Source organism: Macaca fascicularis, chromosome 15, assembly GCF_037993035.2.
Source record: "Macaca fascicularis isolate 582-1 chromosome 15, T2T-MFA8v1.1".
In the NCBI taxonomy this organism is placed as follows: domain Eukaryota; kingdom Metazoa; phylum Chordata; class Mammalia; order Primates; family Cercopithecidae; genus Macaca; species Macaca fascicularis.
Window position 1 is genome coordinate 8,127,444 of NC_088389.1, and position 70,799 is coordinate 8,198,242.

The 70,799-nt window shown below is 53.3% G+C and overlaps 1 protein-coding gene across 1 annotated transcript; it reads left to right on the forward strand.

Moving 5' to 3' along the window:
* The first annotated feature begins 1,209 nt into the window (after positions 1-1,209).
* Positions 1,210-31,427, forward strand: LOC135964396 (SH3 domain and tetratricopeptide repeat-containing protein 1-like). The gene is made up of 8 exons (XM_074018078.1): positions 1,210-1,267; positions 16,393-16,434; positions 17,974-19,435; positions 22,584-22,764; positions 23,948-24,107; positions 25,792-25,914; positions 27,742-27,938; positions 31,024-31,427. The coding sequence occupies exons 1-3, from the start codon at positions 1,210-1,212 to the stop codon at positions 18,756-18,758; spliced, it is 885 nt and encodes a 294-aa protein (XP_073874179.1). The 3' UTR covers positions 18,759-19,435; positions 22,584-22,764; positions 23,948-24,107; positions 25,792-25,914; positions 27,742-27,938; positions 31,024-31,427.
* Positions 31,428-70,799: the final 39,372 nt, after the last annotated feature.

Here is a 70,799-nt window from a genome sequence, read left to right on the forward strand (position 1 = left end):
AAATCCTCTACGGAGGACCTCCCCCTTTGTCAACCTTGCTTAACTCCTTCTCCCCCTCCGATCCTAAAACTGACCTACAGGCTCGGCTAAAAGGACTCCAAGCAGTACAGGCCCAAATCTGGGCCCCCTTGGCAGAACTGTACCAACCAGGACATCCACAGACCAGTCACCCCTTCCAGGTGGGAGACTCTGTCTACGTTAGACGGCACCGCACTCAAGGACTAGATCCTCGGTGGAAAGGACCCTACATTGTTCTCCTGACCACGCCCACAGCCATAAAGGTTGACGGAATCTCCACTTGGATCCACGCATCCCACGCCAAGGCTGCTCCAGAGACGTCCGGACCAACACCACTTGAGACATGGAAACTCCGACGCTCCGCGGACCCGCTCAAGATAAGACTCTCTCGTATCTAACTCCTTGCTTATTGTTTGCCCTTCTTCCCTGCGCCGTCTCTAGTGTAGTTTTTGACGCTAACCCCCACCGGCCATTTAGCCTGACCTGACAGATAATTAATTTTAATAATCAAGAGGTCTTAAATAAGACCTCCGAGAATACTCCTATAAAGACCTATAAATAGGTTTCCAGACCTCTATTTCAACCTAAAAAAAAAAAAAAAAAGCAGGAAAGATAAAAAACACAGGCCCCCGGTTTACTGGTCCCACAGGAGTCCTATTAAGGACTCCTCAGGATGGACAAGAATGGAAAGGACAGGCTAGAAAGGTGTCTATCAGCCGGAACAGGTTTTATGCCTGTCCCGGATTCAGGACAGGACAAATAAGAAAAACTTGTGAAAATCTGACTCACTTGTATTGCAAAAGCTGGTCCTGTGTGACTACTAACAATGGAAAGTAAAAATAGGCCACAAAACCTTGGTATATAACCATGTCCTTTGTCCAGCCCTGTACCACAACCCGATATTCGGAAAATTGCAACCTGGTTCGCATCAAGTTTGAAGATGCGGCAAAATCTGATAGCAGATAGATAACAACAAGGTTAATATAGGGTCTCTATTTATACCAGCACAACCCGCCTAAAATTCCCCTCCAAATCAGACTATTAGTCAATCCAGACACTGCCCCTGTTGCAGTAAGGCCAAACCAGGTTTTATTAGAAGCTAGAAAGCCCCCGGTTTCCATATCGGAGAAGCCCCAACTAAAAGCTCCTCAAAGCACCTCCCCGCCCTTAATCTCCCTCACCCTCGCCGACATGTTAGGAATTAAGGTAGCGGCTAGAGTTGAGACCGGGACAGCAGCCCTAGTGCATGGTAACCATCATCTGCAACAACTTAAAGTAGCCATAGATGAAGACCTTAGAGCCATAGAACAATCTATCACAAAACTTGAAGAGTCCTTGACTTCTCTGTCTGAAGTTGTATTACAAAACCGACAAGGACTAGAAATTGTCTTTCTGAAAGAGGGCGGACTCTGTGCAGCCCTGAAAGAGCAATGTTGTTTTTATGCAGATCATTCAGGAATAGTTAAAGATTCTATGGCAAAACTAAGAAAAAGATTAGACAAGAGAAAAAAAGAGAGAAAATCTCAACAAAATTAGTTTAAAAATTGGTACAACCAATCCCCTTGGCTTAGCACCCTAATCTTCACCATCTTAGGACCCCTCATCCTGCTCAGGCTCATCCTGACTTTCGGGTCATGCATACTCAACCGCTTACTCACCCTTATTAAAAATAGATTAAACATAGTACATGCTGTGGTTCTGACCCAACAATACCAGAACCTCAGGACTGAAGAAGAGGCTCAAGATTGAGCCTCTGACACAAAAAGAGGAGGGAATGAAACTAGGCCGCATAAAACTTAGAAACTAGGCCTCATAAAAAAGAACTTAAAAAAATTAACACCAGGTGGCTCTGGATAGGGTCCCACCCTGCCTCGATAGGGTCCCACTCTGATAGGGTCCCACCCTGCCAATTCCGGGAAACAACCTCATGGGGTCCCACCCTGCCAATTCCGGGGGTCCCACCCTGCCTCGAAGTTCCCGGAATCAACAACTCCAGGAAAAAAACCTCATAAGGTCCTGCTCTAACCAATTAGAACAAGACACCTTGCTCAGGCCATAGACAGACCCAATTACCACGCGCCTAAAGCTTTGTTTGAATTTCGCGCCCTAAGCTGTGTTTGAACTTGTGTTTGCCTATATAAACAGCCTGTAACAAGTAGTCGGGGTCCCAGGGCCAACTTAGAGCTTGGGACCCTAGCGCGCTAGTAATAAATAACTCTCTGCTGTGAATCTCGTGTTGGTGATCCTTTGCGGTGACCCCTGCCCAGGAGGGAATCGACAGTTCGGTTCCAACAAAAAGTGTTATGAAAACAAGTGTGAAAATAGCCTAAATGCCACATCCTGTTACTACCTGTCATGAAGTACATTGACCAGTTATTCACTCTGTTCTGATCTCTACCCATTCCACCTTTTCTTCATGGAACAATAATTTGACAGTTGGTTATGCAGAACCAGAGTAAGTCCAGTTTGATTGGCAGGAAACGATTTTGGGTATGAAGAACACTTTAGGCATTTATTGAACTCTTCTTTGTACCACCGCTGTGCTGGACAGTTTATAAATATTACTTCTTTAAACAAGGCCTATGGAGTCAGGCTGCCTGGGTTTTGCTAACTAGCTGTGTCATTTGGGACAAGTTTTTAAGCATATATAAACCTGACTTTCATCTATGAAATGGGATGACAAGGGGTCATTATCATCTCACAGGATTGTGCAAATGTGTGTGTAAAGTGCCTAGTTTGGTGCCTAACACATAGTAACTACTCAGTAAAGTTATTATTACACCATCATCATCATATTTAAATGTAAATATTAAGAGCTAATAAATTTGTAAAAGGTACTATACCTTTACCCCTTGAATCAAAGACTACTTTAGTTTTAAGCGGTTGGGTGAATTTATCACTTAAATATTGGCCTCTTGAATACCTTGAATTTCAATTGAACGTAGCCAGAGGATTTCATAATTGGACCGTTGCCTCTGGAACTTGGAGCTTTTTTGTTTGTTTGGTTTCACTTCCTACACTAAACATGTGGCTGTGCACACCTTTATGGTGACTTCTGGTACTGGGGAATCAAAGCTTCGTTTGCTTCTTTGGAGGAGATGATCTTATGCTATATGAAGCACTCAGACTTTGTTAACTGTGTACCATCCAGACAAGACCAGGTGCTTCCCATGGCAGCCTGTCCTTTTCTTAGCTCTCTCATCAATCTAGCCTGTTCCTTCTATTCCTCTTTATACTAGAACTTCTCTTTGAACAAGGAATGTTGTTTTGTCACTACTAGGTCCCCAGCAATTAGTAATGCCTAGCACATACTAGGTGCTTCCTGAATGTTAATAGGTGATAATCTAGCAGAACACAAGATAAATCCGCAGGTTGAGATTTAAGCTGAGTGGTATGAACGCTGCATTGGCAAACTTATTCAATCAATTTTGTTAATGCAAGTTTAACATATCTTAGTAACTGACTTAGTTCAGGAATCATTTACTGAGTGTCTTCTAGGCCAGACATTGGGGACAGAAAGGTAATAATATATGATCCCTGCCTCATGCGCAGGAAGTCTAGTGAGATGGACAGACACGTGTCAATGGCTGCCATGGAATATGGTGAGCATTAAGATAAAGGGGCACCCTGTGTGCCCTTGGAGCATAGAGCAGGGCTTGTGTTCTGGGAACATGGGCTCCATGTGAAAACACAATTTAAATTTTCTTTTTTTTTTTTTTTTTTGAGATAGAGTCTTGCTTTGTGGTCCAGGCTGGAGCACAGTGGTGTGATCTCGGCTAACTGCAACGTGCTTCCCTGAAGTTCAAGCGATTCTCGTGCCTCAGCCTCCCGAGTAGCTGGGATAACAGGTGTGCGCCACCATGCCCGGCTAATTTTTGCATTTATAGTAGAGATGGAGTTTCACCATGCTGGTCGGGTTGGTCTTGGACTCCTGACATCAGGTGATCCTCCCGCCTCGGCCTTCCAAAGTTCTGGGATTATAGGCATGTAAGTATTCATCCTTTTAAATATCTGCGGGTAGCACTTAACTTTAAATGGGTACTAATTAAACTATTGAATGACTTTAGTATGGATTGAATGACTTTGCTTGGGCCTCGTTTTTAATTTCCTTCATTAGAGAGAAAAAAAAAATGCAGGTTGAATATCCCTCATTCAAACTGCTTGGAACCAGAAGTGTCTCAGATTTTTTTACACTTTTGGATTTTTGAATATTTGTATTATACTTGCTGGTTGAGCCTCCTGAATTCAAAAATCCAGAGTCTGAGCTGTTCCAATGAACATTTCGTTGAGCGTCACGTCGGCACTCAAAATTTGTGGATTTTGGAGTTTCTGGTTAGGGAGACTCATCCTGTATGGGTGCTGGATTGTCGCAGGAGTTCCGGACCAGAGGTTGGGTGACTAGGGTTTGGTTTTCACTTTGTTACTAAACAGGTTGTTTTCTTCCATACGCTCAGCTTTAGATCCCCCGGTTGTCAAAGAAAGGAATGGGCCATCTGATGTTTAAGGCCTCTGTTAGTTCTGATTTGGAGACACCTGGCTTCAGTTCATCTTCCTTAGGAGTGGACAAAGAATATGGGAATTTTGAAATTGTTAGTCAACATCTACAGGGTCGTTGCAGCCTGGTTTTGGGTAAAGGTCATCTTTAGTGAGCCCAGGGAGAAACAGTGGTTTAGCTGTCAGCTGAGAGGGGTAAGTGGTCCTATTAATTTTCCTCTGTGGTAGTGGAAGCATTGTTAAGGGTCACAGCGTCAGTGGAGCTGGCTGGAAAGAGGAGGGGAACTCACTGTTACAGGTTATATTGAATGTGTTTTCAGTCACTAAATGCTTTTTATGATATGTTTTTCAGGATTTCAGTGTTGTATGATTTCTCTGTGTTAAGCACAGGAAATTTAACATCAGCAAAAAAGAATGCTCTTTTTTTCTTTTTTTCCTTTTTTTTGAGATGGGGTTTCCCTCTTGTCATCCAGTCTGGAGGGCAGTGGCGTGACCTCAGCTCACTGCTACCTCGGCCTCCTGAGTTCAAGCGATTTTCCTGCCTCAGCCTCCTGAGTAGCTGGAATTACAGGTGCCCACCAGCATGCCCGGCTAATTTTTGTAGTTTTAGTACAGATGAGGCTTTGCCATATTGGCCAGGGTGTTCTTGAACTTCTGACCTCAGGTGATCTTCCTGCCTCGCCTTCCCAAATTGCTGGGATTACAGGCATGTGCCGCCAAGCCTGGCCTTGAATGTTCTTTCTGTGGGAATCTACAAAAGCCAGCTTTTGAGTCTAGTAGCAGAAAACCTCTTCTTCATTGTTGAGCTGTGCTGTGAGCTTGGAGGACTTCAAGCCCAGCTGAAAAAGCTGTAGTATTTTATGTCAGTTGGCTGTCTTGGAGAACTTAATGAGCACTGGGCTGGAGTGATACTGTCAGAGTTCATGAGCGGTTTGTGGCTCTCAAAGCCTCGATACTGGGGTTGCCCAAATACATCGGCTGGACTCACTATTTCTCTTGGGAGTCGGGGGGTGGAAAATGCTGTGGTCTTAACTCTGCTCTTAATTTGATGGTGCTGTTATTAATGGTAGGAATGATTTCATATGTTTGCATTTTGCTTTGTAATTCACAGAGAATTTTAAAATCCGTTATCTGATTTTATTCCCGCAGCAGTTCTGTGAAAAAGGTAGAGCACTTTCATATCTTCTGTTTTCCCGTGATTCTCTTGTGGCTCACAGAGGCTAAGAGCCTTCACCAAGGTCATCGGGTGAATGAGTTGCAGAGCTGGGAGTAGAGGCTCAGGCTTCTAGTGACCCTGTTTCTTCCTTGATAGCTCGCTCTGGTGGCGCTATGTTCAGGTAACTGCGCATGCTCGGTTTGGTCTTTTGTAAATCCCTGCCCCATTTCGGGGGAGGTTCTTGGGAGGCTTCTCTTCATTTTGGAGCATTTAAGTATCTTGTCCTCTCTCCCTCTTCCCAGATGCACGGGCATTTCTGCAGGCTCCCAGGCTGGCCCTTGTGCGTGGGGGCGTCTCCTGCCTCCACGTTGCTTGCATGCCCCCTTCTGAAGGGGCTCTTCCCCGCATGGAACCCCCTCGTGCCTGCCTCCACACTGCAGGCTGTTCGGTAAATGTTACTGACTGAGCATCGTTGTTTTCTAGAAATGGGACGGGGTACGGATGCCAAGTTCTTTTCTGTGTGAAGTCTGCGATTGTATCATCTTGACTTCCCCGTGTGTGCTCCTTGAGGTTGTCGCTGTGCTGCGGTCATCTGTGTTCCCTAGGGTGCCTCCCTTGGAGTCCCGGCCGTAGCAGACATGCAGTCAGTGTTCATGGCCTAAATGAGAGGAAGGCCAACAGAGCCATTAAATCTGGAAAATGACAAGTGAGGGAAAGGAATTTTTATTTAAGGCGTGTGAAAAAGAAATCTCTTTAGAAAAGTTGACCTATTTCTCAACTGGAGTTGAATTTCAGCTCAGAAAAGCAGCTGTGTGCCGAGGGCTTTGGGATTTCAGTTTGTGACAGATGAATTGAATTTGTTGTTGTATGAATGTGTTATCCTTTTGTGGTTTTATTAGGCCTTTCTCCCAAATGGAATCGATTTTTCTATAAAACTCACACTTCCTTTTTGAGAAGTGTAACACTAATTGTATGGGATGGTCTCCCAAAAGATAACCAGCCAGGAACCAAACACACTGCCTGAGACTCGCGGACCCTGGTTTCTGCCTGTGCAGCTGCAGAGCAGAGAGGCACGCTCGAGCCGAAATCAAGACGCATGTCTGCATCTTCTCTTTCTTGACTGCTGTGTCGTCTCTGAGCTGGCCTGCCTTCAACGTCTAGGAGCTTGGTGGATGTAGACACATTACGGTATGGAGGAGGGATATGGCGTTGCCACAGCCAGGAGACTCGCTGAAGTCTCTGTTCTCTTCCTGCTCACTGCTCTGACTTTGTATAAGTCACATTTGTAGGGCTGTGCACAGTGGCTTACACCTGTAATCCCAGCACTTTGGGAGGCCGACCTGGGAGGATCTCTTGAGCCCAGAGTTTGGAACCAGTCTGGGCCACATGGTGAAAGCCCATCCCTACAAAAAATAAAAATTAAAAAATTAGCCAGGTGTGGTGGCTCATGCCTGTAATCCCAGCTACTGGAGAGGCTGAGGTGCGAGAATCACTTGAGCCTGGGAAGTCGAGGCTGCAGTGAACCATCATCATGCCACTGCACTCCAGCCTGGTCAGAGCAAGACCTTGTCTCAAAACAAACAAAAGCAAACAAAAACCCATGTGTAATAGTGGCAGTAGTTAACTTTTGAAAGTTTGAAGAAAACTTCCTAAATCACCTGTGACCATGGACAACTTACTTAGCCTTTCTATGCCTCAGTTTCCTCATCTATGAAAAATGAGAGAATATGTTACTGATCTTGCAGGATTTCAATGAGAACTAAACGAGATCAAACTCAGAGCCTGGCACCTCGTGAGCCCACAATCAGTGTTATTATTTCAACATTTTAGAGGAAAAAGAATGCTAATGGGTCATTATGGTTAAACATAGTCTATCACTGGTGTTACTCATGGTATTGGAAGGAACTTGAATTCCATATAGATAGTGTGATGGAGAAAGTATTTTGGGCATTGGCAGTATTGATTCAAAGAACCAAGGACGTGTCTGTCCTGTGTGGAGAGCCGTTTCCGCTTGTTTCTTTAAATGCTATGGGAAAAGCAGTCGACCCTGTGCTCTCTGCCGGACAGCTTCAGTCTCCACGTATTGATTTGGCCAATTGTCGCTTGCTGTCATCATGGCAGTAGCAGTCGAAGGGACAGTTTGTCTTGATTTGCATTTTTGTGTGTTTGTGTTATTTATAGACAATTAAGACATGGAAGCCTGTTTATGGCAAGCTGGCAAATTCAGCAAAACTTGGAGAAACCTGTTAGCACAGTTTGCACGTGTGCGGGCACAGAGCAGCCAAATAAACACATTTTCCTGTATTTTAAAACTCTCTGGAAAAAAAAAAAAAAGACATTAAACCATTGCCCAGATGGCTTCTAGAGCTAGAGCTTTTTCCTTGAAGTACATGAGTATGGCTGTCAGACATCTGAAACCCGAAGCCATCTTAAAACATCATTTTGATGCTACCCCCATCCGCCTTTTTTTTCTGTTTGTAAGGGACAAGGATCCAGGAAGGAAAGTAACAGCTTACAAAGGCTTTTGTTACAATTAATCGTTCATGTTCTTTCTTTTGGTATCTTATTCTCTGTTTACATTTTTTTTTATTTTTACATTTTTTGAGACAGATCCTTGCTCTGTCACCCAGGCTGGAGGGCAGTGGCATGATCTCGGCTCACTCCAACCTCTGCCTCCCAGGTTCAAGTGATTCTTGCGCCTCAGCTTCCTGAGTAACTGAGATTACAGGCATGTGCCACCACGTCCAGCTAATTTTTATGTTTTTAGTAGAGACAGGGTTTCACCGTTTTGGTCAAGCTGATCTTGAACTCCTGAACTCAGGTGATCTGCCTGCCTCAGTCTCCCAAAGAGCTGAGAGTACAGGTGTGAGCCACCGCGTCCGGCCGCTGTTTCCATTTTGTAACACTAGCGTCACCCCAGTGTAGGGTGGCTAGGGGTATTCTTCTTTCCTGTTTCCTGGTGTATTTTCCTCTACAGTCTTGATCACTCTTTAACATACTTTTTGGTTGTCTGTCTCTACCTACAAAAATGTATGTTCCCTGTTATATCACCAGTGCTTGGCACGTAGATAGTTAGTCAATATTTGTTGAATGAATGAATGAATGGGCTGAAAGAACGTTATTCTTCTTTCTTCTGTCACTTCCCACCAAATGCTTTTGGAAAATGCTATGTGAACAGGGATCGTAAGCAGGAGAGGTTACACACATGGCTGTGGGATAGCCCATCATCCTCAGATACTTGTCTGGAAGGAGGTGGAGTACTTGAGTAGAAATGATACAAGATAACTTCTTCAGAAAATCAGCCAAGTGTCACAGCTTTTCACACAGGCGTGTGATGTTAGTGTATGTGTGTATGAAGAGCTGTCGTGGCCTAGAATCACTAGCCTTTAGATCCCTTGTACAGATGGAAAAGTAAAGTCAGAGGCCCAGGAATGCTGTAGGCCACCGAGGTAGAGTCCCTGTCTGCCCTTCTCAGTGCCCAATCACTTCTCACTGCACTCCCCTCTTTACTGCTAAAGTCACCTTCCCTGACTCTGAATGTGTAACCACGAGGGAGAAAATGTACTCCAGGCTCAAAATTTGTGGAGAAAAAGCCCAGCAGCTGAAAATAATGTTCACAAAGTTTGTACTTAGAAAAAGTGGCCATTTCTATCATGTCTTTGAATTTCCTTGTTTCTCATACATTTTATAAACAAGACAGTAGAAGGAGATTCGGGAACAGCAACTTTAGAACAAGGGGGAAAAAATCGAACCTAGAGCGGTCCAGTTTCTGTTTTCTTCTCAGTTTAGGGCTGAGGCACTTTAGCTTCCTGTCTAAGGGACTACTCAAATCTGATTAGAAGCCATTGTGGGCTGGTAATTATCCGTAATTTTAGGAAGACAGATGCAGCACCAACTCTGTTCTCTAATAGCAGGCTTATTAATTTTAAATTTGCATGGCAGGAGAAGCAGATGGCGAGGTGGGATAAGCGTTCTGATGCTTGGTCATTGATAGCTTTTTACTTCCACGTATCACATGGGGATTTGGGACCCGGGAAGCCCGTGGAGAACTGATGATTGTCTGTCCCCTAACCAGCTGGGTTCTTTTTCATCCTGAGCTCAGAAAGATTGCTCCTACTGCAGCCAGGGAAGGCAGGTTGTTAACTGGTTAGAAATCATGGCAGGTTATTTTCTCCACCCGCAGTTCGCAGTTGGAAAGCAGAGCTATCAAAAAGTTGTCTTCTCTGTTGTATTTCAAATCTGGGTGTTGGGAGGCGGAGCTTGCAGTGAGCTGAAATCCGGCCACTGCACTCCAGCCTGGGTGACAGAGCGAGACTCCGTCTCAAAAAAAAAAAAAAAAAAAAAAAATTATGTAAGCAAATTAAGCATTTCTTTAACGGTAGTTGTGTGTGTTCTTTGAAGGGGTGGCCTGCCCCTCCACACCTGTGGGTGTTTCTCGTTAGGTGGAACGAGAGACTTGAGAAAAGAAATAAGACACAGAGACAAAGTATAGAGAAAGAAAAGCGGGGGCCCAGGGGACCGGCGCTCAGCTTACAGAGGACCCACGCGGGCACCGGTCTCTGAGTTCCCTTAGTATTTATTGATAATTATCTTTACCATCTTAAAGATAAGGGAGTGGCAGGACAATAGAATCATTGTAGGGAGGAAATTGGCAGTAAGACGTAGGAACAAAAATCTCTGTGACATGAATAAGTTTAAAGGAAAATGCGGTGCCCTGAGATGCATATGCAAACATCTCCATAAACCTTTTAGCATTATTGTTTCAGTCTATCACATGGGGAGAAACCTTGGACAATACCTAGCTTTCCTAGGCAGAGGTCCTTGCAACGTTTGGCCGTGTAGGTGTCCCTGGGTAGTTGAAATTAAGAGAATGGTGATGACTTTTAACCAGCAAGCTGCCTTCAGGCACTTGTTTAACAAAGACACATCCTGCACAGCCCAAAATCCATTAAACCTTGAGTCACCGCCGCACATGTCTCTTGCAAGGACAAGGTTGGGGATAGGGTCACAGATTAACAGTGTCTCAAATACAGAACAAAATGGAGTCTCTTATGTCTACTTCTTTCTATATAGACACAGTAACAGGCTGATCTCTCTTTATTTTCCCCACAGTTCTTGATGCGAATGAGAGGTGCATTCCCTTGTAAAATCCCTGAGAATTAATAGGAGGATTTGAGCCTTAGAAGAGAAGTTGCTTTTCTAGATGATCACGTAGGTATGATGCTGAGAACTAGACAAAGATGTTGATTGAAGCGATTTAAAAAAATTTTGTCTGAGTTCAGATTTTACACCAATATTTAGAAAATCAGCAAAAGAACTTGGAGGAATGTTCTCAGGGATCCAGTTCAGCCCCCTGCGCACATTGTCATAAAATCCGAGTGTGTGTACAGGGAGACGCATTCCTTTCTGTTCTCATCACAGGTCCTTCCCTGGCTCTGCACCTGCCTGTCATGCGCGTCCGTGTGAAGAGACCACCAAACAGGCTTTGTGTGAGCAATAAAGCTTTTTAATCACCTGGGTGCAGGCGGGCTGAGTCCGAAAAAGAGAGTCAGCGAAGGGAGATAAGGGTGGGGCCGTTTTATAGGCTTTGGGTAGGTAAAGGAAAATTACAGTCAAAGGGGGGTTGTTCTCTGGTGGGCAGGAGTGGGGGTCACAAGGTGCTCAGTGTGGGAACTTTTTGAGCCAGGATGAGCCAGGAAAAGGAATTTCACAAGATAATATAATCGCTTAAGGAAAGGACCGGTCATTTTCACTTGTTTTGTGGTGGAATGTCATCAGTTAAGGTGGGACAGGACATTTGCACTTCTTTTGTGATTCTTCAGTTACTTCAGGCCATCTAGGCGTATAAGTGCAAGTCACAGGGGATGCGATGGCTTGGCTTGGGCTCAGATGCATGACATTGTCCTCTTCCCGACCTTCCCTACCTTTTCCCTCCTGTGCGGTTCTCTCACAAAGTGAATGGCCTCAGCCACAGCTTCTCTGCAGCTGCATCAGACTGTGGCGACAGTGGTGGCTCCTGCAGGGCCTGCTGTCCCCACTGAGCCCAGTCTTGCTTGCCGCTGCAACCTGGTCACCATTTTGCACCGAAAGTATGTAATTCTACGGAATGAGAGCCAACATGCTGGGAATGGAGGTGTCTTTATCATGGTGCTCTGCATATTTTAATCTTGGGTGGAAAGTATGGAAAAGTATGTGATACCTGTGGTTTGATGTCAGAAGGACGTTGTCAACTTGATATGGACTGAGGATGTTCAGGTGCAACAGGCACCCCAGCTTCATTAAATGAGACTTCTCCATCTCCCTGCCAGGCATGCACAAGTGTATGGCCACATCTTATGTGTTATCCTTATCTAGAGTGCGCCTTGTCGTCATGCTTAAAGTTACATGATGATATTCTTCCTCATAGAGTAGGTCCCAAGCCGCATTCAATACAGAAATGTACTCTTGCTGTTCTACATCGAAAGTGCTTTCATATACCAAGTGGGAGAGCAGTCCTAAAATCTGGGCTGGAATCACAGAAGGAAGGCATTGGAAAGCAACAGATTCCCTAGTCCAAAGCTGGGTCTTGATGAACCCAGAAACAGGACCAAGAGAAGTGAATTTGCCTAAGGCCCTGACAGTGTCTCACGGTAGCATTTGAACGTAGAAGTTTCTTGACCTATTTCTTTAAATGATTAGTCATGCTTCCTCTGATTCCTATATAAACATATTCCTCATTCATTCTTTTGTTTCAGTGAATTATTGCAGTGCTACCACGTAACACTATTTGAGTCAAAATGTGGCAGTGTTTGTCCCTTTCCAAGGTTTTTAGTTGCACAGTTTGTCAAAGTTGTGCTAACAGTTTCTTGTTGGTTGCAAGGTGTCCTTTCAGAAGCCAATTGTGTGGTGTATTTACATTGCTTGTTGGAGGTAGTTTGGTTAGAACCTACTTCGAGTGGCTGGCGTGGGCCTGGGGGACAATGACAGCTGCCTGCTTCATGGGCAGAGATGAAGTAATTGCTTCCTGGGAACTACCATCCTCCTGGCCACACTCTCCAGCCCATTTCATTTGTGTTGGTTTCCTTGGCATCTGCATGGTTCTGGCTTCATGTGAGTGTCATTTATTTTAGCATATGACTTCAGGCTGTGGGGAAGAATGGCCATTTTAGCACAGAGATGCACACAAAGGAACAACTGGCTAAATGTGAGTGAAGACATTCTTAGGGGAGGTTTCAATTCTTTTATTCTGTAACAGGCAGTCTGGGAAGCATTCTGGACACTTGGCCTGCACTGTCACAGCTCCTCCCTGCAGGATCGCAGATGTTTGGAGATTGTAGTGATAACTGTTATCATTGAGAATGTCATTCTCACAGGCTCTAATAAGTCAGGATTTATTCAGTGTTAATTTGTTAAAGACAACTGTATTTCTAGCCAAATCCATGGGAGACGTTTCTCCTGGCAGTGTTGCTGGGGGTATTCCCGTGGCTTAGTCTTAGGGAAGCACACGCCTTTGAATACTGCTGAAGCTGTGAGTACCCAAAGCGCACCGGAGTACTTTTGCCATACGGGGTGTTAGTCACTGATACACGTCTCAGTCAGACCTGATGGATTCTTGACCCCTTCCTTTCTTAATTTTTTAATTTTTATTTTTTATTTTTGTTTTTTAAGAGCATAACCTCTCAGGTGGCCACCATGAATCTCTGGTGTTTTCAGTTGGCTGCAGCCTATTTGCCGTCTCTGATTCAAACATATTCGAAGCCTGATGATGCTTGCCTTGGTTGTTCTTCTGCTGTGTGACCTCCGTGCCCGCAGGGTTCAAGACTATCAGAGCTGGGAGCCACCTTCACAACTACCAGGGTTTCCGGAACCTCCTTTATCTAGCCCTGGGGATGGAAGAGATGTCATCAGAGGTGAAGGCTTATTAGGTTTACATGCCATTGATAACGAATGAGGAGGTTTTCTTTTATATAAGGGGAGCTTCTTATAATGTGCTTTACTAGGGTAAAGAAGCTTTTGAGGTTTGCTTTCTCTGGAAAGATAATTTGTGATCCTGCTGTTGCTTTCAACAAAAGTATAATTTGCATACCAGTGCATGTTGTATTACTGAGCACTGGCTGACAAATGGTTCTTAACTCATCATTCACTCCGCCCCTGTTTCTTGAATGGCATATGTGTGCCAGCTGTAGTAGGAACTTGCTAGAATCTAGGACTAACCCTTATGAAACGGGGGTCCTGGGGGAAGCAAATGCATAAAACTATAAAGGTTTGAGGGGATATCAGAGGGGGCGACTATAGGTGCAAAACTTCATTCATTCATTGTCCCATCTAGGAGGTTTTGTGTCTTAGCAGCGTGTTCCATAGCCACACATCCCTCTATCAAAATATTCATCATATTATTTTGAAATTCTCTGCTTAGGTATGTGTTTTTCTGACTAAGTTTAGAACTGGTTAAGGACAGGCTATGGGGTGTGTATTATATATATCTACACACACACATATTTATATATATACACATTACCATTGTAAACGTACTATATATTGATATATATACTCATATATATATTTCTCCCTCTCTATATATACATAAACACCACACACATATATATACACACACACATATATATGAAATACACACACACACTCACACACACTCTTCTACTGCCAAGCACAGAAAGTGAAAACTAGACAAGAGTTCTTTTAGTGTTCATGAAAAAATAGATGTGTTAGTTGAGAGCGTCCTTAAGTTGCCAGGGGAAAGACAGGATGGATTCACAAAGGGAGATAGTGTGTTTTTTATTTTTTTCTTTGTTTAACTCTTGAATTCGAAATAATCCAGACTTATGGAAAAGTTGCAAAAATAGTACAGAGAATTCCCATATACTCTTCCCTCAGATTCCCCAAACATTTCACCTCATTTGTACTTTCTCTGTGGATATAATTTTTTTTTTTTCGGAAATGTTTGAGAGTGGAAGGTAGAATGCAGGGCAGGGTGAAAGGCGGAAGGAGACAGGCGGGTTGGGAGCCTTTTTTTTTTTTTTTTTTTTTTTTGACCTTCTGAGATGGAGTTTCGCTCTTGTCACCCAGGCTGGAGTGCAATGGCACGATCTCGGCTCACTGTAACCTCTGTCTTCTGAGTTCAAGTGATTCTCCTGCTTCAGCCTCCCGAATAGCTGGGATTACAGGCGCCCACCACCATGCTTGGCTAATTTTTTGTATTTTTAGTAGAGGGGTTTCACCATGTTGGTCAGGCTGGTCTTGAGCTCCTGATCTCTGATGATCCACCTGCCTTGGCCTACCAAAGTGCTGGGATTACAGGTGTGAGCCACTGTGCCTGGCGATTGGGAGGCTTTTGCAGTAACCCAGAGCACTGTGATGAGGGCTGGACCTGGTTGGAAATGATGAGAAAGGTGAGAAGTGGTTAGGTCTGGCATATATTTTGAAAGGAGAGTTTAAATGGGTTGGATGACAAGAGAGAGAAAAAGAAGTTTTAAGGATGATGTCAAGGATTTTGGCCTGAGTAACTGGAAGACTAGAGATGCTGTTATTGGGATCGGGAAGACTCCGGGAGGAGTGGGTTATAACAGGGGGAATCAAAAGTATGTTTTCGGTATGCTAAATTTGAGGTCCAAAAAGGGATGTCAAGAAGTGTTGGCTGGGGGCGGTGTCTCACGCCTGTAATTCCAGCACTTTGGGAGACTGAGGCAGGCAGATCACCTGAAGTCAAGAGTTTGAGACCAGCCTGATAATTATTAAAATCGATGATTGATGTTTACTAATTAATCATATTATTGCTTCTAATACTGCAGGGGGTGTATACCTACCTGTGATGTTGTTCCTAATATCCAGGGACAGAGAGCATGATTTTAGTTTAAATATCACAGTAGGTGTACACGCACCCTGTTAAACTGATCCTAATATCCACGGGGGTAGAATATGACATGACTCCCAACATAGCAATGAATGGACATCCACCCGGTGATATTGCTCCTAATATTCACAGAAGAAGCGTATGATATTACTCCCAATATCACAGGGAGGGTACAGCTCTTCTGTGATATGGTTCCTAGTATCTGGAGGGGGAGAGGATGACAATAATTCCAGTATCGCAGGCTGTGTTCACCCACCCTGTGATATTGTTATTAATATTCTGGAAGGGAGAGGATGATATGATTCCCCATAGAGCAGGAGGCGTACACCCAGCCTGGGATATTGTTCATAATATCCATGGAGAGGAGAGGCTGATGTTACTTCCAATATGGCAGGGGGTGTACATCCACCCTGTGATATTCTTCTTAATATTCCAAGGCTGAGAGGTTGATATTACTCCCAATATTGCAGACACCGTATACCGCCGTGTGATACTCTTCCTGATATCTGGAAGGGGAGAAGATGGTATTAATCCCCATATCGCAGGAGGTGAACACGTACTCTGTGATATCTTTCCTAGTATGCAGGGGGAGAGAGGATAATATTATTCCCAATATTGCAGAAGATGTACACGGCCCCCCATGATATTGTCCTTAATATTCCAAGGCACAGAAGACGATGTTACTCCCAATATCGCAGAAAGTGTCCACCCCCCAGTGATGTTGTTCCCTTGATCCAGGAGGGAAGAGGATGATATGACTTTCAACCCCTGCACCCTGCAATGCTCTCACCCTGCAACACCGACACCAGCTCAACCTGACATGGGACCAGAGGTGCTGGCTGGGGGTGTTCATTGCTTCTCTTTTCTCCCTTGGCAGACTCAGTAGAGGAAGCTGAGACCGAGCAGCCGCAGGAACAAGGTGGGTTTTGCCCGTGCCTCAGGCTTCCTCTGGTTATGAGCTGGGCCTTGGAGTAACACCGGGGGAGGGGACAGAGCTGAGTACAGTGGGCATTGGATGCGGCTGTCACACCTCTGTGGTGTGGGTCGGGGACTTGAGGGACATCGCCTGAGGTGGGCCTGAACCTCCCGTCTACTCTGGCACTGGAGGCTGTGTGGTCCCACACTTCTTCCAATGAACATGCTGGCCCCCGCCTGGTCCCCAACCGAGGTGGGGCATCCTTTCCACTGCTGGGGCCCACATGTAGCTGTGAGTTCCTTCTTCATGACCTGGAGAAGCTGCAGTTCACCCTGTGCTCTGCCTCAGAGATGGGAGGCCACACAGCCCTCAGCGGGTAGCAGAATTCAGAGCCTTAGGTTGCAGGGGCCTCAACTGAGGTCCCTGAAGGGTCTGCTCCTTCCTGAGGCGAGCCAGTGGGGAAGGGAAGGCTGTTGTAGGTTTGCCTCGGGGAGGGGGTGGTTCCACCCTCTGCCAAAGTCTCTGGAGCAAAGGCACGTGGCTCTCCAGCTGCCCCGGAGGCCAGGGTAGTGGCTGGGAGGGGCTGTGGGCCTCTGCCGGGTGGGGGAGATTTCTTAGCTCATCTAGTGTAGTCAAGTCACATTAGCCTCTAAATCATATTTATTTATTTTTTTAATTCCAAGCCTTTACAGATGAATTAGGAGGCAGTTTGTATAGAAAATACTTTTTACATGTGAGCTTGAAACAGAGTCTGTTTCAATCTAGGTTTTTCCCTTCCCAGTAATGCCTCCTTTCATCCCAGGTTTTCCAACAGGAAATGCGCTTGTTTGCTCACCTCTGGGAGGGGGCTTTGGCTAGGAATCCACCAAAGCCAGCAGGCACCAGTGGGCTGCTGGAGCAGTCTGGCCTTTGTTAACCCTTTAGGAACTGAGGGCTTCAGGTTTTCAGACCATCCAAGGTGAAGGTGGCCACAGGGGCCTGGAAGCTTTCCCATCCTTCCTGCAGGGATGGTCCGTTTCCCTGCACGGAGCTGGGTACATGGGTACAACACCCCTGTCCTGTGCCGTCGGTGGCTTTACCAATTTTGCATAGCAGCTTTTGAGCTGATCCATAGCTCTGATTGGCTGTTGAGGATTTCATGGATTCCTATACCCCACCGGGGGGCCCAATATGCTGACAAAAGTTACATTTGTAGTTGTAGTGCTGCATATACGTGGGTCCAGTTAGAAGGCTTTGATTCTTTCTAAAGGGAAAGGCATCTCTGAGGGATCACTGAGCTGACATAGTCTCCTAAAACCTTGCTGTCAGGTGGGTGACAAAGCAGGACAGGAGGGTGATTTTGTAGGAGAGTCGGGCCACGGGCCTGCGTGTTCTCTCTGTCCCCATAGTGCCGGAGTTCCTACGTGCTCCAGGCCCCAAGTTTGCATTGCACATAATTCTCAAGGGCTCGTGGCAAGCTGCGCCAGGGTCGGGGATGTGTGGGGACTCTGCCCCCAGTGGACCAAGGACTCACATCTGTCTAGGTGTTTTTGTGACTTGCAGAAATACCTCCACCTTGCCTGGGCCTGGAGCCACAGGAGACCCTGCCGAAGGTGAAGAATGTTCTGGAAGAATGCAAGACCTGCCCAGGCTGCCCCCTGGAGCCAGCGTCCTGGGGTCTCTGTGCGGCATCCAGCAACGTGAGCTTGCAGGACCCCGAGGAGCCCTCCTTCTTCTTGGAAGCTGAGGACGACTGGGAGGACCCAGAGGCTCTGAGCTCACTGCTGCTGTTCCTGAACGCCCCCGGGTCCAAGGCCAGCTTCCGTGGCCTGTATGACGTGGCGCTACCATGGCTGAGTGGCATGTTCTGCAGCTTTAGCGACGAGGAGGAGCTGACTGGGCGCCGGGCACAGGCCCGAGGGGCGGCCAAGAAAGCTGGCCTCCTCATGGCCGGAGTCCGTGCCATCGTGGACCGCCTGGTGGCCCTGGCCTGGCTTCACGTGCTTCATGGACAGAGCCTGGTGACCCTGAACATCCTGCAGTCTGTCCAGGATGCAGTGGTGGCCAGCGAGGACCAGCAGGGTGTGATTGCCAACATGCTGGCCGTGGCTCTGAAGAGGACAGGCCAGATGAGGCAGGCAGCCGAGGGCTACTGCTGCGCCTTACGGGCGCCTTGGGACCTGGGCCTGCGGAGGAACCAGGCAGTGGTGCTGGCCAACTTTGGGACCCTGTGCCTGCACGCGAGTGCCAGCAGGCTGGCCCAGCACTACCTCCTGGAGGCCGTGCGGCTGTTCTCAAGGCTGCCTTGCGGGGAGTGTGGCCGGGACTTCACCCACGTGCTCCTGTAGCTGGGCCACCTCTGCACCCGCCAGGGCCCGGCCCAGCAGGGCAAGGGCTACTATGAGTGGGCCCTTCTGGTGGCCGTGGAGATGGGCCACGTGGAAAGTGAGTGCCCCAGTTCCTCCTGTGCGCCTTCTGGGGCCACTCGGGTCAGGGCACACCTGCGGTTTGTGATTCGGAAACAAGTGGTGGGTTTTCCACCATCAAAAGTGCTGAGTCATGGCCAGCAGCAGATGTTGGCAAGCGCCCTGGAGACAGGCAGTTCCCATGCAGGGCCAGGCCCTCTGTGGCCTATTGAGGCAGCCAGCTCTTCCGGGTTTGCCCAGGGACCATCCTGCCTTGAGCACTGAAAGTCCTGCATGCTGGGAATTCCTAGACATAACCCTGGGATCAAGGCAGGCTCCGCTGAGCTGGGACTTCGGGCCCCTCCATGAGCCAAGCCCTGAACGCCAGTTCTTGTGCCCGTGTTATCTGCTTGGTATGTTGGCAGCCTGCGTACCTGTCATCCCACTTCACAGAGGACACGGGGGCGGGTGATTGCCCAAAGCTGCAGAGCAGTGCATGCAAAAGCAGCTCGTTGTGCAGAGTGTGCCAGGCCCCACCCACAAATGGGGCTTGTGGGGTCCTCGGGTAGCAGGGACTGAGCGTGGGAATGTGAGCTTCAGGCCACAGAAGCCACAAAAGGGTGAGTGGCGTGATGGCGGGGCAGCGCTTGGCCCTGGGTTAGGGAAGCCTCTTTAGTCTAGAACCAGAGGGTTGAGAGGATTTAGTCAAGTAATAGTTGGTGGATGAGGGGTTGGTGGTGGAGGAGAGGCTGGTGGTGTAGCCTGTGTGAAGGCCTAGGGGTGAGAGAGTGGGGGTGAGAGAGTGGGGGTGAGTGAGCGGGGATGAGTGGGGTGTGAGTAGTGGTGAGTGAGCGGGGATGAGTGGGGTGTGAGTGGTGGTGAGTGAGCGGAGGTGTGATGGGGTGAGCGGGAGTGAGCGGGGATGAGTGGGGGTGAGTGAGTGGGGGGGTGTGGGGATGAGTGGGGTGTGATGGGGGTGAGTGAGCGGGAGTGTGAGTGAGGATGAGTGGGGTGTGAGTGGTGGTGAGTGAGCGGGAGTGTGAGTGGGGATGAGTGTGGTGTGAGTGGGGGTGAGTGAACGGGAGTGGGAGAGGGGATGGGTGGGGTGTGAGTGGGGGTGAGTGAGCAGGGCTTATGCAGGGAGGTGCAGAGTTGGGAGGGGGTGGGTTGGGTGCTGGATGGTGAGAAGCTCTTCTGGAGAGCTAAGCAGAGCCTGGGGCCTCAGGCTGTGGCTTGGCCTTTTCCCCAAGAGCACTGGGGAGCCATGGAGTGCTATGGAACAGTCACTGCAGACTGAGCAGTGAACGGACAGTAGGTGGGCAGGGCTGTCCGAAATCTAGGCCACAGAGGATAGATGAGGAAGTTGAGTGCAGGGAAATGGCTGAGACAAGGGATACTGTTGTGGGTCCCCTCTGCCTTGCAGCGCTTTGTCATGGCATAGTGAGACCGCTCAGAGGTGCCTCCTATGACCTGGACCAGAGCTGCAGGGGCTGTGACCAAACCTGCCCATTTCCAGCACAGGCCTGGCACCCACTCCTGGCCCTAGGAGTGATGAGATTTTGGAAAGGACCGTGTGAAGGGGCCCCGGTCCCACACATCTGCCCAGGGAGGGCAGGGGTTGAGGGGTTCAGACCCAGGCTTCTTCCCCAGGGACATTCTCTGACTGGAAGGAGACCCTCCAGGAACGCAGCGCCCCAGCCCCTACTGCAGCCTCCAGTGGCTCTTGGCACAATAGCCTGTGGTACCTCCTCCTACGAGGCCCTCCCCTGGGTGCTGGGGGATTCAGACTTGGAAATGCAGGCCAGGGAACGGGGATCATGCTTCCCTGTCTCCCCACCCTGCGCTGAACGGTCGGGGAGACCGAGGGCGGGGCTGATACCCCACATGCTTCCTTGGGGTCATTTTTGAGTCACTTTCGGTAGTTTGTGTCCTTCTACGAGTTTGGCTGTTGTGTCTAGATGGTCTGGTTTCTTGCTGTACAATTGTTCGTAGTGTTTTCATGGAATCCTTTTATTTCTGTCAGGTCGGCAATCATGTTTCCTCTTTCATTTCTGATTTGAGAAACTTGGGTTTGTAATTTTTTATTTCTTCATTTTTATTAGAGATGGGGTCTCATCATGTTCCCCCAGGCTGGTCTTGAATGCTGGCCTCAGCGATCCTTCCCCCTCGGCCTCACAAAGTGCTGGGATGACAGGGGTGAGCCACGGTGCTCAGTCTCTGATTTTAGTCATTTGTGTCCCGTCTTTCTTTTCTTGGTCAGTCTAGTGAAAGATTTGTCAATTGTGTTATTTTCAAAAAACCCACCTTCGGTTCTCTTGATTATCTCTTTTGTTTTTCCATTCTCTGTATTTTTAATTCCCATTTCCACTCTCACGTTTATTATTTTCTTCCTTTTTTTAATTCACTTTGGGTTTAGTTCTTTTTCTAGTTTCTCAAGGTGGAAGGTTAGGTTTTTGATTTGAGATTTTTCTTCTTTCTTTGAATGTAGACATTTACAGTTATAAATTTCCCTTTCAGCACTGCCTTAGCTGCATCTTGAAATTTTTGATACGTTGTGCTATTTTTTATTTTTAAAGACAGAGTTTTGCTCTATTGCCCAGGCTGGGGTGCAGTGGTGCAATCTTGGCTCACTGCAACTTCTACTCAGGTTCGAGCCATTCTCATGCCTCAGCCTCCCGAGTAGCTGGAATTACAGATGTGCACCACCACACCCGGCTAATTTTTGTATTTTTTTTATAGAGACAGGGTTTCACCATGTTTCCCAGGCTGATCTCAAACTCCTGGACTCAAGCGATCCTCCCGCCTCGGCCTCCCACAGTGCTGGGATGAGAGGCGTGAGCCACCGTGCTGGCCCGGGCTGTGCATTTGTTTGCATTCTTCTCAAATTAGTTTTCGGTTTCCCTGATGGTCTCTTTGACTCACTGGTTGTTTAGGAGTGTGTAGTTTTCGCATATTTTGGAATTTCCCACGTTTCCTTCACTGTCGATTTCCAGTTTCGTGCCAGTACAGCTGAAGAACACCTCTGCTTTGGTCTCAGTCCTTCTCCCTTCACCGAGGCTCATTTTGTGGTCTGGCACATGGTCTGTCATGGGCAATGTCCCATGGGTGCTCAAGAGGACTGCGTATTCGGCTGTTGTTGGGTGGCGTGTGTGACAGATGTCCATTCGGCGTACCTGGTTTCCTATGTTAATCTCTGGAATGTTTCTGACACTAGAAAATCAGGCTTTGGGAGAGGCCAGTGAGCCTGTGGCTTGGGAGCCTGGTTGCATGAGAGAAGCATGTGTGGGAACGCCAGAGGCCGGCTTTGAATCCCATTCCCCCAACATGATGCCGTGTGTGGCAGACGTGAGCTTGGCTTTGCTCTCTCAGGGTTCCATCTGTGACAGGGGCCACTTGTGCCCCTGGCCTCATCAGCTCAGGCTGAAGGCAGCCCTGGTCCTGGCCAGAGGGGCTTTGTGAAGCAGAAATAGATGGCCTGGTGCAGGGGCCGAGCCCCTGCTGTTCACTCTGTGTCCATCCACAACCTCAGCCCTGGGAGTTGTAAAGAAGGCCGGCCTGTACCATGAGCATCTGCACCAAGATGTGCCCATGTCACAGTGTGCTCGGCGTCTGCCCTGGCACAGGTGCATGGCCTGTCTGCGCTCAGGTGCCCCGCCTATGGAGCCCAGGCTCACAGAGGTGTGAAGGAGGCAAGCAGGGGCCTCCGAGCGCAGCCAGCCTCACTTCGATGCTGGGAGACTAACGTCTTCCATTTTGTCTTCTGCCCAGGCCAACTGCGGGCCGTCCAGTGGCTGTGCTACTTCTACAGCGCCGTCATGCCCAGGGAGGCCCAGTATGTCATCTACCACGATCTCCAGCTCTCCCTGGCCTGCAAGGTGGCCGACAAGGTGCTGGAGGGGCAGCTCCTGGAGACCATCAGTCAGGTCTACCTGTCCCTGGGGACGGAGCGGTAAGGGCTGGCTTTGCAGTGGTGGAGGTGGGGGCGGGCAGGGAGAGGGGCACAGGGAAGCTGGCCCAGGGCCCAGCAGCCCCTCTCCTTTTGATCATTTGGTGCTTTGGCATCAGATGCTTTGAGATGGCCGGCCTGGGGTCATCCCAGGGCTGCTGCTGGCCCGTGAGTCCCAGCTTGAGCCTCCCTTGTTGGGTCAAAGGTCATCTCAACCCCAGCAGAGGCAGTACATGCACTCTGGGCTGTTCTTCCTACTATGGTGGCTTTTGTCATCTTACCTGTGCCTGCCCCGAATCTTCACTCCTGGCCTCCATCTGTCCCCTTAAATGTGACCATAGTAGCCACCTGTGGCTTCTCTCCCACAGAAGACAGAACCAGTTGTGTCACCTACTTCCCTGGGGCAGGGTTTCAAGGTCTCACATCCCATATTTGGCCTAGTCAGCTTCCTCCAAGCATCGTGACCTGGTGGGGTGAGCTGGTGGGGTAACCATGGCCCTGGCCACCCCACCCATAGGGCCCAGTGACATTGCTGCAGTCACAGCCCCTTGAGTGTTAGACTTACTGAGAGAGCAGAGGAGCCGCCAGATTCCATAGGGACCTGGGAGACTGACTCCAGTCTTGGCCTCAGGTTCACAGAAGGAAAATGGGCCAGTGTGCTAGAGCCATACTTCTCAAAGTGTAGTCCCTGGACCAGTAGAGCAGCATCCATGTCACCTAGGAGTTTGTGGCAAGTGGGAGTTCTAGGGCCTACCCCAGGCCTGTGGAGCCGGAAGCTCTGGGGGCAGGGCCAGCAAGCTATAAGGACAGGCCTCCGGGTGACTGTGATGGCTGCACACCTTGAGAACAATCGGCCAAGATAACCTCTGAACACTAACGGCTCCTGGTGCGTCTGGAGAAGACACCGGCCATGTCTGGGAGGCAGGGGAGATGGACTAGCACACTCCTCCTGCCACAGGGCAGCATGATGCTCGATTCCCTCGGAAGGATGTCCTTCATCTTTTCCATGCCGTGTGTGTTCACCCTGGCCCTCCCAGCAGCCTGGGAAGGGCAGAACACTGCACACACAAGAGGGCCGTTCCCAGTCCCCACATTCCAGATTCATCTGTCACCAGACCCACGGGAGGAGGCAGACTGGTTCCAGGAGGATGAGAGCCCTTGTTCTGACACCTGTGTCTGATTCCAGTGATTCCAGGGCCTACAAATCCTCTCTGGACTACACCAAACGAAGTCTGGGGATTTTCATTGACCTCCAGAGGAAAGAGAAGGAGGCACATGCCTGGCTGCAAGCAGGGAAGATCTATTAACTCCTGCGGCAGAGCGAGCTGGTGGACCTGTACATCCAGGTGAGTGGCAAGGGATGCAGGACGACCCCTGTGCTGTTCACTCTCTGTCCATCCACCCATCCATTCATCCTTCCATCACCTATTTACTTGTTCATTCTTCCATCCATCCATTCGCCTGCTCATCCTTCCATCCATCCATCCATTCACCTGTTCATCCATCCATCCCTTTATCATCCATTCATTCAGCCACCATTCATCCATCTGTTCGTCCGTTCATCCTTCCATCATCCATCCATTTACCTGTTCATCTTTCTAGCCATCATCCATCCTTCTGTCCATTCATCCATCTGTCCTTTTATCATCCATCCATTCACCCGTTCATCCATCCATCCATCCATTCATCCTTCTATCAACCATCCATCCTTCCATCCATCCATGATTCATCCATCTATCCATCCATCCTTCGATTCATCTGTCCATCCATCCATTCATCCATCCTTTTATCTATCCATTCACTTGTTGTTCCATTCATCTGTCCATCATCCATCCATTCACCTGTTCATCCATCCATCATCCATCCTTCCATCATCCATCTACCTATTGATCCTTCCATTCATCCATCCTCTCACCCATCCATCCATTCACCGTTCGTCCATCCATCAATCATTCATCCATCCATCCACCCACCCACCAATCTACCTATTAATGCATCCCTCCATTCATCTCTCTGTCCATTTGTTTATCCATACATTCGTCTATCCACCATCTATCCATCCACATGTACATACATCATCTACCCTCCACCCATCCATACATTATCTACCCACGCATACATACATCCAGACATACACACATCATTCCACCCACCCATCCATCCACCCACCCACCCGTCCGTCCATCCACCCGTCCGTCCATCCATCCCAGCATTAATCTATCCACACACCCATCCATCCATCCATGTGTCTACATCTCCTCATCCATTCATCCATCCATCCACTCATTCCTAAGCCACTGCTGAGCACCTGTTGTGTGCCTTTTCCCTCCCTCCAACTGGTTCCCTCACATCCTCCCCCGGTGGCCAGCATCTTCTCCCTGAAGGCAGAGGCGCGGCCCCTCACAGTGCACAGCACTTGCTGGTATACAGCACATGCTCAAATAATGTGACCACTCAATTAACACACAGAAGAACTTGCTCCAAGCGACACGTGGCACATCTCCTTACAAAAGGAATCTATCATAGTGGCTGTTTTCAGAGGCTTTCCCAAACACAGTGTGATCTGGAACAAATTGTGAAGCCCACGAGCCTGGTGAAGGTTTCATTATTGAGCACCTGCTGTACACCTCCTTGAGCTGAGGTGAGGGATGAAGAGCTCATGGCCAAGAGGGGACCAGGCCCACCCACAAACACTGCTGATGTGGCAACGCAGAAAGGAGCCAGGGGCTGGGCTCCCAGCAATCTGGGGGCCACGGAGACTGGTTTGAGTGCAGGGGGAGTGGGCTAGGGCTAGCCCTGGTGGTAGGATTCACAGGTGTCGGGCTCCTGGGCTGCAGCTGCTCAGTCACCTCCTAGCACTCAGGAGCATCAGTTCATTGTCCTCATGCCAGTGGTGGGGGCAGCCCTCATGCACAGGGTCTGAAAAATGCTCAAGTGTACCTGTACTGTGTGAGAGGAAGGAGCCTGGCAAAGGTGCGCGTAGCCACCTCGCTAGGTGTGGGCCTTGAGGGAACTTCTGTCTCCTTTCAGGTGGCACAGAATGTGGCCCGGTACACAGGCGACCCCAACCTGGGGCTGGAGCTGTTTGAGGCAGCTGGAGACATCTTCTTCAATGGGGCCTGGGAGCGGGAGGAAGGCCTGTCCTTCTACCGGGTGAGCTGGCCTGTGGGCTGATGTGGGTGGGCCTCAGTGGGGCACCTGGAGGGCTGAGGCACAGGTGTGGCAGGGTAGAGGCCTCCCAAATGGAGGCAGGGCCACCCATGCACATGATTAATTTCCAAGTGGTCTCACCGGGAATGATATTGACCATGCCCCTGCCTGGGACAAACGCTTGGGGCCTGGACGTGACAATGGCTCTACCCTTGTACCTGATGACCTCAAGCAACCCTGAGTGGGAAGTCCTGTCCCCATCTTCCAGATGAGGAAACTGAGGCTCAGAGAGGCACAGGGACATGCCAAAGGACACACAGCATATCAGTGGGAGACCCAGGTCTGCATGCACCCCGAAGTGGGACGGCTTCTCCCTTCCTCTGAGCTCACGGTGTGGCTCAGCCCTGGGCACAGATCAATGTGGTGTTTTTAGAGCAGAGAGGAGTGCTGGCTCCCCCCAGTCAGACCTCCGGTGCCCAGGTGGGAGAGGCTGGTCTGAGGCTATCGGGTGTAGCTGGATGGGCCTCAGGTGACTCTTCAGCCCCCAACTTGGATGTCTGAACTGTGTGTTATCCCAGAGCACAGAGCTGTGTCGAGGTGCAGGGGTAGCTGGGGTGTGGGAAGCTCCAAGCACATGTTTGAGCTCTGAGGAGGGCGCTGGGCAAGGTGGGTGCTGCGGGAAACCTGACCCCACCTGCCTGTGTGGTAGGACCGGGCCCTGCCCCTGGCAGTGACTACGGGCAACCGCAAGGTGGAGCTGCAGCTACAGCTGTGCAACAAGCTGGTGTCACTGCTGGCCACACTGGAGGAGCCCCAGGAGGACTTGGAGTTTGCCTACATGGCCCTAGCACTCAGCATCACTGTGGGTGCGTCCCCTGAGCCCCCGCCCTGCCAGGACCCACACTTTGCCAGAGCCCAGCCTCCAGGTCTGCAGGCCAGGAGCTGAAACAGCTACTGGATTTTCCTGGTCTCCTGTCCAGGAAGGCAGCTCTGCCCAACTGGCTTCCCCGTCCGGCTGTGGGGCACAGCCCGAGGTCTCTCAGGCAGTGCAGAGCTCCCTGTCTGACTGAGCTCTGCTTCCTCTGCCTGTTCCCGCTGCTGACCACAAGGGCCGCCCAGTGTGCCCTCTGCCTTCCAGACATCCCAGGCATCTCGTTGGTCCCTGTATGTGTCAGGCTGAGTGGCACATTCCCTTTCTCTTGTGCCCTTCCCACCCTCATCAACCACACGGCTCTCTGGCTGATAAAATCCCAGTTCCCCTTCCAGCAGTCTGCCCCTTAAGGCCGTGCATCCCCTGGTGCTGTGCCAGAGTCGTCTGTCCCCCTGCAGAGACAGGGAACCCTAGGCAGGCCACATGCCCCAGCGCCTTGTGCCCCGTGGCCCAGTACACAGTAGGTGTGCAGCTGACTCCCCAAGGTAGGGGGCTCTGATCATGACACACCCAGGAGGAGTCGGATGTCACGTCTGTGGGTTGCCTGGAGCCGGGGAGCCCGGGAGCACCTGTACTGCATGGCTTTTGGGCTCCCCTGGTTAAAACCAGTGAGCAAAGGCAGGTGGCTATGTGTAGGCACAGAACTGGGCCATCCAAGTCCGACTTTGCCAAAGCCTCTCTGTAGACAGGGGCAGGCCTTATTAGTTCTGCTTTGCAGATGGAAAAGTGAGTCTGGGAACCTGGAAGGGAATGGCCAGAGCTGCCCAGGTGACCACAGGTGCCTGGAGACAAGCCACGTGTGCTGCCTGGGGGTCTGTATACCTGCTCCTGAGGGGCATGTTCCCTCCCTGCCCCAGAGAGCCACATCCTCACACCTGCCCCTTTGGCCTGCACCCCAGGGGACCGGCCGAACGAGCGTGTGGCCTACCACCGGCTGGCCGCCCTGCACCACCGGCTGGGCCATGGCAAGCTGGGGGAGCACTTCTACCTCAAGGCCGTTTAGCTCTGCAACTCGCCGCTGGAGTTCGACGAGGAGACCCTCTACTACGTGAAGGTGTACCTGGTGCTCGGTGACATCATCTTCTACGACCTGAAGGTGGGTGGGGAGGGGCAGGGCTCGGGGTGTTCCTGGCCCCCTTGGAGTGGGATCTCCATCCGGACCCCAGAGGCCTGGGTTCCAGCCTTTCTTAGGAATGGCCCAGTGGCCTCCCTGGAGCTCTACACCCAGCTGGAGGAGCCGGCAAGGTTAGCAGGTAAAACCCAGCTCCCCAGATGGCCAGGCCCCACCCTCAAGAACTCAGTCTCAGCCAGGGAGGCTGACACATGAGTGGGCAATGGTGGCCTCTGGGTAAAGAAGGGGGATTGTAGTCAGGGGGCCCTCCTGGAGGAGGTGACACCAAAGCTGAGTCTTGACAGTCAAGTGTCAAGGTGCATTTAACAAAGAAAACAGGGTCGGGAGAGTGACATTTCAGAGGACGCCATCATCCTCACGTTGAATCCACGTTGCAAGATCCAACCCAAATCTTGGCGCCTCCTCTAGGAAGCCTGCCCAGGGTGCCAGCCTGCACTGAGCAACTCCTTCCTGGAGTCCCGAGACACCTTGAATCTTCCCATCACTCAGGAAGGGTGGGGTGGGACCAGTGTCTTACCATTGAGTTCACAGACAGGGAAACCCCAGCTCAGGGCAGGTGCAGTGGGGCGGGGCCCCAGCCAGCCAGGCTGAGGCCTTGTTAGGTCGGGTGTGTCTCGAGGGGAGGTGCTGTGCTCCCTCTGCCCCCAGCCCTGCAGGGGTGGAGAGCTGGGATTGGCAGACTGAGACCTGTGGTGTCTCCACCCATCTGCCCAGCGGGCACCGCCCCTCCTTAGCATCACACCAGCCTCGTGTCAGTGCTCCTTACGGGCTGAGGGGCCAGGGCACTCCAGTCCAGGGGCCGAGATCTTGGGGGCCTTAGAACAACATGAGGAGCTGGGGCGGACCTAAGACCCTGCCCCGTATACCCCACCGCAGGCCTGGGGCTGCCCGCGAGGCCCCCGCCCAGTACTGGCGACACCTGGTGGTCAGACGTGGTTTCTGTGGCCTCCCAAGTCCCAGCCAGATAGGGAGGTGCCAAGTATCAGGCCCAGGGGGACGCTGTTCACGGCTCAGGGGCAAGCCTGGGACCCAGGGGGACGGGCGTCCCAGAAGAGGCCTTTATCTCTCTTGGTCAAGCCTGCCGCCCACTCCGCCTGTCCAGGAGAAAGGAAAGCGCCAAGTAGCACATTCCTCCTTCCCATGCACAGCCCTGCTTCCCATGCACAGCCCTCCTTCCCATGCACAGCCCTCCTTCCCATGCACAGTCCTCCTTCCCATGCACAGTCCTCCTTCCCGTGCACAGTCCTCCTTCCCATGCACAGCCCTGCTTCCCATGCACAGTCCTCCTTCCCATGCACAGTCCTCCTTCCCATGCACAGCCCTGCTTCCCATGTACAGCCCTGCTTCCCATGCACAGCCCTGCTTCCCATGCACAGCCCTCCTTCCCGTGCACAGTCCTCCTTCCCATGCACAGCCCTGCTTCCCATGCACAGTCCTCCTTCTCATGCACAGTCCTCCTTCCCATGCACAGCCCTGCTTCCCATGCACAGTCCTCCTTCCCATGCACAGCCCTCCTTCCCATGCACAGCCCTCTGGGCCTCATCGTGACTATGCTGTCAGCACAGGCCAGCTTCCCACAGGGAGGCCCCCTTGGAATTCCCCAAGGGCGGTGTCTTTCCAAGGCTACACCCTCCTCCATGTATAGGAGGCTCTGGACCCAGGGCCCAGAGGAGTGGGAGAAGAAGCCAGGCTGTATGGGACCTGGAAGGCTGGCAGAGAAGCAGGAGTAAATGGGCATCTATGCCAATTGCCTCTAAAATGGGGTCCCTTTTACTCTACACATGAGAGTGAGCCCTGGAATAGGGTGGATTAGGTGTTTACTGGCTCAGGCTGTCACTCACTACAGGCACATGGAAATGCACACGCAAATGAGCACAGGCACAGGCACACGCACACACAGGCGCGCACACACAGACGTGCACACAGAGGCATGCACACAGGCACACACACAGGGACATGCACGCACAGGAACACAAACACGCACATTCACATGCACAGGCACACGCAGAGACATATGCATTGGCTGGCTCCTTCCTGTTTTGTTGGGAAGCCCCCAACCCTTCAGGAAGCCTTTGCCTTCCACCCCCGGCTGAGTCTGGGGCCTCCTGGGCTTCCCTCTGCCACAGCCCGGGCCACCCTGTGTGGTCAGTGTTCACTCCCGGGTCCCTCAGACTGGAAGCAAGGACGTTAGGCTCAACCATGCACCCAGCACAGAGTCCAGTGTTCGGCTGGGCCAGGGGGCATTGGATGAGCAGTGGCGGTGACTCGGGGCCTTCTCACGTCCCTGCTCCGTGTGTGGGGCGGGGCAGTGAGGGAATGGACTGCTGCATCTTGGACTCTGTCATTGGCCCTGGGAGCCATCTTGAGATGGTAAAGAGGGACAGGCCAGGCATGGGTCTTAGAGAGGTCCCTTGGGTGACCCCCATGTGGAGGAGGTGCCTGGGGAGAAGCCGGGTGGGGGATGGGAGGGTCAAGGAGGAGGTCTGGGAGGCGGCATCCCAACCCAGGGATGGTGAGTTTGAGCCAAAGACTCATTGAAAATGGGAGTGGATGTCTGGGGAGTCACACTCCGTCAATATTTCAGGGAACATTGCCAGAGAGGACACCTGTGACATGGTTTTGTACCTGGCCTGGCCCGTGGAGGGCCTGGAAATGGTCAGCATGGACAGGGGCCAGAGGGGAGCCTGGGTCACTCAACGCAGTGGCCCTGCTGTGGCTTGGAGCCACGGGTCCTGCATGGAACTCTCAGAGCAGGCAGGATCTGCCCTGACCTCAGCCCATGGGGAAAGCAGCCACTGCCTGCAGAGAGGGTGGCACTGGGGCAGGAGGCTTGGGGTGAGTGGGGCGTAGGGACAGTCAGGAAGGCTTCCAGGGGTGTCAGGGTCGTCCCCACCTCCTGCAGCTGAGACCACAGCAGTGTCACAGGCTTCGGGGCTCATGGGGTGAGCCAGCATCGGATGGACATGTGGAATGACCTGGAGACAGGAACGGTCTCTGGGTAGACGGGCTCCGAGTCCCCCTTTTGCTGACCATGACCTGTCCCCTTCAGGACCCGTTTGATGCAGCCGGGTACTACCAGCTGGCACTGGCAGCCGCCGTGGACCTGGGCAACAAGAAGGCACAGCTGAAGATCTACACGCGGCCGATCACCATCTCCCACAACTTCCTCCTGGACTGCGAGAAGTGGCTCTTCTTCTACCAGAAGGCCAGGACCTTCGCCACAGAGCTCAGCGTCCACAGGGTCAACCTACCTCCTCTGCCACTCTGCGGGTGGGCCCCCTGGTTGGCCTCCAGCCACCCTCGCTGAGGACAGTATCCGAGGGAGTGGGTTTTGTGCAAGGAGGATGATCTCCTGCCTCTCCTGGTGTCTCCCGTAGCTCATTTTCTGGGTAATGGAAGCATAAAAGCAGGGTTCAAATAGCAATAAATGTTTTTTTTTTTTGTGCAAAAACATACCCAAGTCCCAATGGCATCCTTCCCTGTGTGCTTCCTGGGCTGCGTCTAGGGGACAGCTCCTTCCCTGGTGGCAGCCCTCTGATCTTGGGGATGAGAAGGACCGTGAGTCCAACAGACCTGGGCCAGGTCACCATGAGCCTCGGTTTCCTCGGCGGCCAGAGGGGAGATGGTGATTGAACTCTGGGCAGCTCCCTGCTCTCCCTGCTCAGAGTTCTTGCTGTAGGTCTCGAGCCGCCCTTGCCTTTAACCTTCAGGCCACTGTGCCCGGATGTGGGGGCTGCTAGTGTCCCTGTTCGCCATTGAAGAAATAGAGGCACAGAGAGGTTAGGTGTCTGGCCCACCGTCACACAGCAGGTAGGGGCGGACACGCAGAGCCCAGTACACTGACCACCACACCACCCTGCCAGCCTGGAGCCAGGAAGGTGTCCCCCATTAGGACCCAAGGTCAGCTCCTGGAGCTCTCTCGTGGTGTCAGGAGAGCCGCAGGCCAGTGAGGGTGGCCCTGGGGATCCCTCACTCAGTGTCCTTTGCTCCCAGACTTGGTTGGGCCGAGCCTGGCCAGTCCCACCTCTGGCCACTGGTCAGCCCTGCGGGAAATGAGATGCAGGGATCTCCGCCTGTGTAGACGCTGCTACCCAGTATTGAAAGCCTTATCTGGGCTGCCCCCCAGCTCTCCCCACCCACCCCCTCCCCTTCCGGCCCCCGGCCCTCATCCCAGTCCCAGGAATCCCAGGTTTCCCTTCTTGGAATCTCTTGGCCCCAGGGAATACAGTTCACACAGTCTCTTTGCCAGTTTACGCAAGGAAACTGACGTTCAGAGACTGTGGGTGTCCCACGTGATTCTCACATACACTGCACTCTCCCAGACCCCTCTTTTAAACACTTTAAATGAGGTGATTTTCACATCGCATGCAATTAACTATTTCAACGCAAATAATGTGATGGCATTTGTACATTCACAGTCCTGTGCAACCACCCACGCCATCTAGTTTCAAAATGTATTCATCTCCCCAGAAGAAACCTCCCATCCTCACTAAGCAGTTACCCCTCCTTGGTATCCCCCAAGCCCCTCGTTTAATGGAAGGGGAAGCTGAGGCCCGGAGAGAGACTTGCCAGTGGGCGGAGCTCTGATAATAAGGAATCAGGCACCCACCTGCTGGTTCAATCCTGGGTTGGTTTTCCACCCAGCAGAGGTGACAGAGCCAGGAGGTTCAGGGAGCGCCACAGGTGTCACTGGTTCAGTCCTGGGTTGGTTTTCCACTCAGGAGAGGTGACAGAGCCAGGAGGTTCTGGGACCCCATGCTTGCAGCCAGAGCCCTACCCTAAGCCTCCCTACCAGGGGGCAGCAGAGAGCTTTCCAGAACTGGCCGCGGGGCTGGCGGGAAGCAGCGGGTCAGAGCTGCTGACAAACCTCACGTGGACCCCAGATCGCTGTCTCTGTGGGTTGGGCTTGGGAATTGGAGAGGAGGCCGCATGATTGGAAACGTGAAGACAGCACGGCCTGGCTGGAGCAGCCGGAAGCGCCGTCACGTTGACTGAGGACACAGACCTCCTGTCCGCTGGGCCGGGCCTGCAGCCATTCTTCTCGGGGTGGGGCCCGTAGGTCCGGGTTGCTCTTGGTCCCTGACCTGCTTCAGAGTCCGGGGGGCTTTGGACCTCTGCCTCCCCATCTACGCCCACCCTGGCTGGTGCCATGAGGGGCCTGGATCCTGGGATCCTGTTCCTCTTGGGCAGCAGAGTCTGGGGGACCAGAGGAGATGATGGGTCTTCAAGCCCCACATTCAAACCCCAGCCCACCACTGACAGTCTGGGGGTTCGGGATGAGGGAGTTGATGTCTCTGAGCCCCAGTTTTGTCACCACTAAAATGAGGCCGATATAATGGGGCAGAGTGCCAGCCCCCGGGCTAACAGAGGCCTGTTTCCTACTGACAATACCTCTTACTCCTAGGAAGAGCTCCAACCACCACACACTAGGGAACACTCAACCCAGGCCAACTTGTCAGAGGCACGAGAACCAGAGCGACTCCATCTTGAATGGGGGCTGGGTAAAGGGAGGCTGAGACCTGCTGGGCCGCATTCCCAGGAGGCTGGGCATTCTTAGTCACAGGATGAGATAGGAGGTCGGTACAAGATACAGGTCCTAAACACCTTACTGATAAAGCGGGTTGCAGTAAAGTCAGCCAAAGCCCACCAAACCCAAGATGGCCATGAGAGTGACCTCTGATTGTCCTCACGGCTCATTATGTGCTAATTATAACGAATTAGCTACTACAAGACACTCCCACCAGCACCGCGACAGTTTACAGATGCCATGGCAACATCTGGAGGTTTCCCTACATGGTCTCAGAAGAAGGGAGGGCGGAAACTCTCATTTCTGGGAATTGCCCATCCCTTTCCTAGAACACTCATGAATAGTCCAACCCTTGTTTAGCGTATGATCAAGAAATAACCATGAAAATGGGCAACCAGCGACCTTTGGTGCCTTTCTGCCTATGGAGCAGCCATTCTTTATTTTCTTTTCTTTTCTTTTTTTTTTTTTTTTTGAGATGGAGTCTCGCTCTGTTGGCCGAACTGGAATGCAGTGGCGTGATCTTGGCTCACTACAACCTCCACCTCCTGGGTTCAAGCGATTCTCCTGCTTCAGCCTTCCTAGTAGCTGGGATTACAGACACCTGCCACCACGCCCAGTTAATCTTTTGTATTTTAGTGGCGACACGGTTTTGCCATGTTGGACCAGGCTGGTCTCGAACTTACCACGTCAGGTGATCCACCTGCCTCGGCATCCCAAAGTTATAGGATTGCAGGAGTGAGCCGCTGCGCCCAGCCAGAGTAGCCATGCTTTTATTCATTTTCTTTCCTAATAAACTTGCTTTCACTTTATGGACTCGCCCCGAATTCTTTCTTCTGTGAGATCCAAGAAACCTCTCTTGGGGTCTGGATCGGAACCACTTTCCAATAACAAACTTGCTTCACCTTTCAGACCCTTCGTCTCTTCATCTGTACCCAAAGACAAAGCCTTCCCCGAGGTTCCAAAAGTGTGGGGAGGACGCATGGGAAATGAGGGGCACAGAGTTGATGTGCAGAACCAATATCACAGACTGGGTGTCAAGCCACTGTCATACTGGAAGTAATATCATGCTCTCCCCCAAGTTATGAGAAACAATATCACAGGGGGGTGTGTACCTTCTCTGGTGGTGGGAGTAGTATCACCATCTCTACCTTTAGATGACAGAAACGATGTCACAGGGTGGGTGTACACCCCGTGAGTTTTTGGAAGCAATGTCATTCTCTCTTCTAGGTTTTACGATTCACATCACAGGTGGGATGTACACTCCTTGTTATATTGGATGGAGTCTCATCCTCTTTCAACCTGTATCTTTAGAACAATATCCCATGGGGGTTGTATATCTCTTCAATATTGGTAGGAATACCATCTTCTCCTTTCCTGGATATAAGAAACAATATCACAGGAGGGTGTACACCCCTTGCAATGTTGGTATTAATCTCACCTCTCCCCTGTGGTTATTAAGGACAAAATCCCAGGGTGGCTGTACGGTTCCTACGTTATTGGGAGTAATAACATCCATTCACCCCCTGGATATCAGGAACCATATCACAGAAGAGTTGTCCACCCCCTTCGATATTGTCATCCATGTCATCTTCTTCCCGCCTGGATATTAGGAACGATACCCCAGGGTTGGGGGCGGTGTACACCCACTGCGATATCGAAAGTAAAATCAGCCTCTTTCCCGCTGGATATTAGGAACTCTATCACAGGTGTGTGTGCACCTTCTGGGATATTGGGAGTACTAACGTGGATACTGGGTGTAGTGTCTCAGGGGGGTGTACACCTTCTTCGATATTTGGAGTAATATCATTCACTCCCCTCAGGATCGTAGGCTAAATATCGATATGGGCAGTAATATCATCCTATCCCCACCTGGATGTTAGGAACTATATCACAGGCGGCTGTACACATCTTGGCATATTGGGAGTCTTATCATCCTCTCCCATCTTGGATATTATGACAAATATTAGAAACGAGGTGTACACCCGCTGAGATATTGAGAGTAATATGCTCTCCTCTTCGGGATATTAGGAACAATATCACAGGACGTGTGTACAACCCCTGAAATAATGGGAGTAATAGCATTCTCTCTCCTTGAATATAAGAAACAATATCACAGGAGGATGTACCAACCTTGTGATACTGGGCGTCATATCGTGTTATTTGGAACAATAGCACAGTGGGTGTGTAAAACCCCAGCGATGTTGCCACTAGTATTATCTTCCCCATCCCAGGATATAAGGAACAGTATCACAAGGGGATGTACAACCCTGTGATCTTGGGGATAATATCTTCCTCTTCCCGGCTGGCTGTGAGGGAAAATATCACAGTGGAGGTCCACGCCCCTTGCGATATTGGGAGTAATATCATCCTCTCGCACTTTGCATGGAAGGAACAAGATGACCGAAAGGATGTACACACACTGCGGTAGTTTCCATTATGTCGTCCTCTACCGCCTGGTTATTAGGAATAACATCACAGAGGAACGTATACTTTCTGCTATATTGGGAGGAATATCATTTTCTCCACACGGGATATCAGGAATGAGTCTATTAATTATTAATATTAATATATATAATAATAATTAATATTAATAATCGACATTAACAATGACAATAAAGATACTAAACATTAACACTGCTTAAAAAAGTTAATGATTAGTATTAATAATAACACTATTAATAATAAAACAATGATATCAACAATTAATGTTACTTAAAACAATACTAACTGATGCTGGCAGAAAAGCAATCATTAATATTAAAAATTAATATTAATAAATGACATAATTATTAAAAATTAATTTTTGCCATACATCATAATCTACTTAAACTAATTATCAATATTATGGGAAAATATTAATTGACAGTATTATTGATAATTATTACCATCGACTCTAGATGTTTAATAATTAATTATATCATTGTTACCTGAGCAATACAATGAAGGTGCAAACCCATCTGCGAAAGAGTTTACTATTTCCACAGGAGGAGACGATACTACTCACATTATGCAAAACAGGCTCTGAGACCACAATGACTCCCAATAGCCAAGGGGGGGAGAGGGGGTGGCTATTGGTCCCCACCTCGCGGGGGGTGGCTCACCCCCCTGCGAGGTGGCTCCCAATAGCCAAGGGGGGGAGAGGGGGTGGCTATTGGTCCCCACCTCGCGGGGGGTGGCTCACCCCCCTGCGAGGTGGCTCCCAATAGCCAAGGGGGGGAGAGGGGGTGGCTATTGGTCCCCACCTCGCGGGGGGTGGCTCACCCCCCTGCGAGGTGGCTCCCAATAGCCAAGGGGGGGAGAGGGGGTGGCTATTGGTCCCCACCTCGCGGGGGGTGGCTCACCCCCCTGCGAGGTGGCTCCCAATAGCCAAGGGGGGGAGAGGGGGTGGCTATTGGTCCCCACCTCGCGGGGGGTGGCTCACCCCCCTGCGAGGTGGCTCCCAGTAGCCAAGGGGGGGAGAGGGGGTGGCTATTGGTCCCCACCTCGCGGGGGGTGGCTCACCCCCCTGCGAGGTGGCTCCCAGTAGCCAAGGGGGGGAGAGGGGGTGGCTATTGGTCCCCACCTCGCGGGGGGTGGCTCACCCCCCTGCGAGGTGGCTCCCAGTAGCCAAGGGGGGGAGAGGGGGTGGCTATTGGACCCCACCTCGCGGGGGGTGGCTCACCCCCCTGCGAGGTGGCTCCCAGTAGCCAAGGGGGGGAGAGGGGGTGGCTATTGGTCCCCACCTCGCGGGGGGTGGCTCACCCCCCTGCGAGGTGGCTCCCAGTAGCCAAGGGGGGGAGAGGGGGTGGCTATTGGTCCCCACCTCGCGGGGGGTGGCTCACCCCCCTGCGAGGTGGCTCCCAGTAGCCAAGGGGGGGAGAGGGGGTGGCTATTGGTCCCCACCTCGCGGGGGGTGGCTCACCCCCCTGCGAGGTGGCTCCCAGTAGCCAAGGGGGGGAGAGGGGGTGGCTATTGGTCCCCACCTCGCGGGGGGTGGCTCACCCCCCTGCGAGGTGGCTCCCAGTAGCCAAGGGGGGGAGAGGGGGTGGCTATTGGTCCCCACCTCGCGGGGGGTGGCTCACCCCCCTGCGAGGTGGCTCCCAGTAGCCAAGGGGGGGAGAGGGGGTGGCTATTGGTCCCCACCTCGCGGGGGGTGGCTCACCCCCCTGCGAGGTGGCTCCCAGTAGCCAAGGGGGGGAGAGGGGGTGGCTATTGGTCCCCACCTCGCGGGGGGTGGCTCACCCCCCTGCGAGGTGGCTCCCAGTAGCCAAGGGGGGGAGAGGGGGTGGCTATTGGTCCCCACCTCGCGGGGGGTGGCTCACCCCCCTGCGAGGTGGCTCCCAGTAGCCAAGGGGGGGAGAGGGGGTGGCTATTGGTCCCCACCTCGCGGGGGGTGGCTCACCCCCCTGCGAGGTGGCTCCCAGTAGCCAAGGGGGGGAGAGGGGGTGGCTATTGGTCCCCACCTCGCGGGGGGTGGCTCACCCCCCTGCGAGGTGGCTCCCAGTAGCCAAGGGGGGGAGAGGGGGTGGCTATTGGTCCCCACCTCGCGGGGGGTGGCTCACCCCCCTGCGAGGTGGCTCCCAGTAGCCAAGGGGGGGAGAGGGGGTGGCTATTGGTCCCCACCTCGCGGGGGGTGGCTCACCCCCCTGCGAGGTGGCTCCCAGTAGCCAAGGGGGGGAGAGGGGGTGGCTATTGGTCCCCACCTCGCGGGGGGTGGCTCACCCCCCTGCGAGGTGGCTCCCAGTAGCCAAGGGGGGGAGAGGGGGTGGCTATTGGTCCCCACCTCGCGGGGGGTGGCTCACCCCCCTGCGAGGTGGCTCCCAGTAGCCAAGGGGGGGAGAGGGGGTGGCTATTGGTCCCCACCTCGCGGGGGGTGGCTCACCCCCCTGCGAGGTGGCTCCCAGTAGCCAAGGGGGGGAGAGGGGGTGGCTATTGGTCCCCACCTCGCGGGGGGTGGCTCACCCCCCTGCGAGGTGGCTCCCAGTAGCCAAGGGGGGGAGAGGGGGTGGCTATTGGTCCCCACCTCGCGGGGGGTGGCTCACCCCCCTGCGAGGTGGCTCCCAGTAGCCAAGGGGGGGAGAGGGGGTGGCTATTGGTCCCCACCTCGCGGGGGGTGGCTCACCCCCCTGCGAGGTGGCTCCCAGTAGCCAAGGGGGGGAGAGGGGGTGGCTATTGGTCCCCACCTCGCGGGGGGTGGCTCACCCCCCTGCGAGGTGGCTCCCAGTAGCCAAGGGGGGGAGAGGGGGTGGCTATTGGTCCCCACCTCGCGGGGGGTGGCTCACCCCCCTGCGAGGTGGCTCCCAGTAGCCAAGGGGGGGAGAGGGGGTGGCTATTGGTCCCCACCTCGCGGGGGGTGGCTCACCCCCCTGCGAGGTGGCTCCCAGTAGCCAAGGGGGGGAGAGGGGGTGGCTATTGGTCCCCACCTCGCGGGGGGTGGCTCACCCCCCTGCGAGGTGGCTCCCAGTAGCCAAGGGGGGGAGAGGGGGTGGCTATTGGTCCCCACCTCGCGGGGGGTGGCTCACCCCCCTGCGAGGTGGCTCCCAGTAGCCAAGGGGGGGAGAGGGGGTGGCTATTGGTCCCCACCTCGCGGGGGGTGGCTCACCCCCCTGCGAGGTGGCTCCCAGTAGCCAAGGGGGGGAGAGGGGGTGGCTATTGGTCCCCACCTCGCGGGGGGTGGCTCACCCCCCTGCGAGGTGGCTCCCAGTAGCCAAGGGGGGGAGAGGGGGTGGCTATTGGTCCCCACCTCGCGGGGGGTGGCTCACCCCCCTGCGAGGTGGCTCCCAGTAGCCAAGGGGGGGAGAGGGGGTGGCTATTGGTCCCCACCTCGCGGGGGGTGGCTCACCCCCCTGCGAGGTGGCTCCCAGTAGCCAAGGGGGGGAGAGGGGGTGGCTATTGGTCCCCACCTCGCGGGGGGTGGCTCACCCCCCTGCGAGGTGGCTCCCAGTAGCCAAGGGGGGGAGAGGGGGTGGCTATTGGTCCCCACCTCGCGGGGGGTGGCTCACCCCCCTGCGAGGTGGCTCCCAGTAGCCAAGGGGGGGAGAGGGGGTGGCTATTGGTCCCCACCTCGCGGGGGGTGGCTCACCCCCCTGCGAGGTGGCTCCCAGTAGCCAAGGGGGGGAGAGGGGGTGGCTATTGGTCCCCACCTCGCGGGGGGTGGCTCACCCCCCTGCGAGGTGGCTCCCAGTAGCCAAGGGGGGGAGAGGGGGTGGCTATTGGTCCCCACCTCGCGGGGGGTGGCTCACCCCCCTGCGAGGTGGCTCCCAGTAGCCAAGGGGGGGAGAGGGGGTGGCTATTGGTCCCCACCTCGCGGGGGGTGGCTCACCCCCCTGCGAGGTGGCTCCCAGTAGCCAAGGGGGGGAGAGGGGGTGGCTATTGGTCCCCACCTCGCGGGGGGTGGCTCACCCCCCTGCGAGGTGGCTCCCAGTAGCCAAGGGGGGGAGAGGGGGTGGCTATTGGTCCCCACCTCGCGGGGGGTGGCTCACCCCCCTGCGAGGTGGCTCCCAGTAGCCAAGGGGGGGAGAGGGGGTGGCTATTGGTCCCCACCTCGCGGGGGGTGGCTCACCCCCCTGCGAGGTGGCTCCCAGTAGCCAAGGGGGGGAGAGGGGGTGGCTATTGGTCCCCACCTCGCGGGGGGTGGCTCACCCCCCTGCGAGGTGGCTCCCAGTAGCCAAGGGGGGGAGAGGGGGTGGCTATTGGTCCCCACCTCGCGGGGGGTGGCTCACCCCCCTGCGAGGTGGCTCCCAGTAGCCAAGGGGGGGAGAGGGGGTGGCTATTGGTCCCCACCTCGCGGGGGGTGGCTCACCCCCCTGCGAGGTGGCTCCCAGTAGCCAAGGGGGGGAGAGGGGGTGGCTATTGGTCCCCACCTCGCGGGGGGTGGCTCACCCCCCTGCGAGGTGGCTCCCAGTAGCCAAGGGGGGGAGAGGGGGTGGCTATTGGTCCCCACCTCGCGGGGGGTGGCTCACCCCCCTGCGAGGTGGCTCCCAGTAGCCAAGGGGGGGAGAGGGGGTGGCTATTGGTCCCCACCTCGCGGGGGGTGGCTCACCCCCCTGCGAGGTGGCTCCCAGTAGCCAAGGGGGGGAGAGGGGGTGGCTATTGGTCCCCACCTCGCGGGGGGTGGCTCACCCCCCTGCGAGGTGGCTCCCAGTAGCCAAGGGGGGGAGAGGGGGTGGCTATTGGTCCCCACCTCGCGGGGGGTGGCTCACCCCCCTGCGAGGTGGCTCCCAGTAGCCAAGGGGGGGAGAGGGGGTGGCTATTGGTCCCCACCTCGCGGGGGGTGGCTCACCCCCCTGCGAGGTGGCTCCCAGTAGCCAAGGGGGGGAGAGGGGGTGGCTATTGGTCCCCACCTCGCGGGGGGTGGCTCACCCCCCTGCGAGGTGGCTCCCAGTAGCCAAGGGGGGGAGAGGGGGTGGCTATTGGTCCCCACCTCGCGGGGGGTGGCTCACCCCCCTGCGAGGTGGCTCCCAGTAGCCAAGGGGGGGAGAGGGGGTGGCTATTGGTCCCCACCTCGCGGGGGGTGGCTCACCCCCCTGCGAGGTGGCTCCCAGTAGCCAAGGGGGGGAGAGGGGGTGGCTATTGGTCCCCACCTCGCGGGGGGTGGCTCACCCCCCTGCGAGGTGGCTCCCAGTAGCCAAGGGGGGGAGAGGGGGTGGCTATTGGTCCCCACCTCGCGGGGGGTGGCTCACCCCCCTGCGAGGTGGCTCCCAGTAGCCAAGGGGGGGAGAGGGGGTGGCTATTGGTCCCCACCTCGCGGGGGGTGGCTCACCCCCCTGCGAGGTGGCTCCCAGTAGCCAAGGGGGGGAGAGGGGGTGGCTATTGGTCCCCACCTCGCGGGGGGTGGCTCACCCCCCTGCGAGGTGGCTCCCAGTAGCCAAGGGGGGGAGAGGGGGTGGCTATTGGTCCCCACCTCGCGGGGGGTGGCTCACCCCCCTGCGAGGTGGCTCCCAGTAGCCAAGGGGGGGAGAGGGGGTGGCTATTGGTCCCCACCTCGCGGGGGGTGGCTCACCCCCCTGCGAGGTGGCTCCCAGTAGCCAAGGGGGGGAGAGGGGGTGGCTATTGGTCCCCACCTCGCGGGGGGTGGCTCACCCCCCTGCGAGGTGGCTCCCAGTAGCCAAGGGGGGGAGAGGGGGTGGCTATTGGTCCCCACCTCGCGGGGGGTGGCTCACCCCCCTGCGAGGTGGCTCCCAGTAGCCAAGGGGGGGAGAGGGGGTGGCTATTGGTCCCCACCTCGCGGGGGGTGGCTCACCCCCCTGCGAGGTGGCTCCCAGTAGCCAAGGGGGGGAGAGGGGGTGGCTATTGGTCCCCACCTCGCGGGGGGTGGCTCACCCCCCTGCGAGGTGGCTCCCAGTAGCCAAGGGGGGGAGAGGGGGTGGCTATTGGTCCCCACCTCGCGGGGGGTGGCTCACCCCCCTGCGAGGTGGCTCCCAGTAGCCAAGGGGGGGAGAGGGGGTGGCTATTGGTCCCCACCTCGCGGGGGGTGGCTCACCCCCCTGCGAGGTGGCTCCCAGTAGCCAAGGGGGGGAGAGGGGGTGGCTATTGGTCCCCACCTCGCGGGGGGTGGCTCACCCCCCTGCGAGGTGGCTCCCAGTAGCCAAGGGGGGGAGAGGGGGTGGCTATTGGTCCCCACCTCGCGGGGGGTGGCTCACCCCCCTGCGAGGTGGCTCCCAGTAGCCAAGGGGGGGAGAGGGGGTGGCTATTGGTCCCCACCTCGCGGGGGGTGGCTCACCCCCCTGCGAGGTGGCTCCCAGTAGCCAAGGGGGGGAGAGGGGGTGGCTATTGGTCCCCACCTCGCGGGGGGTGGCTCACCCCCCTGCGAGGTGGCTCCCAGTAGCCAAGGGGGGAGAGGGGGGTGGCTATTGGTCCCCACCTCGCGGGGGGTGGCTCACCCCCCTGCGAGGTGGCTCCCAGTAGCCAAGGGGGGGAGAGGGGGTGGCTATTGGTCCCCACCTCGCGGGGGGTGGCTCACCCCCCTGCGAGGTGGCTCCCAGTAGCCAAGGGGGGGAGAGGGGGTGGCTATTGGTCCCCACCTCGCGGGGGTGGCTCACCCCCCTGCGAGGTGGCTCCCAGTAGCCAAGGGGGGGAGAGGGGGTGGCTATTGGTCCCCACCTCGCGGGGGGTGGCTCACCCCCCTGCGAGGTGGCTCCCAGTGGCCAAGGGGGGGAGAGGGGGTGGCTATTGGTCCCCACCTCGCGGGGGGTGGCTCACCCCCCTGCGAGGTGGCTCCCAGTGGCCAAGGGGGGGAGAGGGGGTGGCTATTGGTCCCCACCTCGCGGGGGGTGGCTCACCCCCCTGCGAGGTGGCTCCCAGTGGCCAAGGGGGGGAGAGGGGGTGGCTATTGGTCCCCACCTCGCGGGGGGTGGCTCACCCCCCTGCGAGGTGGCTCCCAGTGGCCAAGGGGGGGAGAGGGGGTGGCTATTGGTCCCCACCTCGCGGGGGGTGGCTCACCCCCCTGCGAGGTGGCTCCCAGTGGCCAAGGGGGGGAGAGGGGGTGGCTATTGGTCCCCACCTCGCGGGGGGTGGCTCACCCCCCTGCGAGGTGGCTCCCAGTGGCCAAGGGGGGGAGAGGGGGTGGCTATTGGTCCCCACCTCGCGGGGGGTGGCTCACCCCCCTGCGAGGTGGCTCCCAGTGGCCAAGGGGGGGAGAGGGGGTGGCTATTGGTCCCCACCTCGCGGGGGGTGGCTCACCCCCCTGCGAGGTGGCTCCCAGTGGCCAAGGGGGGGAGAGGGGGTGGCTATTGGTCCCCACCTCGCGGGGGTGGCTCACCCCCCTGCGAGGTGGCTCCCAGTGGCCAAGGGGGGGAGAGGGGGTGGCTATTGGTCCCCACCTCGCGGGGGGTGGCTCACCCCCCTGCGAGGTGGCTCCCAGTGGCCAAGGGGGGGAGAGGGGGTGGCTATTGGTCCCCACCTCGCGGGGGGTGGCTCACCCCCCTGCGAGGTGGCTCCCAGTGGCCAAGGGGGGGAGAGGGGGTGGCTATTGGTCCCCACCTCGCGGGGGGTGGCTCACCCCCCTGCGAGGTGGCTCCCAGTGGCCAAGGGGGGGGAGAGGGGGTGGCTATTGGTCCCCACCTCGCGGGGGGTGGCTCACCCCCCTGCGAGGTGGCTCCCAGTGGCCAAGGGGGGAGAGGGGGTGGCTATTGGTCCCCACCTCGCGGGGGGTGGCTCACCCCCCTGCGAGGTGGCTCCCAGTGGCCAAGGGGGGGAGAGGGGGTGGCTATTGGTCCCCACCTCGCGGGGGGTGGCTCACCCCCCTGCGAGGTGGCTCCCAGTGGCCAAGGGGGGGAGAGGGGGTGGCTATTGGTCCCCACCTCGCGGGGGTGGCTCACCCCCCTGCGAGGTGGCTCCCAGTGGCCAAGGGGGGGAGAGGGGGTGGCTATTGGTCCCCACCTCGCGGGGGGTGGCTCACCCCCCTGCGAGGTGGCTCCCAGTGGCCAAGGGGGGGAGAGGGGGTGGCTATTGGTCCCCACCTCGCGGGGGTGGCTCACCCCCCTGCGAGGTGGCTCCCAGTGGCCAAGGGGGGGAGAGGGGGTGGCTATTGGTCCCCACCTCGCGGGGGGTGGCTCACCCCCCTGCGAGGTGGCTCCCAGTGGCCAAGGGGGGGAGAGGGGGTGGCTATTGGTCCCCACCTCGCGGGGGGTGGCTCACCCCCCTGCGAGGTGGCTCCCAGTGGCCAAGGGGGGGAGAGGGGGTGGCTATTGGTCCCCACCTCGCGGGGGGTGGCTCACCCCCCTGCGAGGTGGCTCCCAGTGGCCAAGGGGGGGAGAGGGGGTGGCTATTGGTCCCCACCTCGCGGGGGGTGGCTCACCCCCCTGCGAGGTGGCTCCCAGTGGCCAAGGGGGGGAGAGGGGGTGGCTATTGGTCCCCACCTCGCGGGGGGTGGCTCACCCCCCTGCGAGGTGGCTCCCAGTGGCCAAGGGGGGGAGAGGGGGTGGCTATTGGTCCCCACCTCGCGGGGGGTGGCTCACCCCCCTGCGAGGTGGCTCCCAGTGGCCAAGGGGGGGAGAGGGGGTGGCTATTGGTCCCCACCTCGCGGGGGGTGGCTCACCCCCCTGCGAGGTGGCTCCCAGTGGCCAAGGGGGGGAGAGGGGGTGGCTATTGGTCCCCACCTCGCGGGGGGTGGCTCACCCCCCTGCGAGGTGGCTCCCAGTGGCCAAGGGGGGGAGAGGGGGTGGCTATTGGTCCCCACCTCGCGGGGGGTGGCTCACCCCCCTGCGAGGTGGCTCCCAGTGGCCAAGGGGGGGAGAGGGGGTGGCTATTGGTCCCCACCTCGCGGGGGGTGGCTCACCCCCCTGCGAGGTGGCTCCCAGTGGCCAAGGGGGGGAGAGGGGGTGGCTATTGGTCCCCACCTCGCGGGGGGTGGCTCACCCCCCTGCGAGGTGGCTCCCAGTGGCCAAGGGGGGGAGAGGGGGTGGCTATTGGTCCCCACCTCGCGGGGGGTGGCTCACCCCCCTGCGAGGTGGCTCCCAGTGGCCAAGGGGGGGAGAGGGGGTGGCTATTGGTCCCCACCTCGCGGGGGGTGGCTCACCCCCCTGCGAGGTGGCTCCCAGTGGCCAAGGGGGGGAGAGGGGGTGGCTATTGGTCCCCACCTCGCGGGGGGTGGCTCACCCCCCTGCGAGGTGGCTCCCAGTGGCCAAGGGGGGGAGAGGGGGTGGCTATTGGTCCCCACCTCGCGGGGGGTGGCTCACCCCCCTGCGAGGTGGCTCCCAGTGGCCAAGGGGGGGAGAGGGGGTGGCTATTGGTCCCCACCTCGCGGGGGGTGGCTCACCCCCCTGCGAGGTGGCTCCCAGTGGCCAAGGGGGGGAGAGGGGGTGGCTATTGGTCCCCACCTCGCGGGGGGTGGCTCACCCCCCTGCGAGGTGGCTCCCAGTGGCCAAGGGGGGGAGAGGGGGTGGCTATTGGTCCCCACCTCGCGGGGGGTGGCTCACCCCCCTGCGAGGTGGCTCCCAGTGGCCAAGGGGGGGAGAGGGGGTGGCTATTGGTCCCCACCTCGCGGGGGGTGGCTCACCCCCCTGCGAGGTGGCTCCCAGTGGCCAAGGGGGGGAGAGGGGGTGGCTATTGGTCCCCACCTCGCGGGGGGTGGCTCACCCCCCTGCGAGGTGGCTCCCAGTGGCCAAGGGGGGGAGAGGGGGTGGCTATTGGTCCCCACCTCGCGGGGGGTGGCTCACCCCCCTGCGAGGTGGCTCCCAGTGGCCAAGGGGGGGAGAGGGGGTGGCTATTGGTCCCCACCTCGCGGGGGGTGGCTCACCCCCCTGCGAGGTGGCTCCCAGTGGCCAAGGGGGGGAGAGGGGGTGGCTATTGGTCCCCACCTCGCGGGGGGTGGCTCACCCCCCTGCGAGGTGGCTCCCAGTGGCCAAGGGGGGGAGAGGGGGTGGCTATTGGTCCCCACCTCGCGGGGGGTGGCTCACCCCCCTGCGAGGTGGCTCCCAGTGGCCAAGGGGGGGAGAGGGGGTGGCTATTGGTCCCCACCTCGCGGGGGGTGGCTCACCCCCCTGCGAGGTGGCTCCCAGTGGCCAAGGGGGGGAGAGGGGGTGGCTATTGGTCCCCACCTCGCGGGGGGTGGCTCACCCCCCTGCGAGGTGGCTCCCAGTGGCCAAGGGGGGGAGAGGGGGTGGCTATTGGTCCCCACCTCGCGGGGGGTGGCTCACCCCCCTGCGAGGTGGCTCCCAGTGGCCAAGGGGGGGAGAGGGGGTGGCTATTGGTCCCCACCTCGCGGGGGGTGGCTCACCCCCCTGCGAGGTGGCTCCCAGTGGCCAAGGGGGGGAGAGGGGGTGGCTATTGGTCCCCACCTCGCGGGGGGTGGCTCACCCCCCTGCGAGGTGGCTCCCAGTGGCCAAGGGGGGGAGAGGGGGTGGCTATTGGTCCCCACCTCGCGGGGGGTGGCTCACCCCCCTGCGAGGTGGCTCCCAGTGGCCAAGGGGGGGAGAGGGGGTGGCTATTGGTCCCCACCTCGCGGGGGGTGGCTCACCCCCCTGCGAGGTGGCTCCCAGTGGCCAAGGGGGGGAGAGGGGGTGGCTATTGGTCCCCACCTCGCGGGGGGTGGCTCACCCCCCTGCGAGGTGGCTCCCAGTGGCCAAGGGGGGGAGAGGGGGTGGCTATTGGTCCCCACCTCGCGGGGGGTGGCTCACCCCCCTGCGAGGTGGCTCCCAGTAGCCAAGGGGGGGAGAGGGGGTGGCTATTGGTCCCCACCTCGCGGGGGGTGGCTCACCCCCCTGCGAGGTGGCTCCCAGTAGCCAAGGGGGGGAGAGGGGGTGGCTATTGGTCCCCACCTCGCGGGGGGTGGCTCACCCCCCTGCGAGGTGGCTCCCAGTAGCCAAGGGGGGGAGAGGGGGTGGCTATTGGTCCCCACCTCGCGGGGGGTGGCTCACCCCCCTGCGAGGTGGCTCCCAGTAGCCAAGGGGGGGAGAGGGGGTGGCTATTGGTCCCCACCTCGCGGGGGGTGGCTCACCCCCCTGCGAGGTGGCTCCCAGTAGCCAAGGGGGGGAGAGGGGGTGGCTATTGGTCCCCACCTCGCGGGGGGTGGCTCACCCCCCTGCGAGGTGGCTCCCAGTAGCCAAGGGGGGGAGAGGGGGTGGCTATTGGTCCCCACCTCGCGGGGGGTGGCTCACCCCCCTGCGAGGTGGCTCCCAGTAGCCAAGGGGGGGAGAGGGGGTGGCTATTGGTCCCCACCTCGCGGGGGGTGGCTCACCCCCCTGCGAGGTGGCTCCCAGTAGCCAAGGGGGGGAGAGGGGGTGGCTATTGGTCCCCACCTCGCGGGGGGTGGCTCACCCCCCTGCGAGGTGGCTCCCAGTAGCCAAGGGGGGGAGAGGGGGTGGCTATTGGTCCCCACCTCGCGGGGGGTGGCTCACCCCCCTGCGAGGTGGCTCCCAGTAGCCAAGGGGGGGAGAGGGGGTGGCTATTGGTCCCCACCTCGCGGGGGGTGGCTCACCCCCCTGCGAGGTGGCTCCCAGTAGCCAAGGGGGGGAGAGGGGGTGGCTATTGGTCCCCACCTCGCGGGGGGTGGCTCACCCCCCTGCGAGGTGGCTCCCAGTAGCCAAGGGGGGGAGAGGGGGTGGCTATTGGTCCCCACCTCGCGGGGGGTGGCTCACCCCCCTGCGAGGTGGCTCCCAGTAGCCAAGGGGGGGAGAGGGGGTGGCTATTGGTCCCCACCTCGCGGGGGGTGGCTCACCCCCCTGCGAGGTGGCTCCCAGTAGCCAAGGGGGGGAGAGGGGGTGGCTATTGGTCCCCACCTCGCGGGGGGTGGCTCACCCCCCTGCGAGGTGGCTCCCAGTAGCCAAGGGGGGGAGAGGGGGTGGCTATTGGTCCCCACCTCGCGGGGGGTGGCTCACCCCCCTGCGAGGTGGCTCCCAGTAGCCAAGGGGGGGAGAGGGGGTGGCTATTGGTCCCCACCTCGCGGGGGGTGGCTCACCCCCCTGCGAGGTGGCTCCCAGTAGCCAAGGGGGGGAGAGGGGGTGGCTATTGGTCCCCACCTCGCGGGGGGTGGCTCACCCCCCTGCGAGGTGGCTCCCAGTAGCCAAGGGGGGGAGAGGGGGTGGCTATTGGTCCCCACCTCGCGGGGGGTGGCTCACCCCCCTGCGAGGTGGCTCCCAGTAGCCAAGGGGGGGAGAGGGGGTGGCTATTGGTCCCCACCTCGCGGGGGGTGGCTCACCCCCCTGCGAGGTGGCTCCCAGTAGCCAAGGGGGGGAGAGGGGGTGGCTATTGGTCCCCACCTCGCGGGGGGTGGCTCACCCCCCTGCGAGGTGGCTCCCAATAGCCAAGGGGGGGAGAGGGGGTGGCTATTGGTCCCCACCTCGCGGGGGGTGGCTCACCCCCCTGCGAGGTGGCTCCCAATAGCCAAGGGGGGGAGAGGGGGTGGCTATTGGTCCCCACCTCGCGGGGGGTGGCTCACCCCCCTGCGAGGTGGCTCCCAATAGCCATGGGGGGGAGAGGGGGTGGCTATTGGTCCCCACCTCGCGGGGGGTGGCTCACCCCCCTGCCATACTCGGAGTAATGTCAGCCTCTTCTCTCCACGAATATTAGGAACACTATCCCAGGCTGGGTGTACGCCTCCTGCTCTATCGGGAGTCATATCATCCTCTCCCTTCCAGGGTATTAATAACAGTATCACAGTTTGTGTGAACACAGCCTGTGATACTGGAATTATTATCATCCTCTCCCCCTCCGGATACTAGGAACCATATCACAGAAGAGTTGTACCCTCCTTGGGCTATTGCGAGTAATATCATACGCTTCTTCCGTGAATATTAGGATGAATATCACCAGGTGCCTGTCCATTCGTTGTCATGTTGGGTGTCATGTCATACTCTTTCCCCATAGGTATTTGGATTATTATCACAGCGTTAGTGTACACCTACTGCGATATTAAAACTAATATCACAATCTCCGTCCCTTGATATTAGGAACGATATCACAGGTAGGTGTACACCCCTTGCGGTATTGGCAGTAATAATATGGTTAATTATTAAACATCAATGATCGATTTTAATAATTATCAATGACACTATTAATTAATACGATACCATTATTAATTTTGGATAACTATTTTATATATATGATTATGCACGCTTAAAATTAATTATAATATTAATGTCATTTAACAATATTATTAATTCTTAATAAGAATCATTATTTTATTAGCAACATCTCTTAGTAATTATTTCAGCGACATTAATTGCTGATATCATTATTTTATTAATAATGATATTAATTATTAATAGTAATAATTAAAGTTTGTAACGAGTATTAATATTTACTATCTTTATTATGATTAATAATATCCATAATTATTATTAATTTTTATATTTATTAATATTAATAATTAATAGGCTTGTTCCTGATATCCGGCAGGAAGGAGATATTACTCCCAACATCGAAGAAAGTGTACATCTCTCTATGATGTTATTCCCAATAGCCAGGAGGTATAGGATAACATTTTTGAAAGTATCACAGTGGGTGTCTATCCCCTCAGTGGTCTTGTTTCTTATATTCTGGGTGGGAAAGGATGATATGACTCCCAATATCGCAGTGGGTGTAGACCTCCCCAGTGATATTCTCCCTAACATCCAAAGGTGGAGAGGATGATATTTCTTCCCATTTCGCAGTGGCTGTACACCACCCCTGTGATATGATTCCTAACATCCCGCGAGAGAAATAGTCTCAATATTACAGGAGGTGTACACTGCCGGGTGATATTGTTCGTAATATTCAGGGATGGAGAGGATATCACCCCCTATAGAGCAGGGGGTGTTCACTCCTTCTGTGACATTGTTCCTGATAACCAGCAGGGGAGAGGAAGACATTACTCCCAATATTGTAGGGAGTGTACACCACCTTGTGATATTGTTTCCTATATCCTGGGAGGGAGACGATGATGCCAGTGGCAATATCGCAGGGGGTGTACACACCCACTGTGATATTGTTCCGAATATCCAGAGGGAAAGAAAATGATATGCCTCCCAATATCACAGGGGGTGTACATCTTCCTGTGATATTGTTTCTTATATTCAGGGGGAGAGGATGATATGACTGCCAATATGGCAGGGGTTGCACACACCTCCTGCGATATTGTTCCTAATATCCCGAAGGGGAGAGCATAATATTTCTCTCAACATCGTAGGGGGTGTACACCTACTTTGTAATATTGTTCTTAATATCCACGATGGGAGAGGATGATATGACTCCCAATATTGCAAGAAGTGTACAGCCACCTGTGATATAGTTCCTAACATCTGGGTGGGGAGAGAATGATATTACTGCCCATACCGCTCAAAACCCCTTTGATATTTTGCCTGTAATCCTGAGGGGAGGGGATGATATTGCTCCCAATATCGAAGAAGGCATACACCCCCCAGGACACTATGCCTAATATCCACTTTGGGAGACGATGGCACTATGCCCAATATCTCAGGGGATGTACACCCACACTGGGATATTGTCCCTTATATAGAGAGGGGGAGAAGATGCTATTGCTCCCAATAGCACAGAGACTGTGGCTGTACACCCCTCCTGTGATACTGTTCTTAATATGCTAGGGACGAGAGGATGATACTACACCCAATATTGCAGGGGGAGTACACCCACCCAGTGATATTGTTCTTAATGTACTCCACCTCCCACCACCAGGTATATCGTTCCTAATATCCAGAGGAAGAGAGGATAACATTATGCCCAATACCGCGGGGCAGTGTCACACCCTCTGTGATGTTGTTCCTAGTATCCAAAGGTAGAGACGATGATGTTACTGGCCATATTGCAGGGGGTGAACACCCTTCTGTGATATCGTTTTTGACATTCAGTTGGGGAGAGGATAACCTGAATCCCAATATCACTGAAGGTGTACAGACCCCTGTGATGTAGTTCCTAATGTACAGGGGAAAGAGAAGAATATTGCTGTCAATATCACAGGGGGTGTAACCACCCTGCCCCCTGTATGTTGTTCCTCATATGCAGCGGGGTAGAGGCTGATAGTACTCCCAATATCCCAGAAGGTGCACACACACCTGTAATAGAGTTCCTAATATCCAGCGGGAAAGAGGCTGATTTTACTTTCGATATCGCAGTGGGTGTACACCACCCCCAACCCCGGGGTATCATTCCTAATATCCAAGCTTGAAGAAGATGACATGGCTGACAATATCGAAGGGGGTGGACACTTCTTCCGTGATATGGTTCCTGATATCCAGGGGGTGAATGGATATTACTCTCAAAAAAGTAGGAACCGTACAGCCACCCTGGGATTTTGTCCTTAATAAGCACAGGGGAGAGGTGATATTACTACCAACATTGCAAGGGGTGTACACCCCTCCTGTGATATTGTTTTTTATATCCAGGAGAGGAGAAGATGGTATTACTACCAATATTGAAGGGATGGACAGCCCCCATGGGATATTGTTCTAAAGATACAGGTTGAAGGAGGATGAGATTCCATCCAATGTAACAAGGGGTGTACACCCCGCCTGTGATGTGAATCGTAAAACCTAGAAGAAGACAGAATGACATTGCTTCCAAAAACTCACGGGGTGTACACCCACCTTGTGATATTGTTCCTGTTATCTAAAGGAAGAGATGATGATACTACTCCCACTACCGGAGGAGGTACATACCCCCCTGTAATATTGTTCCTCATAACCTGTGGGGGAGAGCATGATATTACTTCCAGTATGACAGTGGCTTGACACCCAGTCTGTGATATTGCTCCTAATTTCCAGTAGGTAAAGTACAATGTTCCTGCCAAGAGAGTAGTGGGTGTACAGGCGCCCTGTGATATGTCTCCGAATATTCAGGGAAACACAGGAGGACATTACCCCAAATCTCCCAAAAAGCGTACACCCATTGTGTGATATGGTTGCTAATATCCGGAGGTGTAGAGGATGGTATTCGTTCTCCTGTCGCAGGCTGTGTACACACAACCTGTGAAATTCTTCCTAATATCCTGAACAAAAGAAACTGCTAGTAATGGACACACATTGCAGGGGGGGAGTAATTGGCTATTACGATCCACATCGCAAGGGGTGAGGAACTCCCCACTATATGCGGAGTAATATCAACCCCCTCTCCCCACTGGCTCTTACGATCCACATCGCAGGGCAATTCAGGACACCAGCCCTGCCCCAAACTTGACCCAGACAGTGGGTGTCATGGGACCACCTCAGGGTGGGTGGCAGCTCAGCTCTAAGGTATCCTTGCTGCCAAAGACCAACTGCTCCTGCTAGTTTGAATCTGGATACAGGGTCTCTGTTGGTGAGACAGATGACCATGAGGCAGACACCCTGAAATCTAGCACGACAGAGCTCAACGCCCCATGAGAGTCACCATAGCACGCAGACTTTGCAGACATACTAGCAAAAGCCACAGCAGGCCCTGAGAGAGGAACAATCTGACCAAGATCCTGGGGTCCTGCCACACAGCCCTTAAACCAGGGACTGGAAACTGTTTCCCTAAAGAGCCAGGAGTCAGTATTTTCAGCTTTGCCAACTGATCTTTGCCTCCAGGATGCAACTCTGCCATGGCTGCACGACAGCTGCCTTCTGCAGGTGGCCTGTGAAGAGATGGGCATGACTGCACCCCCATCAAACTTTACTTATGGACATGGAAATTTCTCAGTGTCATGAAGTGTTAGTTTTTTATTTGTTCAACCATTTGGAAATGTAAAATCTGTTATTGATTCACGGGCCACAAGAACAGGCAGGGACAGGCTGCCCCTTGCCGACCTCTGGAATGAGCTTAGAGAAGGTACGGACAGGCTGGGCCAGCGCAGCCTACTCACAGGGGATTCGCTGCAGGAGGGTCCTTCGTAGCAACCACTTCTCATCCTTCGTCTTGGCTTCAAGTGCAGTTCAGGTGGAGAAAGAGAACAGAACCGGCCTCAGCAACAAGAAGGAAGGAGATGCAGGGTCAAGCAGCCGTGTGGATCCATCACACTCAACATTCACACCAAGCGGAGCACAGGCAGGACCAGCCCGGGGGACCGAAGTGGAGGCTCTCTGGTGGGGGACCTCTGGGTGGGCAAGATTCTCTACCTAAAAGTCAAATAGAAGATCTACACAGCAGTAGTTCCAGAAAACACACACTAAGAAAAAGCCCAAAATAAAAATAGGACACCAAGTTTGGCCAACCGCGTCTCACAAGCCAGTAGGTAAGAAAGCCCAGGAGGGCCCACCAGAGGCGCTGGGGGTGGGTTCCTGCCTGCAGGGGGCCTGGGACACCCCATTCCCACAGATGAGGACCCAAGCTTTGGGGAGGAAGCTGTCAGAGTCACCCAGTGAGCTGCTCAGAGCTGGAGCCACAGAGCAGGGGAGGAGCCCTGGCTACGTCCCCCTGTGGGCTGAGAAGCTGGGGTGGGGGCACACCCCCAGGGGCCGATGCAAACAGTGGACCGTGGGCCCTCCTCCTGCCCAGAGGATGCTCAGCTCCCAAGGGACCACCAAGGCCTGGAACCCAGGGACACACCACCTGACCCTTATGCCCAGGCCTCCTGGACCAGGCAATGTCCAGTACAGGCAGGCAGTCTGAGCTTGGGGCCAGGATAGGGGTGGGTGGTCCTGCTAGCCAGGCCTCCTTCTCCCTACCAGCTGGGCTGGCGGCACTGTAGTTTTGGTTCTGGCAACATATTGCTGCCCTCTTTGGCCACACCAGTCCCTGGCTCCCTGGTTAGACCCAGTGCTGTCCAACCCACCTAAACAGGTCCCACACACCCAGTGCCCACCAGGCTCCTGTCAGCCAGGAGGACCCGTGCTCATCTACTGAAGTATCTGTGGGAGCCTGCATCCCACAGGGACCCACATCTCGGGGCCAACCTCCATGGGGTTTTCTTGGTTGTGGTGGCAGGGTTGGGGGGGTGTTGACCTCCAGCCCTCCCATCCTGGCCACTGTGTTTTATGGGAATCATTCAGTCCTGGGAGCTTCCTGGGGACCCCAGAAGGAAGACAACAGGGTGGCCATGGCAGCCTCAGCCCCAGGCTCTGGGCCCAAGTGCAACAGTCTTCCGGTTCTGGTTTGATCTGGGCGGTAACAACAGGTGAAGTCATTCACACAAGGATTGGCTTCAATATAATGCATCAAGCGACTGTGGAGGACACAGATCAGCCTCCAGACCAGTTACACCTGGTGACTTAGCCAGTGCAGGCTGGGGAGTGGAAAAGCTGACCCCTGACCTCCCCACCTACCCTGCCCACCAGATGTCAGTAGCGGCCAGGGATCCCTGACTTCAGGCAGAGGCAGACAGCACAGTTGCTGCCTCCTTTGATCCCATCCCAGGGCCCACAGGGCCTGGAGAAACCTGGCAGGGGCTGAGTTGGGAGAATCAGGCAGGGAGATGCCAAGTGAAGAAAGTGAGGGACTGGGTATGAGGGGCACTAGGGCACAGGGTCTGCTTCCCCTGGGGAGGTGGCAGTGAGACATAGAGTAGCCAAGCCTCCACAGGCACCACCCTGCTCCCAGGCATGTGTGGTGCCCATACCCACCCCAATGGCTGCAGGAAGGTTCTTCATCAACAAAAGGAGAGGACGCGCCCACATCCACATAGGCATTGGTGCCCACACACATCAGAGAATGAAATTGCTGCTGTGCCCAAGGTGTGGGGAAAGGGGCAATGTCCCCTTCCTTCCCATGGTGGGTCCAAAATTACCTGTTCCTGCCAGCACCCCCACCCCCAACTCCACAAGCTGCTGACCTCCACCACAGTGCCATGCCACGTGCCAGGAACAGCTCAGCGGTACATCCCAAAGGGTGCTATCCTAGAGTGGCTGTGCTGGGCAAGGGACACATTTCCTAGTCACAGAGGTTTTCTTTCTTTATCGCTCACCGGCCCTGTGTCTCGGTTTCCCCCACTGTGGCACAATGTAAAAATCCCATCTTGAAGACTAGGAACCCAGAAAGGTCACCACACTTGGTGAAATGGGCGGTGAAACTCCCTGTCTTGGACCTCTTGCTCCAGGACTGATGTCCATTGGGACATGGCCAGGCCAGCATCCTGGGGAGGGCTGCATTCGTTGCCTGGGGAACCTTGCTCCCAGTTAGGGATCACTGGAGTTGAGGTCCCTAATGGATTGGGGGAAGCACAGGGGTAGAATGGAGGTAGCCCCATCATACAGGCCTGTGTAGACCCCAGAAAACAAGCATTGAATTCAGACTCTTGTCTGAAGTTGGCCACCTGAAAGTATTTGGGCTTTGGGGTGTGATGAGGGCCTGGGGTCAGGGAACAAAGTGTTCTGGTTTGGACACGCAGGAGGTTCTCTGTAACTCTCTCAGGTATAGCGTATGTTGCTAAGTATATGTTTTTAAAAGCCCTAGGAGGAGGGGGCACCTAGAAGGGGCCCTGAAGTCAAGGGCATGGTCCAGTCTTTCCACCTCCCCAGCTGAAGACAGGCTACCGGACTGTTCTCCAGAGTTTCCTAACAAAGAAGAGAAAAAAGAAATCAAAAAGACCTGGAGGATAGGCAAGCTAATGAGGACTGACTGGGATTACCCTGCCTAATCCTCAAAACAAGCCTTCCCTATCTGTCCTTTGGGCCAGGTGAGGAAACAGGTCACCGTAGGACATTCAGACCCTGGGCAGACAGCTGGCAGCCTGGAGCCCAGGAGGTGCAAACACATTTTCACTAAGGCACGTCCTGCACAGCCCTAAATCCATTCAACCTTGAGTCAATACAGCACATGCTTCTGTGAGCACAGGGTTGGGGCTAGGGTTACAGATTAACAGCATCTCAAGGCAGAAGAATTTTTCTCAGTACAGATCAAAATGGACTTTCTTATGTCTTTGTCTTTCTCTATAGACACAATAACAGTCTGATCTCTCTTTCTTTCCCCCACACAGAGAGTGTCACCACTGTATGTCAGCCACCGGGGGACAGGCTTCAGCTTGCTCCCACCTTCCAAATTCCACCCTCTCACCTTGGCAGAAGCTGGCCAGGAATTGGGGCCAGTGGATGGGTGGGGTCTGCACGCGACACCGTGTTCAGGTCCCCGTGACGGCTTCATACATGGGTGGTGGCCCTGCAGTTCCAGGTGCCACACACACGCCAGCCCCTGCTTGGGTCCTGATCTTTGAGGAGGGGGAGCAGCAGAACCCGGGCACTGACCCCACAGTACCACTCACATCCACAGACGATTCTGCAGACAGGCATCAGGTCTCGGTCCTGGCCACCTCCCCCTGCAGGGCCTCAGCTCTCTCCCAGGACTCACGTGGTCCTTCCTCACATGCAGCTCTGGTAGGATGCATTGATCTGTACACTGGGGCTCTGAGGTGACAATGGTCACGCTCATGCAGAGTGCAAGGGCACAGGCTGGGTGCCCATTTTGGGGACCCTGACTGCAGCACTCTCAGACTATCATCGGGCATGTTGGCCCCCAGGCTTAGCTAGGTCACCAGCAGTAGGAGTGCACTGCTCTGGACTCTGCAGGAGGAGGACAACTGTCACCACATCTTGATGTTCTCCTGCTGGTGTCACTCTGTGCTTCTCATCTCCTGGTTGTAGGATTCAGGGCAGACTCTCTGAACACCTTGTGAGAAACAGCAGAGTCCAGCAGAGAAGAGGAGAAGAGCCCAGCTGCAAAGATAAAAAATTGGCATGTGTGACATGGGCCCCCATTCAGATTCTGTATTTAGATGAGGTCTTCCAGAACACTTGCTCTCATTGGATAATACTTCAAATATATATGTATACATAAATATACATATACATATACATATATATATATATATTTTAGACAGAGTCTCACTCTGTATCTCACGTTGGAGGGCAGTGGCATGATCTCGGCTCACTACAACCTCCACCGGCCGGGTCCTGGTTCAAGCAATTGTCCTTCCTCAGCCTCCCGAATAGCTGAGATTACAGACATGCACCCCCATGCCGGGCTAATTTTGTGTACTTTTAGTAGAGACGGACTGTCACCACGTGGGCAAGGTTGGTCTTGAACCCCTGGCCTCGGGTGATTCACCCACCTTGCCCTCCTAAAGTGCTAAGATTACAGGCATGAGCCACAGTACGCGGCCCATTGTGGCAGCGTAATCACAGAGGAAAAGAAGGCCCGGACCCAGCACGAAGATGATGAAAAGGGGTAAGAGCAGTTCTCTCACCTATGGTGTTACCAGGTGCTTCCAACTTTCAACATAAGGGACACTAAATAGCTTTCCCAACGAAAACAACTGAGATGTTGGATAAAACCTACCAAAATGCATCTTTGTAAGTGCATTACTGAGCTGGCATTGAAGGATGGAATCCACAGCAGTCAATAAAGAACTGGCAGAAACCAAAGTGGCATTTTTTTTTCTGTTTAGACAGTTGCACAGAGGATGGGGCATCAGAAACAAAACTGTATGTCTCTCCAAAATGAGGTCAGAAATCTGACATCTTAGACTTCAAATAAAAGCCCACCTCAGAGCAGGAGCAGCGAGGAGAGCAGCTGTCCCTGCATTGCTGCTGGGTGGAGGGAAAACCCTGACCCTGAGAACTGATGAGAAACAGTCCTCCAGGAGTTCATGCTGGAAGACCCGGAGAGCATGGGTGAAATCGACGTGGCACCAGGCGGCTGCTCACTTCACCTCTACCCCATGTGAGTGAACATCTTTTCTGAAACAATCCAACCTTGTCCTCAAAACATCTCCCCACATAAAATTCCAAGGAAGATAAGTCCGTGTGCAAAAAGTTACAAAATATAAGTCAACAAAGTACTGTGGATACATCCAATAATTCAAGAAACAAATTCAGCAGAGCCGCAAAAATCCAAAAGGTGGAAAAGATCAACTGCTGGCAAAGGATCCACTGCTGTTGCTCCTGTTAAGAGACTGTATTTCATAAAAAAGTAAACACGCCCCTCTGTGGCCTCACACTTGCCTTCTCAAGTATGTCTGCCCCAGAAATGCCCTTGCACTGTCTTCTCCAAGAGACACGTACGGGGCAAGAATATTTAGGCAGTGATTGTAGAAATAGAAAACACCTGAAAGCCATCCAAACACACCTCTATCAAGGAAAAAAGCTGGCATAGTCATATTGTGGAATATGATACAGCTATGAGAATGAACTGCAGTTAGAAGCATCAACAATGAAAAATTACAGTAAACAAAGGAAATTACTGAAAAATACACTGCTATTCCATATACAGTTCACAAACCATAACATATGACATTGCTTAATAATATACACAGAAATGATAAACCTTATGAAAAGCAAGACAAACATTAACACATTAGTCCTATGTCTGGGTGAAGAAGGGAGACCCAGGTGATCAAGGAAGGGCATATTGTAGCCTTTCAAGACAGTTGATGCTAATGGATGATGACATCAGTGCAATTATTAATCTTTGGTATTATGCATTCAGTTTTGTTTGTTGGTTGGTTTTTGAGGCAGAGTTTTGCTCATGTAGCCCAGGCTAGAGTGTAATGGTATGATCTCAGCTCACTGCAACTCCTCTCTCCTGGGTTCAAACAACTCTCCCACCTCAGCCTCCCGAGTAGCTGAGATCACAGGTGCCTGCCATGATGCTCAGCCAACTTTTTGTATTTTTTTAGTAGAGACGGGTTTCACCGTGTTGGCCAGGCTGGTCTTGAACACTTGACCTCAAATGATCCACCTGCTTCAGCCTCCGAAAGTGCTGGGATTACAGGGATGAGCCACCGTGCCCACCCAAATTTTATAGACTCTTACGTGTCATATATTTCATAATTAAACATAAAAAATAAAATATTTACTGTAGTTTGTAAATGAAAGAGCAACAAAAATGTTGCAAACTTTTAAACATCAAACCTGTTGTATAGCTCATAGTGACCCTCGTATTAAGCTGTGGTAAGTTCCAAATTGTATTTCACTGTCATTTTCTGAAAACTAGGTGAACAGATGAAAAACAGAATTCAGTTTTCAAACAAGATATTAAGATAATGTTACTGGTTGAAGGTGTCCAGGTTCTTGGTGCCTTGAACCAAGACTTGGACACAACGCAAAAATGGAGCAAGGAAAGAATGAAGCAGCAAAGCAGAGATTGACAGAAAATGAAAGCACACTCCACAGGGTGGGAGCGCCTGAGCACAGGGAGCCCGTTACTGAAGTCTGTGGGGTTGGAATCCCCTCTAGAGGTTTCCATTGGTTACTTAGTGTGCACCCTATGTAAATGAAGAGGAGGAAGTACAATTACAAAGTCGTGTACTCGGTGTATGTCCTGTGTAAATGGAGAGGATATTTCCGTCATAGCTCAAGAGTTTCCATTTGATTTGGTTCTCCGAAGTCAGGGTGAATCGGCCTTATGTTCCTGCCTCCAGACCCTTTTCTCCGGCCTCCGTGGAATGGATGGCAGGACATGGAAAAGTGTTCTGTCCAAATGACATGCCCCAGGGCACTGGCAGCTGAGGACGAGAGGGAACCAGTTGGTGCCACTGAGAAACGCTCACCCGTGTCTCCACACCGCACAGAACAAAGTGAGTGTCCTTGTCCTGAACCCTCTGAAGTGAGTATCTCGCCTCAGGGCTTTCATGAAACCCTTTTTTGGAGAGGCTCCTTCTCTCTCCTTCTGCAGCCACAAGGCAGCAGGGATAGCCCCTCTCTCGCTGAAGTTCTTCTAAAAAAAACAAAGAGAATAAAAGAATAGAATTAATGTAATGAATAATAAAATAATGAAAATGAAACTTTTTTTACAGAAGCAGCTCTGGAATTTCATGTATTGGTGGCATTAAAAGCAGAAAATGGGCCTATAGGCGTGGTGGAGTGGCTCACGCCTGTAATCCCAGCACTTTGGGAGGCCGAGGGGGGAGGATCACGGGGTCAGGAGATCGAGACCATCCTGGCTAACACGGTGAAACCCCGTCTCTACTAAAAATACAAAAAATTAGCCAGGCATGGTGGCGGACGCCTGTAGTTCCAGCTACTCAGGAGACTGAGGCAGGATAATGGCGTGAACCCAGGAGGCAGAGCTTGCCATGAGCTGAGATTGTCTCACTGCACTCCAGCCTGGGCAACAGAACAAGACTCTGTCTTAAAAAAAAAAAAAAAAGAAAAAGAAAAGAAAAGAAAAGAAAATGGGCCTATTATAGAGCTCAATTTAATGGCAAAATTTAAGGAAAGAATAAAAAGACTCTGCTAATAATGATGACATGAGCTGCTCATATTGCCATTTTCTCTGGGAACCAATATTGGGGAGGAGGTGGGACCACCTGCAACCAGGCTCCAGGTGATTTTCAGGCTGTTCCCCAAAATCACTACAGCCTCTTCCCTGCTCGTCCCTTGATGCTGCTGCCGTGCCGGGTGTCCTGTGTGGTAGGAGGCACCTCGGCAGCTTCCAGTGGGATGGGCTTGTGGCATTCTGAACCTGAATGCCGTGATCACTAGGAAGTGAGGAGACACAAGCAGGAAGGGTTCAGGGATGGAGCGGCCGCTTCTCAGGGATCAGTCTCAGGCCTGAGCTGGGAAGAATCCCCTTTCAGGACAATGGCTCCAGGCTGAGGTCAATGCTCTTTCTGTGCATTATGATGACTGACCTGCATCCACAGGGAAGCGTATCTGGGCTCTTTTTTTCCAGGCGATGTTGGGAACACCTTGAAATGGGCACTGGTGGATTTCAATTCCAGCCTTCCAGAAGCCACTCCAAATGGAAATTGAGCTAAGGGATGTAGCTAGAGTAAGTAAACAACTTTAGGTCCTGGACAACAATTTTCACATACAATATAGTGTGCAGGGAAAAATGAAGCCTCAGGACCCCAATTCACAGCCAAAAAGAAAAAAGCATTAAGCTGGAAGCTGAATCATGCAAGAAACTGCCTTTCCTTTTGTTCCTAAGCGGATAGCTACAGATAAAGGGTTACATATCTCCACAGGAAGCTGGTCTATGTTCACCTTATCTTATGTAAAGGACTGATTTACTGCATGTGAGATGAAGACATAACTGACCATTCTCCACCTGCTCTCTTTCTCTTGCAACCTGAGGACGACCACAGGCTCCCTCTTTCCCCTCCAGCCCACCCTTCCTCTCCAGCCCACTCTTCCCCTCCAGCCCACCCTTCCTCTCCAGCCCACCCTTCCCTCCAGCTCACCCTTTTCCTCCAGCCCACCCTTCCCTCCAGCCCACCCTTCTCTCCAGCCCACCCTTCCCTCCAGACCACCCTTCCCTCCAGCCCACCCTTTTCCTCCAGCCCACCCTTCCCTCCAGCCCACCCTTCCCCTTTAACTACTGAAGCCCTCAAAATCATCTTGGGAGGAAGGCACAGACCACAGACTGTTTCTGTGATTCCGGGTTTTTTTCTTCCAAGCATGTCCTTAACCTTGGCAGAATTACCTTTTAAATGGATTGAGATTGGTCTCAGGTACCTTTTGGTTTACAATCGCATGCCTCAGCCATCACACAGCTCCCTGGCTTTTGTCCTCTTTTACCAAAGGAGGAGGGTGAATTCCATGATCCTAAAACCCCTTCAGCTCTCCATAGGTTTCTGGGGGGACACAATTACCTAAGAGATTACAGAGAGCGTCATAAAATAGAAGTAGACGGTGTGTGGCAGTTAGGGTTAAGTTTGGCTGCATAAAACAGAAGACACAAGCTAACAGAGGCTCACACATAGAAAGGTCTGTCTTTTCACATGAAAGGAATCTGAGGGCAGGCAGTCCTCCCCTGTGCAATGGATCTGTGATCTTATCAGAGAGCCCAGCTTCTCCTATCATTCCCTCAGGCACTTTGACTGAAGGTGGTTGTATCTTCTAGATCACCTCACACCCCAAGAGAGCAGCTTTGTTCCTGCAATCACAGCTGCATTCAAAGCAGCAGGAAAAAGAAAAAATAAAACAATGTCGTACTCAGTAGTTTGGCTTCTTTTAAGTCCTTTTGGATGTCTTACTCAACAATTCCACTTATATCACATGGGCCAGAATGCACCAACATGGCCACATGGGTGCACAAAGACAGCTGGGAAACGAAGCATTTAGTGCAGAGCCTTGGTCAGAAGAGGAGGAAGAAATGGATGTTGAACCAACTGTTTCTGTCACATGGCGTTTTAGTTGAGCTTGGAAGGATGAGTGGGTTATTCACAGACAGGCTTGGAGAGAGACACAAGCAAGGATCGTGTGTGGAAGAAGCACGCTGGGAATTCGGAGGATAAAAAGAGTCTCCCCCTCACTGAAGATTCTTCTTGCTAAAAACTCAAGGGCTTCTGAATTATTTCCATACTTTTTCTTTCTGAATTTAGAGGATTTACAATTCAATTATATGTAACGCTGAGACGTCGTCTTCTTGGGGATTGTTTAAACACTAGTCCGTTTGGGTTGGGAAAGAGAAACCTAAGACCCAAGTGCAGGGGGAGGGAGTTTCAAGGTTCCTGGAACAAAATGCTGGAAGGAATTCAGGCAAAATATCCCATGGTCTTCTGATTGCTCTCGGGTGCCTGTTGTGAAGTCTAAAAGCTGTGATGCTCCCCAGGAATGGCTGTGTTCTGAAAGCTTTTCCAGGAAACTGTCTTGAGCTGGGCTACATTGTTAGCTCTCTGCTTCACAGAAAGAGCCTTCTTGAAGTCCAGAGGGCACTTAGATAAGACGGATTACATGGCACTCAAGGTTTCCTCCGTGGTTTTCTTCCAGACATCTCTGAGGCATCAGAAGCAAGGGTCAACAACTCAGTGTCATAGAAATTTTTAAATGAATAAAATATTTGGATGGAAGGAGAAACCTTCAAAATGATGCCTATTATTTAGCATTTTATCTTCCACAAAGCAAAACAAAGCTATAAACTTCTCACTGCAACTGTGAGGGAAGAGAATCCTAAAACATTTTGTCTTAGCCTGTTTTCTGCTTCTCTTAGCAGAGTGCCTGAGACTGGGTAATTTACAAAAACAGAGATTCACTTCTCACAGTCCTGGAAGTGGGAAGTACAAGGTGAAGGAGTGGTGGGCATCTGACAAGGACCTTTGTGCTGTGTCATTCCACAGGAAAGTGGAAGGGCAAGAGAGCATGAAGGAGTAAGAGGGGTCAAACTCACCTTTGTAACAGACCAATTCTTGTGGTAAGGAACCCACTCCCCCAAGAACAACATTAGTCCACTCACCAGGGCGAAACCCTCATGACCTGATCACCCCTTAAACATCCCTCCCCTCAGCACTACTGCATGGGGGATTCAGTTTCCAACACTTGAAATTTGGGGGACACTTTCAAGCCATAGTAAGAAAGAAATGGCAAAAATAAATTACTTAGACAGTGTTTATCACTAATAATAAGATATGCACAAAACATCATTTATAGTCTATATTCACTATAATATGTTGTGCTCTATTTTCATGTTACTTTATGCAAAGAAATAAAAAACAAAGAGAAAGATTTTTGAGAGAGGTATTAAGAAACAGCACCATAACTTTAGTTAAACTGAGAAACTGGTGGAAGTAATTGTTTTAAAAACCTTTTTTATTTGTTGGTTGTTTGGAAGTCAATGGTGACATTTCAAGGAGGAGTTGTCATTGGGAAGGCAGATTTCAGGAGGCTTTCGTAAGAGTGTGTGAGGAAGATGGGCAAGGAAGGAGGACAGGTGACTTAGAAAGTTTCTTGGTGGCAACTGGAAGTGCAGAAATAGAATGATGACTTCAGGCAGAAGCAATTCAAGGAATGTTGTGCTTTTGCTTCCCTCTTTCTGTCCCTCTCCCCATCTCTCTTTCCATCTCTCTATGCCTCTCACTTTGTCTGTCTCTGTTTCTCCCTCTCTGTGCCTCTCTCCTGGTTGCTCTGTCTCTCTTTGTCTCTTTTCAAGACTCTGTGTGTGTCTGTGTCTCTCTCTTCCCCTCATTTCTTTCTCCATCTTTCCATGTCTCTCTGTGTCTCTGCTTCTCTGACTTTTTCTGTCTCTCTCTCTCTGTCTCTCTCACTCTCCTTCTTTCTTTCTTTCTTTCTTTCTTTCTCTTTCTTTCTTTCTTTCTTTCTTTCTTTCTTTCTTTCTTTCTCTCTCTCTCTCTCTTTCTTTCTTTCTTTCTTTCTTTCTTTCTTTCTTTCTCTCTTTCTTTCTTTCTTTCTCTCTCTGCGTGTGTGTGTGTCTCACTCTCTTGGTTTCTCACTCTCACTCTCCATCTCGCAGCTCTCTTTGGTTTCACTATGCAAGCTGACTTTCCCCACCTGATGATCCAGTAGTATTAGCAGGAACCGGGTGGACTACCCCCACCACCCGCATCCTGTACCCATCCATGAACTGGGGCAGAGGAGAGGACTGATCTCGCTACTTGGCCTGGCTGGACGTGCTGACCCTCAGGATCACAGGCAGTGGAAGGAGCAGTCCTGGAAGGTCAGAGTGGGTCCTGTGATGGATGGAAGTGACAAGTATGTTGAGCAACAAAAATGACCAGCACTTGGTCTATGGCAGCAGGAGCTCAGAAGTGAGGAATCCTAGGGCCTTAAATGAGTGGCTCATTGTGGCAAAAACTTTTTTAACAAAAAAAATAGCCCCTTGGGCCACGCGCGGTGTCTCAGGCCTGTAATCCCAGCACTTTGGGAGGCCGAGACGGGCAGATCACGAGGTCAGGAGGTCGAGACCATCCTGGCTAACACGGTGAAACCCCGTCTCTACTAAAAAAATACAAAAAACTAGCCGGGCGAGGTGGCAGGCGCCTGTAGTCCCAGCTACTCGGGAGGCTGAGGCAGGAGAATGGTGTAAACCCAGGAGCCGTGCTTGCAGTGCGCTGAGATCCGGCCACTGCACTCCAGCCTGGGCGACAAAGCCAGACTCCGTCTCAAAAAAAAAAAATAGCCCCTAAGGAGTGTTCCAATGACCACCTCTTAAGCAATACAATTGACCCGTGAACAATGCAGAGATTCCGGCACCAAGCCGCCACACAGTTGAAATTTCTACAATAACTTTTGGCTATACCAAAAGGAATTTACTAATAGCCTATTCTTGGGTGGAAGCCTCAGTGATCATGCAGAGAGTCGGTTAACGCACATTTTGTGTGTTGTATGTATTGTATAGTGTATTCTTACAGTAAAGTAAGCTAGAGGAAATCATAGGAAAAATGTGTTTACTATTCATTAAGTGGCTCATCATAGAGTTTCTTCTCCTCATTTTTGCATTGAGTAGGCTGAGGAGGAGGAGGTGGGAGGAGAGGAGGAAGGATTCGTCTTGCTGTCTAAGGGGTGACAGAAGTGAAAGAAAGTCCAAGTGTAAGTAAGTGACCCACGCGGTTTAAACCCTGTTGTTCAAGGGTCAACTGTTTGAACAGGGAAGTTTTGAAGTGATCTCTTTTTTTTTCTTGAGACAGTGTCTCACTCTGTTGCCCAGGTTGGACTGCAGTGGTTTGATCTTGTCTCACTGAAATGGAAGTGACTTCTTTTCAAATAGGGCATGGCAGGGAAAGGGGGCGGAAAATGGCAAAAGTCTGCCCCACAAACTCAGGACCAAGATCCCCAATTTCTTCACCTGGTGAGTGGGGCTCTCATTCCCTAGACCACAAAGTCTATTTGGGTTCAAAGGTCACCTAGGCTCTGGGCTTGGCCTTCCAAGAGAAGAGGTATCTGGGTCCTCCCAAGAATGCAGAGCTGTCCATTCCTGGATGAGTGACCGCAGCTCTGACCCTGTCCCTGGTCAGGGCTTCACTCCTCCTCCTGTAGGCGGCCGCGGCCACAGGCTCAGGAGTTCTCTAACCCAGGCAACACGTGGTTGTGGGTGGGCGTGCTTGCAGGCAGAGGAAGAGGTGTGGGGCTTACTTGAGAATCTCAATGCTGACACCCAAAAAAAGGTAAAAGCTCCTGCAGGATGCTGGCATATACAGCTAACAAGATAACACTGTGGGTGTACATCCTGGCACACAGGAAGAGTATTCTTGTTCATGGCGGCGGTTTCAAATATTTCGGTGAGTTCTCCCTTGAATGCCTCTGTCAGGAGCCACTTCAGTTCAGCGTGGGCAGCAAGGGAGCGTCAAGGACTGGTAGTTACGAATTCAAGCTTGTACACAGCGACAGGTCACAGGTCTGTGGAAGATGCCTGTCAATCAATATTCAGAGGTAGCATTCCATAACTGAAGCATAGGGCATATCTGACCTCATCTGACATGGCTAAAATCATGATTGTTTTTCTAACTGGGAAATTTATGTAACTGATTTGCCAATAAAGAACCATCTCTCTCCCCCATTTTCTGACATAACGCTAGTCATTAGGGAAATGTTCCGATGATGTTCGTGAAAGAACAAACCAATGTCTTCCGCTGTAATACCACCCATTTCACACATATGACTCTTGCTGCTTCCATGTGACACTAAAGGTATCAGGAGTGCCAGGAAGTCTCTTTAATCATCGTTCTCCACGGTGCTCAGGAGATGAAGTCATTCTGTGAAGTGGACTTCAGTTAACACCACTGAGAAAATGTCCTAGAGAAAGTAAAACTTGTAATGGCCTCATACTTTACAGAAATAATGCAACTTTCTTCTTTCGTTTCTTTCCAGTTTTTAGATATTACTATTAATTGGTTCAGGGCAACCTGTTTCTGCATCAAAGTCTTGGGAAGCTTCCACCTGTTTTTATTTTATTTTATTTTATTTATTTATTTAGAAATACAGTCTCACTGTCACTCAGGCCAAAGTGTAGTGGTGTGATCACAGCTCACTGCAGTCTCAACCTCCCAGGCTCAAGCCAATCCTCAGGCCTCCACCACCTGAGCAGCTGGGACTGCAGGTGTGCCACCATGTCCTGCTAATGTTTTATTTTTATTGTTTTATTTTGTGTAGAGTCAGGATCTTGTTATGTGGCCAAAGCCGGTCTCAAACTCCTGGTCTCAAACAATACTTATGTCAGCCTCCTAATGCGCTGAGATTATAGACATGAGCCACGGCACACAGCTGATTTATTTATTTATTTTCTCAGAACTATGCGACCTGATTCTTAATACATAAGGAAATAGAAGCCAGACAAAGGTGGAAGTAGTTACACACCATGTGAGTGTCATTTGGCACTTAGACAAGAGAGGCGGATTATAAAAATAAAAGATCCACATGTCGCAATTGACTGTGGGCTTGGATATGAACTCCAGCACTTTTTATTTTTATTTTCTAAGAGATAGTGTCTCACTCTCTTACTCAAGCTGGAGTGCAGTGATATAAGCATAACTCACTGTAATCTCAAACTCCTGAGTTCAAGTGATCCTCCTGCCCCAGCCTCCCAAGTAGCTGGGACTACAGATGTGCCATCGGTCCAGGCTAATTTTTTTTTTTTTAATTTTGTAGAGACGAGGTCTCCCTGTGTTGCCCAGGCTAGTCTCAAACATGTGACCTCAAGCAATCGTTCCGCCTTGGCCTCCAAATCGGTGGGATTATAGGTGTGAGCCACTGTACCTGGCCAAGAAATCAGCTCCACCTGTTTTCTGTATAAAGTTTAGCATCCAGATACAAAGCAAAATAACGTTTAAAGATCAAGGAATCTGAAGGGAAGCTTGTGGGAGGGGAATGGGCTGAAGGCAGCGTTTTTTGGTCTACGGTTTTGCTTATTCTTGGACTTTCCAAAGTCCCGAAAGAAGCAGAAGGCAAGTGAGAAGGGAGGAAGAGGCGGGAGGAAAGGAGGAGGGCTGCGCCTCTGAGGTTGCAGATTAGCCCAAGGCGGCTCAGTGGCTGGGAAGGAAGGAAGGAAATTCCCAAGCCCGAAGGTAGAGACAGGGTCCTGGGTCCAGCAGAGACTGGAGGGGAGGAGGGTGCCGGGAGCCAAAGACCTTCCTGCTAGCATTGCAACCTCTTAAACTGCTTAGGCTTTTATCCAAATTTGGTATGTCCGCATTTTGTAGACCTCCAAACCAAGTCACTCAGGGTTACCCAAGCAGGAAGGAGAGGATGATAGGAGAAGGTGCCCCATCTGATGATGCCCTTCTGGCTTTTATCCATTCCTGGGAATGACTCTTTCTCCAACTCGGGGGATGCCCCTCTGGGAGAATACAGTGGCATGGACCAGCAGTGGAGAATTCCAAGTCCAAAAAACGATTGGCATTTTAAGGAAAGTAAGAAATCATCCTGCATATATGAAACATTGGGAAAAAAGGTTATTACTAATAATTCTCAAGACACCACTCTGGTGAGATTGGGTTTCTTGGGGATGTGCGGAGTAGGGTATATGTACTGAGTGGGCACATCCCACCATTCAGACTCCTCCCTCAGCTCCTGTCTACTGTAGCAGTCAGAAGGCAGCTCCGGTCCTCATCTCCGCTGAGCGACCCACTCACTCATTCACTCACTCGTTAACTCATTCACTCACTCACTCACTCGTTCACTGCTTCACTCGCTCACTCACTCATTCACTCACTCAGTCCTTTATTCATTCACTCACCGTTTTACTCACTCGCTCATTCATTTACTCATTCAATCACCCATTCACTAACTCATTCACTTACTCACTCACCCATTCACTCACTCACCCATTCACTCACTCACCCATTCACTCGCTCATTAACTAACCCAATCACTCACTCATTCACTTATTCACTAACCCATTCACTCACTCATTCACTCATTCACTAAGCCAATCACTCACTCATTCACTCACCCATTCACTCACTCATTCATACCCTCATTCACTCACTCAGCCATTCACTCATTCGCTCACTCATTCATTTACTCACTCATTTCCTCATTCATTCACTCAATCATTCACTCACTCAATCATTCACTCACTCATTCACCTCTTCATTCATTCACTCACTCACTCACTCATTCACTCACCCTTTACTCACACACTCACTCATTTACTGACTCATTCACTCACTCATTCGTTCATTCACTCACTCACTTCTTCACTCACTCATTCACTTGTTCACTCACTGACTCATTCACTCACTCTTTCCCTCACCCATTCACTCACTCACCCACTCGTTTGTTCACTCACTCATTCACCCACTCACCCATTCACTCACTCATTCATTCACTCACTCATTCATTCACTCACTCACTCGCTCATCACTCATTCCCTCAGTCACTCACTCATTCACTCACTCATTCACTAAGTCGCTCATTCATTCACTTACTTATTCACTCACCCATTCACTTACTCACTCTTTCACTCATTCACTCACTTAGCAATTCACTCACTCACTCACGTTCACTCATTCACTCATGTACCCACTCACTCACTCATTTACTCCTTCCCTCATCCACTCACTCACTCACTCATTCACTGACTGACTGACTCACTCACCCATCCACTCATTTACTCTCTCATTTACTCCTTCACTCACTCACTCACTCCTTCATTCATTCATTCAGCAGCATCCATGACAGGTTCACTCTGTCGTGGGCTCTGCTGTTGCCCTGGGCCTGCAACAGGGAATAGTCAAAGATCTCTGAATCCACAGCATTCAGAGTTCAGCAGGGGGACCTCCGGAGAAGCCCAGTAGATAGGTGAAATGCCCCATGTGTGACACTGATGAGGATGTTTTAAGAGAAGCAGGGAGGGAACAGGAGTGTGCATGGAGCCCAGAATTTCTAAGAGGGTGATCTGGGGACGCCTCAGCACTGCAGAAGACCTTGCAGGACAGACTTGAGGAAGGTGGGCAGAGTGGGTAGGGAGAGGAGGGCCTGGGCTGAGGAAAGAGCAGGCTGGGCCTGAGGTTGTCGGGTGCCTGCATCGGCCTCTGGGCAACACCAGGATCTGAAGGGACCAGAGGACAGACCAGTGTGCCATGTGTGGGGCCTGTGACTCCAAGTCAGCAGAGAAGATGCCTGAATTACCTCCTGATAGGTGCACCATGACTTTGAAGTTGAGCACACCCGAGGCATGGAGGTGGGGTGGATGTGAGGGCAGAGCAGGGGATGGGGAGGGAGCCTGTTCCAGTCCAGGTCAGAGGAAGTGACTTGGCCCCAGTGGCTCCAGATTCAATGAAGAGCCAAGAGGGACTTTCCTGAGGGACTTAGATGCCGGGGCGGAGGAGCACTGCAAGGCTTCAGCCTGAGTCCCTGGGAGGATGGAGTCACCAGGAGCTGAGGTGAGGAAGACTGAGTGGTGGGGGGTTGTGCGGGGGTGCAGAGGCCTGAGCTCAGTTTGGCCCCTGCAGATTTGAGATGCCCACTCCATGCACAGGCGGAGACGGCAGGGAAGGGGAAGAGGCTGCAGCTCAGGTAGCCCTGGAACGTGCAGCCCGACATCCTGGGGCACTGGGTCATGGTGCCCTCATGGCTGGGAGCTGCTTCCCTCCTGGGATGCCACAACTCCTTTAGAGCACATCGGCATCTCCTGCGCTCACCACAGAGGGGAAGCGGGAAGGACATCTGTCCCTATGCATGTTCTCCTTCACCTGGTCCTAGGCAGGTCCCAGGCAGCACCTCCCCTCCCAAGTGGCTCACCTTGGCCCCTGCCTCTAGTGTTCACAGCCAGATCCTCGAAGAGGGCTGGACTCAGCGGCTCACTTCTAATGAATAGAACCAGGCAAAAGAGATGGCGATCTCTCCTGAGATTGGTTTGGGAGGGCTGCAGGTTCCATCCACTGGTACTCTCCCCCTGGGTCTTCATAAGTGCTAGTTCTGGCATAGCCAGTCACCTGCCCAGGGCAGAGGGAGGCCTTAAGCTGATGCCACGGAGAGACTGGGGCCTTCAGTCCAACAGCCTGCAAGCAATAGAATCCTGCCAGCAACACAGAAGCGAGCGTGGAAGCAGCTCCTCCCCTGATGAGCCTGAGCCTTCAGAAGACACAGCAGCCCTGGGCAGACATCTGCTGCAGCTGCGGAGAGCCCCTGGGGCAGAGGGCCCAGTGAAGCCTGAACTCCCTGCCCAAGGAGTAATCATTCCTGGGGTATAACTGTGTGCTGGTGTGGGCCACAGTTTGGAGTAACCTGTCAAGGGACAATGAAGAACAAACACACACCTCAGGTCCTACTGGGTGGAAGCTGTACGGTCAGCACGGCATGTAATATCTGTCAGGCCTC

Bases quoted from the DNA above. Each gene is read 5' to 3' on its own strand.
- LOC135964396 (XM_074018078.1), top strand. From the start codon at position 1,210: ATGTTAGGAATTAAGGTAGCGGCTAGAGTTGAGACCGGGACAGCAGCC. The intron at 1,268-16,392 runs GTAACCATCATC...CTCCCTTGGCAG, and splicing joins GACAGCAGCCCTAGTGCATG to ACTCAGTAGAGGAAGCTGAG. The intron at 16,435-17,973 runs GTGGGTTTTGCC...TGTGACTTGCAG, and splicing joins CGAGCAGCCGCAGGAACAAG to AAATACCTCCACCTTGCCTG.